This window comes from Oenanthe melanoleuca, chromosome 12 (assembly GCF_029582105.1).
Source record: "Oenanthe melanoleuca isolate GR-GAL-2019-014 chromosome 12, OMel1.0, whole genome shotgun sequence".
Classification (NCBI taxonomy): Eukaryota; Metazoa; Chordata; class Aves; order Passeriformes; family Muscicapidae; genus Oenanthe; species Oenanthe melanoleuca.
Genome location: NC_079346.1, coordinates 18,670,177 through 18,740,922, shown reverse-complemented (window position 1 = coordinate 18,740,922; position 70,746 = coordinate 18,670,177). Strand labels below are relative to the sequence as shown.

General features: G+C 49.2%; 2 protein-coding genes and 1 long non-coding RNA gene across 3 annotated transcripts; 2 read left to right on the top strand and 1 right to left on the bottom strand.

Annotated features, from left to right (window-relative positions):
* Positions 1-17,487: 17,487 nt before the first annotated feature.
* LOC130258489 (sodium channel protein type 8 subunit alpha-like) lies at positions 17,488-18,040 on the bottom strand. The gene is made up of 2 exons (XM_056501890.1): positions 18,035-18,040; positions 17,488-17,883 (listed from the first exon to the last, which is right to left on the bottom strand). The coding sequence occupies exons 1-2, from the start codon at positions 18,038-18,040 to the stop codon at positions 17,488-17,490; spliced, it is 402 nt and encodes a 133-aa protein (XP_056357865.1).
* Positions 18,041-35,600: 17,560 nt separating this feature from the next.
* Positions 35,601-38,468, top strand: LOC130258248 (EF-hand and coiled-coil domain-containing protein 1-like). The gene is made up of 3 exons (XM_056501456.1): positions 35,601-36,149; positions 36,690-36,779; positions 38,058-38,468. The coding sequence occupies exons 1-3, from the start codon at positions 35,631-35,633 to the stop codon at positions 38,466-38,468; spliced, it is 1,020 nt and encodes a 339-aa protein (XP_056357431.1). The 5' UTR covers positions 35,601-35,630.
* Positions 38,469-56,684: 18,216 nt separating this feature from the next.
* Positions 56,685-57,118, top strand: LOC130258249 (uncharacterized). Its single transcript, XR_008841458.1, has 3 exons — positions 56,685-56,757; positions 56,858-56,929; positions 57,017-57,118. It is a non-coding gene; the product is annotated as an uncharacterized LOC130258249 (long non-coding RNA).
* Positions 57,119-70,746: the final 13,628 nt, after the last annotated feature.

Sequence of the window (70,746 nt, the reverse complement as noted above, 5' to 3'; positions counted from 1 at the left end):
CTAGAATCTTCTGAGGCTTCTGCAATAAATGATGAACTTGCATTCATTCTTAATGTTTGCTCTTGCACAAGCTGTGCAAGAGTGGCACAGCCCAGAGGAATTATCCCGAGCAGGCTCAGGGCACTCGGGTACTGAGCAGCCCTGCTGGGCTCCATCTCTGTGAGACCTGGAAGGGGCTGCAAGGGGTGCCCAGGGTGAGCAAAGGGCAGAGGGGGAGAGGAGAGCTCCAGTGTGTCCTGACAGGGCCTGACTGTGTTCCCTTGGGCTGGGGGAGCTGTCACGGGGCAGGGAGGGTCGCGGCTGGCAGTGGCTGCTCAGGGATGGGTTGGGCCCGGGTCCCTGGAAGGAGCCACTGCCCAAGCAGCTGCGCTGCCCCCGGGCTCTCCTCCCGGCCTTCTGGGCTTTGTTGGGTGGCACAGCCTGTGCCAAGGGGGCCAAGGTGCCTGCAGGCCCCAGCTCTGGGGGAAACAGAGAACGTCCTGGCTGTATCCAGCCAGCTGCCAGCTCAGCAGTGGAGCACAGCACAGGCTCACGCTCCCCATTGATCCCACAGATGCAGTTGGCACTCTAACGCGTGCTGAAAATATCTGGAAAAGCATGAGAAGAGATTTCTGCTGGGGAACACACTGTTTGGATAAGTTCATGGCCATCGTGGCTGGAGAGGCAGTGTTCATGATGATGTTCTTTGCCGGAATCTGGTATTCCTGGAAGACGAATTGGTGAGTGTTTTGCTGATCTCTGCCTCAAAAAGCTTCTTTTAAAGGCTGCTGATATGAAACATTCCCAGTGAGGCTGCTGTGGACTTGTGGGTGGTCAGGTGTTGTCCACATAACTCTACTGAGGGTTCTGCTGCTGCCCAGTGCTTTCAGTGGCCTCCCAATTGCTGGGCCTTGTCCTGGGGAGCCACTGGAGCTGCAGCCAGTGCTGGCTCCCACTGAGGCTGCGTGGCCAAGAGCAGCCCCAGGAGCAGCGGGCAGAGGCAGAGCAAGGTAGGGAGGAGAAAGAGCGGGGAGCAGATTGCCCTTGAAAGGCAGAGGCGCTCTGGGGCCCGCTCCTGGCCAGGGACCCTGCCCAGAGCCATCCCCTGCTGGCCGGGGCCTTGAAGGGCCGCTGACCAGCTGGGCAAAGCTGTGCCAGCAGCTCTGGGCCCTGCTGGGCACGAGGCTCCCTGTGTGCCAGCGGCAGCTGGGGCCTCAGACACTCCTCTCTCCACAGGAGCGCTTCTCCCCCTTCTCATGACCGGCCAAAGACTTCAGCCTGGATGAACTGGATCAGTCAACTTGCATCTCCAAGCACGTGTCCCTTCTCCATGCCACAATTGAATTACCAATTTATTCCTGTGGACATGCTGCCACCAGCACAAAGAACAGGACCCTCTGTTGGCAAAGGGACTGGCCCCATCCCTTAGCCAGGGCAGGAGGTGGGGCCCTGCGGCCCAGGCAGAGCCTGAGTCCAGCATCGCCTTTGGCCTTCAGCCCTGGTGTCTGGGTGCCACCACCAGCTCCTTGCCTGCGTCAGGCAGGGCTGGGCAGGCTGCAGCCAGGCACGGGGCTCCTGAGACCACCAGACTCATCATGTTATCTTTGTTTTTCATTTTGAAATACTGAGATAATTGTTTTCATTTACAAAATTAAAAAATGGTTTTCATAGGATATAAAGCCTAAATGTTTCTTCCCCCTTCACCCAGCCGTGCTGTATTTGGCAAAGTAGTTTTACAGTTATGGAAACCTAGAATCTTCTGAGGCTTCTGCAATAAATGATGAACTTGCATTCATTCTTAATGTTTGCTCTTGCACAAGCTGTGCAAGAGTGGCACAGCCCAGAGGAATTATCCCGAGCAGGCTCAGGGCACTCGGGTACTGAGCAGCCCTGCTGGGCTCCATCTCTGTGAGACCTGGAAGGGGCTGCAAGGGGTGCCCAGGGTGAGCAAAGGGCAGAGGGGGAGAGGAGAGCTCCAGTGTGTCCTGACAGGGCCTGACTGTGTTCCCTTGGGCTGGGGGAGCTGTCACGGGGCAGGGAGGGTCGCGGCTGGCAGTGGCTGCTCAGGGATGGGTTGGGCCCGGGTCCCTGGAAGGAGCCACTGCCCAAGCAGCTGCGCTGCCCCCGGGCTCTCCTCCCGGCCTTCTGGGCTTTGTTGGGTGGCACAGCCAGTGCCAAGGGGGCCAAGGTGCCTGCAGGCCCCAGCTCTGGGGGAAACAGAGAACGTCCTGGCTGTATCCAGCCAGCTGCCAGCTCAGCAGTGGAGCACAGCACAGGCTCACGCTCCCCATTGATCCCACAGATGCAGTTGGCACTCTAACACGTGCTGAAAATATCTGGAAAAGCATGAGAAGAGATTTCTGCTGGGGAACACACTGTTTGGATAAGTTCATGGCCATCGTGGCTGGAGGGGCAGTGTTCATGATGATGTTCTTTGCCGGAATCTGGTATTCCTGGAAGAGGAATTGGTGAGTCTTTTGCTGATCTCTGCCTCAAAAAGCTTCTTTTAAAGGCTGCTGATAGGAAACATTCCCAGTGAGGCTGCTGTGGACTTGTGGGTGGTCAGGTGTTGTCCACATAACTCTACTGAGGGTTCTGCTGCTGCCCAGTGCTTTCAGTGGCCTCCCAATTGCTGGGCCTTGTCCTGGGGAGCCGCTGGGGCTGCAGCCAGTGCTGGCTCCCACTGAGGCTGCGTGGCCAAGAGCAGCCCCAGGAGCAGCGGGCAGAGGCAGAGCAAGGTGGGGAGGAGAAAGAGCGGGGAGCAGATTGCCCTTGAAAGGCAGAGGCGCTCTGGGGCCCGCTCCTGGCCAGGGACCCTGCCCAGAGCCATCCCCTGCTGGCCGGGGCCTTGAAGGGCCGCTGACCAGCTGGGCCAAGCTGTGCCAGCAGCTCTGGGCCCTGCTGGACACGAGGCTCCCTGTGTGCCAGCGGCAGCTGGGGCCTCAGACACTCCTCTCTCCACAGGAGCGCTTCTCCCCCTTCTCAAGACCGGCCAAAGACTTCAGCCTGGATGAACTGGATCAGTCAACTTGCATCTCCAAGCACGTGTCCCTTCTCCATGCCACAATTGAATTACCAATTTATTCCTGTGGACATGCTGCCACCAGCACAAAGAACAGGACCCTCTGTTGGCAAAGGGACTGGCCCTATCCCTTAGCCAGGGCAGGAGGTGGGGCCCTGCGGCCCAAGCAGAGCCTGAGTCCAGCATCGCCTTTGGCCTTCAGCCCTGGTGTCTGGGTGCCACCACCAGCTCCTTGCCTGCGTCAGGCAGGGCTGGGCAGGCTGCAGCCAGGCACGGGGCTCCTGAGACCACCAGACTCATCATGTTATCTTTGTTTTTCATTTTGAAATACTGAGATAATTGTTTTCATTTACAAAATTAAAAAATGGTTTTCATAGGATATAAAGCCTAAATGTTTCTTCCCCCTTCACCCAGCCGTGCTGTATTTGGCAAAGTAGTTTTACAGTTATGGAAACCTAGAATCTTCTGAGGCTTCTGCAATAAATGATGAACTTGCATTCATTCTTAATGTTTGCTCTTGCACAAGCTGTGCAAGAGTGGCACAGCCCAGAGGAATTATCCCGAGCAGGCTCAGGGCACTCGGGTACTGAGCAGCCCTGCTGGGCTCCATCTCTGTGAGACCTGGAAGGGGCTGCAAGGGGTGCCCAGGGTGAGCAAAGGGCAGAGGGGGAGAGGAGAGCTCCAGTGTGTCCTGACAGGGCCTGACTGTGTTCCCTTGGGCTGGGGGAGCTGTCACGGGGCAGGGAGGGTCGCGGCTGGCAGTGGCTGCTCAGGGATGGGTTGGGCCCGGGTCCCTGGAAGGAGCCACTGCCCAAGCAGCTGCGCTGCCCCCCCGGGCTCTCCTCCCGGCCTTCTGGGCTTTGTTGGGTGGCACAGCCTGTGCCAAGGGGGCCAAGGTGCCTCAGGCCCCAGCTCTGGGGGAAACAGAGAACGTCCTGGCTGTATCCAGCCAGCTGCCAGCTCAGCAGTGGAGCACAGCACAGGCTCACGCTCCCCATTGATCCCACAGATGCAGTTGGCACTCTAACACGTGCTGAAAATATCTGGAAAAGCATGAGAAGAGATTTCTGCTGGGGAACACACTGTTTGGATAAGTTCATGGCCATCGTGGCTGGAGGGGCAGTGTTCATGATGATGTTCTTTGCCGGAATCTGGTATTCCTGGAAGAGGAATTGGTGAGTGTTTTGCTGATCTCTGCCTCAAAAAGCTTCTTTTAAAGGCTGCTGATAGGAAACATTCCCAGTGAGGCTGCTGTGGACTTGTGGGTGGTCAGGTGTTGTCCACATAACTCTACTGAGGGTTCTGCTGCTGCCCAGTGCTTTCAGTGGCCTCCCAATTGCTGGGCCTTGTCCTGGGGAGCCGCTGGGGCTGCAGCCAGTGCTGGCTCCCACTGAGGCTGCGTGGCCAAGAGCAGCCCCAGGAGCAGCGGGCAGAGGCAGAGCAAGGTGGGGAGGAGAAAGAGCGGGGAGCAGATTGCCCTTGAAAGGCAGAGGCGCTCTGGGGCCCGCTCCTGGCCAGGGACCCTGCCCAGAGCCATCCCCTGCTGGCCGGGGCCTTGAAGGGCCGCTGACCAGCTGGGCCAAGCTGTGCCAGCAGCTCTGGGCCCTGCTGGACACGAGGCTCCCTGTGTGCCAGCGGCAGCTGGGGCCTCAGACACTCCTCTCTCCACAGGAGCGCTTCTCCCCCTTCTCAAGACCGGCCAAAGACTTCAGCCTGGATGAACTGGATCAGTCAACTTGCATCTCCAAGCACGTGTCCCTTCTCCATGCCACAATTGAATTACCAATTTATTCCTGTGGACATGCTGCCACCAGCACAAAGAACAGGACCCTCTGTTGGCAAAGGGACTGGCCCTATCCCTTAGCCAGGGCAGGAGGTGGGGCCCTGCGGCCCAAGCAGAGCCTGAGTCCAGCATCGCCTTTGGCCTTCAGCCCTGGTGTCTGGGTGCCACCACCAGCTCCTTGCCTGCGTCAGGCAGGGCTGGGCAGGCTGCAGCCAGGCACGGGGCTCCTGAGACCACCAGACTCATCATGTTATCTTTGTTTTTCATTTTGAAATACTGAGATAATTGTTTTCATTTACAAAATTAAAAAATGGTTTTCATAGGATATAAAGCCTAAATGTTTCTTCCCCCTTCACCCAGCCGTGCTGTATTTGGCAAAGTAGTTTTACAGTTATGGAAACCTAGAATCTTCTGAGGCTTCTGCAATAAATGATGAACTTGCATTCATTCTTAATGTTTGCTCTTGCACAAGCTGTGCAAGAGTGGCACAGCCCAGAGGAATTATCCCGAGCAGGCTCAGGGCACTCGGGTACTGAGCAGCCCTGCTGGGCTCCATCTCTGTGAGACCTGGAAGGGGCTGCAAGGGGTGCCCAGGGTGAGCAAAGGGCAGAGGGGGAGAGGAGAGCTCCAGTGTGTCCTGACAGGGCCTGACTGTGTTCCCTTGGGCTGGGGGAGCTGTCACGGGGCAGGGAGGGTCGCGGCTGGCAGTGGCTGCTCAGGGATGGGTTGGGCCCGGGTCCCTGGAAGGAGCCACTGCCCAAGCAGCTGCGCTGCCCCCGGGCTCTCCTCCCGGCCTTCTGGGCTTTGTTGGGTGGCACAGCCTGTGCCAAGGGGGCCAAGGTGCCTGCAGGCCCCAGCTCTGGGGGAAACAGAGAACGTCCTGGCTGTATCCAGCCAGCTGCCAGCTCAGCAGTGGAGCACAGCACAGGCTCACGCTCCCCATTGATCCCACAGATGCAGTTGGCACTCTAACGCGTGCTGAAAATATCTGGAAAAGCATGAGAAGAGATTTCTGCTGGGGAACACACTGTTTGGATAAGTTCATGGCCATCGTGGCTGGAGGGGCAGTGTTCATGATGATGTTCTTTGCCGGAATCTGGTATTCCTGGAAGACGAATTGGTGAGTGTTTTGCTGATCTCTGCCTCAAAAAGCTTCTTAAAGGCTGCTGATATGAAACATTCCCAGTGAGGCTGCTGTGGACTTGTGGGTGGTCAGGTGTTGTCCACATAACTCTACTGAGGGCTCTGCTGCTGCCCAGTGCTTTCAGTGGCCTCCCAATTGCTGGGCCTTGTCCTGGGGAGCCGCTGGGGCTGCAGCCAGTGCTGGCTCCCACTGAGGCTGCGTGGCCAAGAGCAGCCCCAGGAGCAGCGGGCAGAGGCAGAGCAAGGTGGGGAGGAGAAAGAGCGGGGAGCAGATTGCCCTTGAAAGGCAGAGGCGCTCTGGGGCCCGCTCCTGGCCAGGGACCCTGCCCAGAGCCATCCCCTGCTGGCCGGGGCCTTGAGGGGCCGCTGACCAGCTGGGCCAAGCTGTGCCAGCAGCTCTGGGCCCTGCTGGGCACGAGGCTCCCTGTGTGCCAGCGGCAGCTGGGGCCTCAGACACTCCTCTCTCCACAGGAGCGCTTCTCCCCCTTCTCAAGACCGGCCAAAGACTTCAGCCTGGATGAACTGGATCAGTCAACTTGCATCTCCAAGCACGTGTCCCTTCTCCATGCCACAATTGAATTACCAATTTATTCCTGTGGACATGCTGCCACCAGCACAAAGAACAGGACCCTCTGTTGGCAAAGGGACTGGCCCCATCCCTTAGCCAGGGCAGGAGGTGGGGCCCTGCGGCCCAGGCAGAGCCTGAGTCCAGCATCGCCTTTGGCCTTCAGCCCTGGTGTCTGGGTGCCACCACCAGCTCCTTGCCTGCGTCAGGCAGGGCTGGGCAGGCTGCAGCCAGGCACGGGGCTCCTGAGACCACCAGACTCATCATGTTATCTTTGTTTTTCATTTTGAAATACTGAGATAATTGTTTTCATTTACAAAATTAAAAAATGGTTTTCATAGGATATAAAGCCTAAATGTTTCTTCCCCCTTCACCCAGCCGTGCTGTATTTGGCAAAGTAGTTTTACAGTTATGGAAACCTAGAATCTTCTGAGGCTTCTGCAATAAATGATGAACTTGCATTCATTCTTAATGTTTGCTCTTGCACAAGCTGTGCAAGAGTGGCACAGCCCAGAGGAATTATCCCGAGCAGGCTCAGGGCACTCGGGTACTGAGCAGCCCTGCTGGGCTCCATCTCTGTGAGACCTGGAAGGGGCTGCAAGGGGTGCCCAGGGTGAGCAAAGGGCAGAGGGGGAGAGGAGAGCTCCAGTGTGTCCTGACAGGGCCTGACTGTGTTCCCTTGGGCTGGGGGAGCTGTCACGGGGCAGGGAGGGTCGCGGCTGGCAGTGGCTGCTCAGGGATGGGTTGGGCCCGGGTCCCTGGAAGGAGCCACTGCCCAAGCAGCTGCGCTGCCCCCGGGCTCTCCTCCCGGCCTTCTGGGCTTTGTTGGGTGGCACAGCCTGTGCCAAGGGGGCCAAGGTGCCTGCAGGCCCCAGCTCTGGGGGAAACAGAGAACGTCCTGGCTGTATCCAGCCAGCTGCCAGCTCAGCAGTGGAGCACAGCACAGGCTCACGCTCCCCATTGATCCCACAGATGCAGTTGGCACTCTAACGCGTGCTGAAAATATCTGGAAAAGCATGAGAAGAGATTTCTGCTGGGGAACACACTGTTTGGATAAGTTCATGGCCATCGTGGCTGGAGGGGTAGTGTTCATGATGATGTTCTTTGCCGGAATCTGGTATTCCTGGAAGACGAATTGGTGAGTGTTTTGCTGATCTCTGCCTCAAAAAGCTTCTTTTAAAGGCTGCTGATAGGAAACATTCCCAGTGAGGCTGCTGTGGACTTGTGGGTGGTCAGTGGTTGTCCACATAACTCTACTGAGGGCTCTGCTGCTGCCCAGTGCTTTCAGTGGCCTCCCAATTGCTGGGCCTTGTCCTGGGGAGCCGCTGGGGCTGCAGCCAGTGCTGGCTCCCACTGAGGCTGCGTGGCCAAGAGCAGCCCCAGGAGCAGCGGGCAGAGGCAGAGCAAGGTGGGGAGGAGAAAGAGCGGGGAGCAGATTGCCCTTGAAAGGCAGAGGCGCTCTGGGGCCCGCTCCTGGCCAGGGACCCTGCCCAGAGCCATCCCCTGCTGGCCGGGGCCTTGAGGGGCCGCTGACCAGCTGGGCCAAGCTGTGCCAGCAGCTCTGGGCCCTGCTGGGCACGAGGCTCCCTGTGTGCCAGCGGCAGCTGGGGCCTCAGACACTCCTCTCTCCACAGGAGCGCTTCTCCCCCTTCTCATGACCGGCCAAAGACTTCAGCCTGGATGAACTGGATCAGTCAACTTGCATCTCCAAGCACGTGTCCCTTCTCCATGCCACAATTGAATTACCAATTTATTCCTGTGGACATGCTGCCACCAGCACAAAGAACAGGACCCTCTGTTGGCAAAGGGACTGGCCCCATCCCTTAGCCAGGGCAGGAGGTGGGGCCCTGCGGCCCAAGCAGAGCCTGAGTCCAGCATCGCCTTTGGCCTTCAGCCCTGGTGTCTGGGTGCCACCACCAGCTCCTTGCCTACGTCAGGCAGGGCTGGGCAGGCTGCAGCCAGGCACGGGGCTCCTGAGACCACCAGACTCATCATGTTATCTTTGTTTTTCATTTTGAAATACTGAGATAATTGTTTTCATTTACAAAATTAAAAAATGGTTTTCATAGGATATAAAGCCTAAATGTTTCTTCCCCCTTCACCCAGCCGTGCTGTATTTGGCAAAGTAGTTTTACAGTTATGGAAACCTAGAATCTTCTGAGGCTTCTGCAATAAATGATGAACTTGCATTCATTCTTAATGTTTGCTCTTGCACAAGCTGTGCAAGAGTGGCACAGCCCAGAGGAATTATCCCGAGCAGGCTCAGGGCACTCGGGTACTGAGCAGCCCTGCTGGGCTCCATCTCTGTGAGACCTGGAAGGGGCTGCAAGGGGTGCCCAGGGTGAGCAAAGGGCAGAGGGGGAGAGGAGAGCTCCAGTGTGTCCTGACAGGGCCTGACTGTGTTCCCTTGGGCTGGGGGAGCTGTCACGGGGCAGGGAGGGTCGCGGCTGGCAGTGGCTGCTCAGGGATGGGTTGGGCCCGGGTCCCTGGAAGGAGCCACTGCCCAAGCAGCTGCGCTGCCCCCGGGCTCTCCTCCCGGCCTTCTGGGCTTTGTTGGGTGGCACAGCCTGTGCCAAGGGGGCCAAGGTGCCTGCAGGCCCCAGCTCTGGGGGAAACAGAGAACGTCCTGGCTGTATCCAGCCAGCTGCCAGCTCAGCAGTGGAGCACAGCACAGGCTCACACTCCCCATTGATCCCACAGATGCAGTTGGCACTCTAACACGTGCTGAAAATATCTGGAAAAGCATGAGAAGAGATTTCTGCTGGGGAACACACTGTTTGGATAAGTTCATGGCCATCGTGGCTGGAGGGGCAGTGTTCATGATGATGTTCTTTGCCGGAATCTGGTATTCCTGGAAGAGGAATTGGTGAGTGTTTTGCTGATCTCTGCCTCAAAAAGCTTCTTTTAAAGGCTGCTGATAGGAAACATTCCCAGTGAGGCTGCTGTGGACTTGTGGGTGGTCAGGTGTTGTCCACATAACTCTACTGAGGGTTCTGCTGCTGCCCAGAGCTTTCAGTGGCCTCCCAATTGCTGGGCCTTGTCCTGGGGAGCCGCTGGGGCTGCAGCCAGTGCTGGCTCCCACTGAGGCTGCGTGGCCAAGAGCAGCCCCAGGAGCAGCGGGCAGAGGCAGAGCAAGGTAGGGAGGAGAAAGAGCGGGGAGCAGATTGCCCTTGAAAGGCAGAGGCACTCTGGGGCCCGCTCCTGGCCAGGGACCCTGCCCAGAGCCATCCCCTGCTGGCCGGGGCCTTGAGGGGCCGCTGACCAGCTGGGCCAAGCTGTGCCAGCAGCTCTGGGCCCTGCTGGGCACGAGGCTCCCTGTGTGCCAGTGGCAGCTGGGGCCTCAGACACTCCTCTCTCCACAGGAGCGCTTCTCCGCCTTCTCAAGACTGGCCAAAGACTTCAGCCTGGATGAACTGGATCAGTCAACTTGCATCTCCAAGCACGTGTCCCTTCTCCATGCCACAATTGAATTACCAATTTATTCCTGTGGACATGCTGCCACCAGCACAAAGAACAGGACCCTCTGTTGGCAAAGGGACTGGCCCCATCCCTTAGCCAGGGCAGGAGGTGGGGCCCTGCGGCCCAAGCAGAGCCTGAGTCCAGCATCGCCTTTGGCCTTCAGCCCTTGTGTCTGGGTGCCACCACCAGCATTGAAAGAGCTCCTTGCCTGGAACAGGCAGGGCTGGGCAGGCTGCAGCCAGGCACGGGGCTCCTGAGACCACCAGACTCATCATGTTATCTTTGTTTTTCATTTTGAAATGCTGAGATAATTTTTTTCATTTACAAAATTAAAAAATGGTTTTCATAGGATATAAAGCCTAAATGTTTCTTCCCCCTTCACCCAGCCGTGCTGTATTTGGCAAAGTAGTTTTACAGTTATGGAAACCTAGAATCTTCTGAGGCTTCTGCAATAAATGATGAACTTGCATTCATTCTTAATGTTTGCTCTTGCACAAGCTGTGCAAGAGTGGCACAGCCCAGAGGAATTATCCCGAGCAGGCTCAGGGCACTCGGGTACTGAGCAGCCCTGCTGGGCTCCATCTCTGTGAGACCTGGAAGGGGCTGCAAGGGGTGCCCAGGGTGAGCAAAGGGCAGAGGGGGAGAGGAGAGCTCCAGTGTGTCCTGACAGGGCCTGACTGTGTTCCCTTGGGCTGGGGGAGCTGTCACGGGGCAGGGAGGGTCGCGGCTGGCAGTGGCTGCTCAGGGATGGGTTGGGCCCGGGTCCCTGGAAGGAGCCACTGCCCAAGCAGCTGCGCTGCCCCCGGGCTCTCCTCCCGGCCTTCTGGGCTTTGTTGGGTGGCACAGCCTGTGCCAAGGGGGCCAAGGTGCCTCAGGCCCCAGCTCTGGGGGAAACAGAGAACGTCCTGGCTGTATCCAGCCAGCTGCCAGCTCAGCAGTGGAGCACAGCACAGGCTCACGCTCCCCATTGATCCCACAGATGCAGTTGGCACTCTAACGCGTGCTGAAAATATCTGGAAAAGCATGAGAAGAGATTTCTGCTGGGGAACACACTGTTTGGATAAGTTCATGGCCATCGTGGCTGGAGAGGCAGTGTTCATGATGATGTTCTTTGCCGGAATCTGGTATTCCTGGAAGACGAATTGGTGAGTGTTTTGCTGATCTCTGCCTCAAAAAGCTTCTTTTAAAGGCTGCTGATAGGAAACATTCCCAGTGAGGCTGCTGTGGACTTGTGGGTGGTCAGGTGTTATCCACATAACTCTACTGAGGGCTCTGCTGCTGCCCAGTGCTTTCAGTGGCCTCCCAATTGCTGGGCCTTGTCCTGGGGAGCCGCTGGGGCTGCAGCCAGTGCTGGCTCCCACTGAGGCTGCGTGGCCAAGAGCAGCCCCAGGAGCAGCGGGCAGAGGCAGAGCAAGGTGGGGAGGAGAAAGAGCGGGGAGCAGATTGCCCTTGAAAGGCAGAGGCGCTCTGGGGCCCGCTCCTGGCCAGGGACCCTGCCCAGAGCCATCCCCTGCTGGCCGGGGCCTTGAAGGGCCGCTGACCAGCTGGGCCAAGCTGTGCCAGCAGCTCTGGGCCCTGCTGGACACGAGGCTCCCTGTGTGCCAGCGGCAGCTGGGGCCTCAGACACTCCTCTCTCCACAGGAGCGCTTCTCCCCCTTCTCAAGACCGGCCAAAGACTTCAGCCTGGATGAACTGGATCAGTCAACTTGCATCTCCAAGCACGTGTCCCTTCTCCATGCCACAATTGAATTACCAATTTATTCCTGTGGACATGCTGCCACCAGCACAAAGAACAGGACCCTCTGTTGGCAAAGGGACTGGCCCCATCCCTTAGCCAGGGCAGGAGGTGGGGCCCTGCGGCCCAAGCAGAGCCTGAGTCCAGCATCGCCTTTGGCCTTCAGCCCTTGTGTCTGGGTGCCACCACCAGCATTGAAAGAGCTCCTTGCCTGGAACAGGCAGGGCTGGGCAGGCTGCAGCCAGGCACGGGGCTCCTGAGACCACCAGACTCATCATGTTATCTTTGTTTTTCATTTTGAAATGCTGAGATAATTTTTTTCATTTACAAAATTAAAAAATTGTTTTCATAGGATATAAAGCCTAAATGTTTCTTCCCCCTTCACCCAGCCGTGCTGTATTTGGCAAAGTAGTTTTACAGTTATGGAAACCTAGAATCTTCTGAGGCTTCTGCAATAAATGATGAACTTGCATTCATTCTTAATGTTTGCTCTTGCACAAGCTGTGCAAGAGTGGCACAGCCCAGAGGAATTATCCCGAGCAGGCTCAGGGCACTCGGGTACTGAGCAGCCCTGCTGGGCTCCATCTCTGTGAGACCTGGAAGGGGCTGCAAGGGGTGCCCAGGGTGAGCAAAGGGCAGAGGAGGAGAGGAGAGCTCCAGTGTGTCCTGACAGGGCCTGACTGTGTTCCCTTGGGCTGGGGGAGCTGTCACGGGGCAGGGAGGGTCGCGGCTGGCAGTGGCTGCTCAGGGATGGGTTGGGCCCGGGTCCCTGGAAGGAGCCACTGCCCAAGCAGCTGCGCTGCCCCCGGGCTCTCCTCCCGGCCTTCTGGGCTTTGTTGGGTGGCACAGCCTGTGCCAAGGGGGCCAAGGTGCCTGCAGGCCCCAGCTCTGGGGGAAACAGAGAACGTCCTGGCTGTATCCAGCCAGCTGCCAGCTCAGCAGTGGAGCACAGCACAGGCTCACGCTCCCCATTGATCCCACAGATGCAGTTGGCACTCTAACGCGTGCTGAAAATATCTGGAAAAGCATGAGAAGAGATTTCTGCTGGGGAACACACTGTTTGGATAAGTTCATGGCCATCGTGGCTGGAGGGGCAGTGTTCATGATGATGTTCTTTGCCGGAATCTGGTATTCCTGGAAGACGAATTGGTGAGTGTTTTGCTGATCTCTGCCTCAAAAAGCTTCTTTTAAAGGCTGCTGATATGAAACATTCCCAGTGAGGCTGCTGTGGACTTGTGGGTGGTCAGGTGTTGTCCACATAACTCTACTGAGGGCTCTGCTGCTGCCCAGTGCTTTCAGTGGCCTCCCAATTGCTGGGCCTTGTCCTGAGGAGCCGCTGGGGCTGCAGCCAGTGCTGGCTCCCACTGAGGCTGCGTGGCCAAGAGCAGCCCCAGGAGCAGCGGGCAGAGGCAGAGCAAGGTGGGGAGGAGAAAGAGCGGGGAGCAGATTGCCCTTGAAAGGCAGAGGCGCTCTGGGGCCCGCTCCTGGCCAGGGACCCTGCCCAGAGCCATCCCCTGCTGGCCGGGGCCTTGAAGGGCCGCTGACCAGCTGGGCCAAGCTGTGCCAGCAGCTCTGGGCCCTGCTGGGCACGAGGCTCCCTGTGTGCCAGCGGCAGCTGGGGCCTCAGACACTCCTCTCTCCACAGGAGCGCTTCTCCCCCTTCTCATGACCGGCCAAAGACTTCAGCCTGGATGAACTGGATCAGTCAACTTGCATCTCCAAGCACGTGTCCCTTCTCCATGCCACAATTGAATTACCAATTTATTCCTGTGGACATGCTGCCACCAGCACAAAGAACAGGACCCTCTGTTGGCAAAGGGACTGGCCCCATCCCTTAGCCAGGGCAGGAGGTGGGGCCCTGCGGCCCAAGCAGAGCCTGAGTCCAGCATCGCCTTTGGCCTTCAGCCCTTGTGTCTGGGTGCCACCACCAGCTCCTTGCCTACGTCAGGCAGGGCTGGGCAGGCTGCAGCCAGGCACGGGGCTCCTGAGACCACCAGACTCATCATGTTATCTTTGTTTTTCATTTTGAAATACTGAGATAATTGTTTTCATTTACAAAATTAAAAAATGGTTTTCATAGGATATAAAGCCTAAATGTTTCTTCCCCCTTCACCCAGCCGTGCTGTATTTGGCAAAGTAGTTTTACAGTTATGGAAACCTAGAATCTTCTGAGGCTTCTGCAATAAATGATGAACTTGCATTCATTCTCAATGTTTGCTCTTGCACAAGCTGTGCAAGAGTGGCACAGCCCAGAGGAATTATCCCGAGCAGGCTCAGGGCACTCGGGTACTGAGCAGCCCTGCTGGGCTCCATCTCTGTGAGACCTGGAAGGGGCTGCAAGGGGTGCCCAGGTTGAGCAAAGGGCAGAGGGGGAGAGGAGAGCTCCAGTGTGTCCTGACAGGGCCTGACTGTGTTCCCTTGGGCTGGGGGAGCTGTCACGGGGCAGGGAGGGTCGCGGCTGGCAGTGGCTGCTCAGGGATGGGTTGGGCCCGGGTCCCTGGAAGGAGCCACTGCCCAAGCAGCTGCGCTGCCCCCGGGCTCTCCTCCCGGCCTTCTGGGCTTTGTTGGGTGGCACAGCCTGTGCCAAGGGGGCCAAGGTGCCTGCAGGCCCCAGCTCTGGGGGAAACAGAGAACGTCCTGGCTGTATCCAGCCAGCTGCCAGCTCAGCAGTGGAGCACAGTACAGGCTCACGCTCCCCATTGATCCCACAGATGCAGTTGGCACTCTAACGCGTGCTGAAAATATCTGGAAAAGCATGAGAAGAGATTTCTGCTGGGGAACACACTGTTTGGATAAGTTCATGGCCATCGTGGCTGGAGAGGCAGTGTTCATGATGATGTTCTTTGCCGGAATCTGGTATTCCTGGAAGACGAATTGGTGAGTGTTTTGCTGATCTCTGCCTCAAAAAGCTTCTTTTAAAGGCTGCTGATATGAAACATTCCCAGTAAGGCTGCTGTGGACTTGTGGGTGGTCAGGTGTTATCCACATAACTCTACTGAGGGCTCTGCTGCTGCCCAGTGCTTTCAGTGGCCTCCCAATTGCTGGGCCTTGTCCTGGGGAGCCGCTGGGGCTGCAGCCAGTGCTGGCTCCCACTGAGGCTGCGTGGCCAAGAGCAGCCCCAGGAGCAGCGGGCAGAGGCAGAGCAAGGTGGGGAGGAGAAAGAGCGGGGAGCAGATTGCCCTTGAAAGGCAGAGGCGCTCTGGGGCCCGCTCCTGGCCAGGGACCCTGCCCAGAGCCATCCCCTGCTGGCCGGGGCCTTGAAGGGCCGCTGACCAGCTGGGCCAAGCTGTGCCAGCAGCTCTGGGCCCTGCTGGACACGAGGCTCCCTGTGTGCCAGCGGCAGCTGGGGCCTCAGACACTCCTCTCTCCACAGGAGCGCTTCTCCCCCTTCTCAAGACCGGCCAAAGACTTCAGCCTGGATGAACTGGATCAGTCAACTTGCATCTCCAAGCACGTGTCCCTTCTCCATGCCACAATTGAATTACCAATTTATTCCTGTGGACATGCTGCCACCAGCACAAAGAACAGGACCCTCTGTTGGCAAAGGGACTGGCCCCATCCCTTAGCCAGGGCAGGAGGTGGGGCCCTGCGGCCCAAGCAGAGCCTGAGTCCAGCATCACCTTTGGCCTTCAGCCCTGGTGTCTGGGTGCCACCACCAGCTCCTTGCCTGCGTCAGGCAGGGCTGGGCAGGCTGCAGCCAGGCACGGGGCTCCTGAGACCACCAGACTCATCATGTTATCTTTGTTTTTCATTTTGAAATACTGAGATAATTGTTTTCATTTACAAAATTAAAAAATGGTTTTCATAGGATATAAAGCCTAAATGTTTCTTCCCCCTTCACCCAGCCGTGCTGTATTTGGCAAAGTAGTTTTACAGTTATGGAAACCTAGAATCTTCTGAGGCTTCTGCAATAAATGATGAACTTGCATTCATTCTTAATGTTTGCTCTTGCACAAGCTGTGCAAGAGTGGCACAGCCCAGAGGAATTATCCCGAGCAGGCTCAGGGCACTCGGGTACTGAGCAGCCCTGCTGGGCTCCATCTCTGTGAGACCTGGAAGGGGTTGCAAGGGGTGCCCAGGGTGAGCAAAGGGCAGAGGGGGAGAGGAGAGCTCCAGTGTGTCCTGACAGGGCCTGACTGTGTTCCCTTGGGCTGGGGGAGCTGTCACGGGGCAGGGAGGGTCGCGGCTGGCAGTGGCTGCTCAGGGATGGGTTGGGCCCGGGTCCCTGGAAGGAGCCACTGCCCAAGCAGCTGCGCTGCCCCCGGGCTCTCCTCCCGGCCTTCTGGGCTTTGTTGGGTGGCACAGCCTGTGCCAAGGGGGCCAAGCTGCCTGCAGGCCCCAGCTCTGGGGGAAACAGAGAACGTCCTGGCTGTATCCAGCCAGCTGCTAGCTCAGCAGTGGAGCACAGCACAGGCTCACACTCCCCATTGATCCCACAGATGCAGTCGGCACCCCAAGACTTGTTCCCGATTTCCTGAAGGAGGATCGAAAAGGTTTCTGTCAGGATACAAGCTGCTGGCTTGAGTTAACGGCAATTCTGATTGTTTTGGAGCTTGTGTTCATGTTATGCTGCATTGGAATCTGGTATTGCTGGTAGAGAACCCGGTGAGTGTTTTGTTGCTCTTCCCCTCAAACAGCTTCATTTGACGGTGGCTGCTGATAGGAAACATTCCCAGTGAGTTAGCTGTGGTCTTGTGGATGGTCAGTGGTTGTCCACATAACTCTACTGAGGGTTCTGCTGCTGCCCTGTGCTTTCAGTGGCCTCCCAATTGCTGGGCCTTGTCCTGGGGAGCTGCTGGGGCTGCAGCCAGTGCTGGCTCCCACTGAGGCTGCGTGGCCAAGAGCAGCCCCAGGAGCAGCGGGCAGAGGCAGAGCAAGGTGGGGAGGAGAAAGAGCGGGGAGCAGATTGCCCTTGAAAGGCAGAGCGCTCTGCAGCCCGCTCCTGGCCAGGGACCCTGCTCAGAGCCATCCCCTCTTTCTCCTCCCCACCTTGCTCTGCCTCTGCCCGCTGCTCCTGGGGCTGCTCCTTGCCATGCAGTCTCAGTGGGAGCCAGCACTGGCTGTAAGGAGTGAGGAGTGAAGTTCCACATCCTCTCCTGTGCACTACAGCATCTCATGACTGAGCCAGTCGGCAGCTTTTATAAGAAACCTCCATCCTCATTTTAATACTCAGGACCTTCCCCTTTTAACCAAATTATTGAATTTTCTGGCCGTTATAATGCCAGGTTTTGCTTCCTTTAGCTGCTTTTTCCCCTCAGGTTGTGTGCAGGTCTGTCCCCAGTTTCGTATCTTCAGGTTTTATTGCAAAATGCTTGTGGAGACTGCTGAAGGCTGTTGTTTTTCTCAGCTCCAGGTCGGATCTTTCTCAGGCTGAGTTTTACCAAAGTTTAACAAAAAAGAAGAATAACACAGATTAACACCTAGTGTTTATCACAGAACAATGTGTGTGTCTCATGATGTTTTGCAGAAAGCATCTTTTCAAAGAGGTGTTGCCTTCTTAGACCAATAAACCTTTTCTATTCTGTATTGCACAATCCATCCTATATAAGCATGGTGGCCTTTCAATAAACCTGCCTCGAAGAAGTTGTGTGTGTGTTGCTGGATTATTCCCTGTTCCTAATCAGACAGCGACAAATGCTTATTTACAGGTGATTGTTTGAAGTCCTCATCAAGGAAAAAAAAAACAACTTCTAAAATCGTGCTACCAAAGTCTGTGGGATATCAAAAGCCATGAGGGACCCTCCATAGAGCAAGAACAAACTCTCAAACCATCACTCCCTTACCCTGGGCTCTCCCGAGTCCTACCGCACACCCAGAAGCAACCAAAGAAATTTACTGACCACAAAATTTCCGATGACCATGACCATCATGTAGATAATTAGGCACGTGGCCTGTCCTGCCACTTCCATGCAATCCCACATGGTCTCAATCCACTCCCCACACAGCACACGCAAGACAATAAGGAAGGAGTGGAAGAAACCGTGCATGTGCCAGCGGGGCAGCTCACACTCCGGATTGATCTTGAACACAAACTCCTTGTAGTTTTTGCCAAAAAGCTGCATCCCCACCACGGTGAAGATGAACACGATGATGGCCAGCACCAAGGTCAAATTCCTCAAGACACCCACTGAGTTGCCAGTGATTTTTATCAGCATGTTCAGAGTGGGCCAGGACTTGGCCAGTTTGAAGACTCTCAACTAAAAAAAAAAAAAACCAACCAAAAAAGAAACACACCAAAAACAAAAAAACACACAAAAAACCCCAACAATACAGACAAATCTTAAATAAAGAAGAAAATAAAGTAGAATTTCCTAAGCAACAACTATCTTGTATTTTTCAGAAAGGTACATCCATGCTTCTGCTACTGAGGTTACAGGGAGTAGAAAATGCTTAACCTTTCTGGAAATTTGGGTATTTTGTACTTAGTTATTCCTCAGAAACCTTAAATTCGCTGGAAATTTGGGCTTGAGTATTTTGTACTTAGTTATACCTGAGAATGCTTAAACTTGTGGGAAATTTGGGCTTTTTGTACTTGGTTGTCCCCCACACGCTTATCCCCCTTCCCAAAGGAAAAGTCTCCCTTCCCTGCCCAAATGCAAGCTGCTGCTACTCAGATCTCATAAAGAGCTGCCATGAAGAAGGAAGATCCCATAAAAATTGGCACCACTCAATCTCTGTCCTGCCCAAACCCAGAAAAAGTGGGTCCTATGTAAGTGCGAAAAATTCCTTATGTGAAAAGAACAGCTGGAATGGTCTGGGGAGGGATAGGCTGGGAATTGGGGAAAGGTTTTTCCCCTGTTTAGGGAACATCCTCCCAGTGAATGGGAACAGGCCCAGGGCTGCCAGAGCTCAAAGACTATTTGGATATCAGGCACACGGGGGGATTTTCAGGTGTCTGTGCAAGGTCAGGAGCTGAACTGGATGTCCCTTAGGGGCCCCTTCCTACTCAATTCCATGATTGTAAGCTTTGTAGAAGTTCAGTGACAAACACACAGGAAAAGAGCTGGAACATGGGATCCTGGAATATTGGAATATTGGAAAAATGGAATATTGGAAAAATGGAATAATGGAATATTGGAATATTGGAATATTGGAATATTGGAATATAGAATATTGGACGTAGAAATATTGGAAGTTGAAATACTTGCATTTGAAATATTGGAATATTGTAATACTAGAATACTGGAAAATTGGAATATTAGAATATGGAATATTGGAAATTGCATTTGCATTTATAATATTGGAATATTGGAATATGGGAAATATTGCACTATTGAAATATTGGAATATTAGAATACTGGAAAATTGGAATATTGGAATATTATAATATTGGAAGTAGAAATAATGGAAGTTGGAATACTTGCATTTGAAATATTGGAATATTGGAATACTCGAAAATTGGAATATAAGAATATGGAATATTGGAAGTTGAAATATTGGAAGTTGGAATATTTGCATTTATAATATTGGAATATTGGAATATGGAATGCCGGAATATTGGAATATGGAACATTAAAACATTGGAATGCTGAATATGGGAATAGTGAATATTGGAATATTGCAAAAATGGAATGTGGAATATTGGAATAGGGAATATTGGAATATGGGAATATTGGAATATGGGGATAAGGGAATATGGGTATGCTGGAATATAAGAATATTGGAATATAGAATATTATAGTGTTAGAATATTGAATATTCCAATATTGGAATATGAAATATTGGAATATTGGCATCATGGAATCTTGGAATAGGAAGTATTGGAACCTTGGAATTCTGTTATATAGGAATATTGGATTATGGGAATATTGGAATGTGGACTATTGGAAAGTTGGAATGTAGAATATTGGAATATTGGAATATGGAAATATTGGAATATGGAAATATTGAAATATTGAAATATGGGAATAATGGAATGTGCAATATTGGAATACTGGTCAATGGGGATATTTGAATATTCGGATATTGGAATATTCCAAAGCTGAAATATTGGAATATGGGAATATGGAATATTGGAGTATCGGAATACCGAATATTGGAATATTGAAATATGTAATATTGGAATTTTGGAATGTGGAATATTGCACTATGGGAATGTGAAGTATTGGAATATGGAATATTGAGCTATTCGAATGAGGAATATTGGAATATTGGAATATGGGCATATAGAAATATTAGAATATTGGAATATTGGACTATGGGAAGATGGGAATATGGAATATTGAAATGTGGAATATTGCAATATGGGTATATGGAGTATTGGAATGTGGAATATTTGAATATTGGAAAATGGGAATAATAGAATATGGGAATATTGGAATATTGGCATATTGGAATATTGGAATATTGGAATATTGGAATATGAAATATGAGGATGTGGAACATTGGAATATCGGATTATTAGAATGTGGAATATAGGAATACAAAATATTCCATTAATGCAGTATTGAAATTTGGATTATTGGAATATTTGAATATTGGAATATTGGAATATTGGAATAAAGGAATAAAGGAATATGTAATATGGGAATATAGGAATATTGGAATATCATAATACGGAATATTGGAAGAATGGAATATGGAAAATTGAAGTATTGAAATATTGGAATGTGGAATATTTAAATATTGGAATATTGGAATAATTTTATATTGAATTATAGGAATATTAGAATAATTTGATATTGGAATATTGAACTGTTTGGGGAATACTGGAATATGGAATATTGGAATATGGAATATTGAAATATTGGAATATGAAGTATTAGAATGTGGAATGTGCAATATTCCAATACTGCAATATTGGAATATTGGAATAATGGAATATTAGGATGTTGGAATATTGGAATGTTGGTATATTGGAATGTTGCAATACCAGAATATCGGAATATCAGGATGTGGACTATTTGAATATTAGTATATGGAACATTGGAATATGGGAATATAGGAATATGGAAATATAGGAATGTTGGAATATGGAATATAGGAATATTGGAATATAGAATATTGGAGAATATTCCAATATTGGAATATGGAATATTGGAATCATGGAATCTTGGAATACGGAATATTGGAATCTTGGAATTCTGTTATATTAGAATTTTGGAATATAGTGATATCAGAATATGAAATATTGGAATATTTGAATATGGAATATAGGAATATTGGAATATGGGAATGTTGGAATATGGAATATTGAAATGAGGAATACTGCAATATGGAATATTGGAACATTGGAACATTGGAACATTGGAATGACGAATATTGGAATATGGGAATATGGAATATTAGAATAATGGAATGTGGAATATTGGAATATGGGAATGTGGTATATTGGAATATGGGAATATAGGAATATTATAATATTCCAATCTTGAAATTTTGGAATGTGGAATACTGGAATATTGGAATTTGGAAATTGGAATATTAGAATATTGGAAGATGGAATATTGGCTTGTTGGAATATGAAATATTAAAATATACGAATAATGGAAATTTGAAATATTGGAATGTGGAATATTACACTATGGGAATATGGAGTATTGGAATGTAGAACATTGGAACACTGGAATATGGGAATTTTGGACTTTTGGAATTTGGTTATATGGATTATTAGAATGTGGTATATTTTAATCTTAGAACATGGAAAAATGGATTATTGGAATATTTGAATACTGAAATATTGAAATTTTGGAATTCTGGAATATTGGAATATTGAAATTTTGGAATGTGATATATTGGAAAATTGGTATATGGGAATATTGTAATCATTGAACATAGGAATATGGAATATTAGAATGTGGAATATCGGAATATGTTAGAATAAGGAATATTGGAATATTGGTATATGGAATATTGCAATATTCGAATATTTGCATTTGAAATATTGGAATATAGGAATGTGGAATATTGGAATATCTGTATATGGGATACTGGAATATGGGAATATGGAATACTAGAATGTGGAATATTCTAATATTCGAATTTTTGAATACAGAAGACTCCACTATTAGAATACTGGAATATGGAATAATGGATTATTATAATATTGAATATGGAATATAGGAATGTAGAATATTGCAATATGGAAATATGGAGTCTTGGAATATGGAATATCGAAATATTGTAATGTGCAATATTGAAATATTGTAATATGGGAATAATGGAATACGGAAATATTGGAATATTGGAATGTGGAATTTTGGAATATGGTAATACTGGAATATGGAATCATGGAATCTTGGAATATGGAATATTGGAACCTTGGAATCCTGGAACCTTGAAATCTTGGAATACTGGAATAATGCAATATCGGAATGTGGAATATCGTAATATGGAATATCGTAACATAGAATATTGGAATATTGTAATATGGAATACTGGACTATTGGTTTATGGAAATATTAGATTATGGTGTATTGGAATATGGTGTATTGAAATATTGGAATGTGAAATATTGGAATCTGGGAAGCTTGGAATATTGGAATATAGAATATTGGAGTATTGGAATATGGAATATTGAAATATTGGGATGTGGAGTATTGAAATATTGTAATATGGGAATATTGGAAGATGGAATCATGGAATCTTGGAATCCTGAAATCTTGGAATATGGAATATTGGAACCTTGGAACCTTGGAACTTTGGAATCTTGAAATATTAGAATAAGGAATATTCCAGAATTGGAATATTGAAATATTGATATCTTGGAATCCCGAAATATTAGAATATGGGGTATAGGAATATTGGAATGCGGAATATTGGAATACTGCAATATGGAATATTGGAATATTGCAATATTGGAAAATTGGAATACCAGAATATTAGAATATGGGGTAGTGGAATATTGGAATATTGGATTATTGAAATTTTGGAATGTGTTATATTGGAATATTGTTGTATGAGAATATTGGAATCATTTAACATAGGAATATGTCATATTAGCATATGGAATACTCCAGTATTGGAACAGTGCAATATGAAATATTCCAATATTGGAATACTGGAATGTAGGAATGTGGAATATTGGAATATTTGTATATGTGGATACTGGAATATGGGAATATAGAATACTAGAATTTGGAATATTCTAATATTCGGACATTTGAATACTGAATATTCCAATATTAGAATACTGGAATATGGAATATAGGATTATTATAATATTGGAATATGGAACATAGGAATAATGGAAGATTGTAATGTAGAATAGTGCAATATGGAAATATGGAATATTAGAATGTGGGAATATTGGAATATTGGAATATTGGAGTCTTAGAATATGGAGTCTTGGAATGTGGAATACTGAAATATTGGAACATTTGGTATTGGAATATTGGAATGTGGAATTTTAGAATATGGGAATAATGGAACACTGAAATATTGGAATATGGGATCTTGATATCTTGGAATCTTTGAATATTGGAATCTTGGAATATTGGAACCTTGAAATCTTGGAATATTGGAATATGGAATATTCCAGAATTGGAATCTTGCAATAATGGAATCTTGGAATTCCAAAATATCGGAATACGGGAGTATTGGAATATTGGAATGTGGAATATTGGAATATAGGAATATTGGAATATGGAATGTGGGAATATTGGAATATGGAATAATGATATATTGGAATTCTGGAATGTGGAATATTGAAATTTTGGAATATGGAATATTGGAATATTGGAATATTCGAATATTTGAATTTGGATTATTGGAATGTAGGAATGCGGAATATTGGAATATTTGTATATGGAGATACTGGCATGTGGGAATATGGAGTACAAGAATTTGGCATATTATAATTTTCAAATATTTGATTATGGAATATTCCAATATTAGAATACTAGAATATAGAAAATTGGGATATTATAATATTGGAATATGGAATATAGAAATAATGGAATGTTGGAATGTAGACTATTACAATATGGAAATATGGATTATTGGAATGTGGGAATATTGGAATACTGGAATCTGAGAAAATGGAGTCTTGGAATATAGAATACTGAAATCTTGGAATGTGGAATATTCAAATATTGGAATATGGGAATAATGGAATACTGAAATATTGGATTAAGGGACATTGGAGTCTTGGAATGTGGAATTGTGGAATATGGAATCTTGGAATCTTGGAACCTTGAAATCTTGGAATATTGTAATATGGAGTATTGGAATGTGGGAATATCAGAATGTAGGAATCTTAGAATATGGAGTCTTGAAATATGGAATATTGGAATATTGGAATATTGGAATATTGGAATATTCGAATATTGGAATGTGGGAATATCAGAATGTTGGAATCTTAGAATATGGAGTCTTGGAATGTGGAATATTGAAATATTAAAATTGTGGAATATTGAAATATTGGAATATGGGAATACTGGAATATGGAATTTTGGAATATAGGAATTCTGAAATCTTGGAATCTGAAATATTGGAATCTTGGAATCTTAGAATCTTGGAACTCTGAAATTTTGGAATCTTGGAATATTGGAATATGGAATATTGAAATGTTTGAATACTGGAATGTGGAATTTTGAAATATTGGAATATTGGAATATTCCAGTATTGGAATCTTGCAATATTGGAATCTTGGAATTCCAGAATATTGAAATACTGGATTATTGGAATATTGGAATGTGGGAATATTGGAATATGGAATGTGGGAATATTTGAATATGGATTGCGGGAATGTTGGAATCCTGGAATATTGGAATTTTGAAATTTTGGAATATGGTATATTGGAATATTGGTGTATGGGAATATTGGAATCATTGAACATAGGAATATGTTATATTAGAATATGGAATACTCCAGTATTGCAATACTGGAATATGTAATATTCCAATATTGGAGTATTGGAATGAAGGAATGTGGAATATTGGAATATTTGTATATGTGGATACCGGAATATGGGAATATAGAATACTAGAATGTGAAATAATCTAATATTCGAATATTTGAATATGGAATATTCCAATATTAGAATACTGGAATACTATAATATTGGAATATGGCACATAGGAATAATGGAATATTGGAATGTAGAATAGTGCAATATGGAAATATGGAGTATTGCAATGTGGGAATATTGGAATATTGGAATCTTAGAATATGGAATATTGGAACCTTGAAAACTTGGAATGTTGGAATATAGAATATTGAAATATATGAATACTGGAATGTGGAATATTGAAATATTGCAATATGGAATATTCCAGTATTGGAATCTTGCAATATTGGAATCTTGGCATTCCAGAATATTGGAATACAGGCTTATTGGAATATTGCAATGTGGAATACTGGAATCTTGGTATTTTGGAATATTGGATTGTGGGACCGTGGAATATGGAATATTGGACTGTGGGAATACTGGTATAAGGGAATGAGGAATATTGGAATATTGGAATTTTGGAATGTGGAATATTGAAATATTAGAATATGGAATATTGGAATGAGGAATATAGGAATATAGGAGTAAAGGATTATTGGAATCTTGGAATCTTGGAATCTTGCAATATTGGAATCTTGGAATTCCAGAATACTGGAATACAGGAGTATTGGAATATTGGAATGGGGAATATTGGAATATTGGAATATTGGAATATTGGATTGTGAGACAGTGGAATATGGAATATTGGAATGTGGGAGTACTGGTATAAGGGAATGTTGGTATATGGAATGAGGGATATTGGAATATTCGAATTTTGGAATGTGGAATATTGAAATTCTAGAATATGGAATATTGGAATAGGGGAATATAGGAATATAGGAGTAAAGGAATATTGGAATATTGGTATAGGGCAATATTGCAATACTGGAATATTCGAATGTGGAATATTGGAATATGGGAATACTGGAATATGTAATACTGAACATTCCCCTATTAGAATTATGGTATATTGGAATATGGGATAGAGGAATATTGGAATATGAAATACAGGAATATTGGAATATTGAAATATTGGAATATTGAACTATTGGAATACAATAATATGGAATATTGGAATATGGAATCTTGGAGTCTTGGAATCTTGGAACCTTCAAATCTTGGAATCTTGGAATATTGGAATATGGAATATTGAAATATTTGAATACTGGAATGTGGCATATTGAAATATTGGAATGTGGGAATAATGGAATACTGAAATATTGGAGTAAGGGATATTGGAGTCTTGGAATGTGGAATTTTGGAATATGGAACCTTGAAATCTTGGAATCTTGGAACCTTGAAGTCTTGGAATATTGGAATATTGCAAAAAGGGGTATTGGAATGTGGGAATATTGGAATGTTGGAATCTTAGAATATGGAGTCTTAAAATATGGAATATTGAAATATTGGATTGTGGAATATTGAAATATTGGAATATGGGAATAATGTAATACTGAAATATTGAAATATGGGATATTGGAATATTGGAATGTGGATTTTTAAAATATTGGAATCTTGAAATCTTGGAATATGGAATATTGGAATCTTGGAATATTGCAATATGGAATATTGAAATATTTGAATACTGGAATGTGGAATATTGAAATCTTGGAATGCGGAATATTGAAATATTGGAATATGGGAATAATGCAATACTGAAATATTGGAATATAGCAATAATAGAATACTGAAATATTGGAATGTGGAATATTGAAATATTGGAATATGGGAATAATGCAATACTGAAATATTGGAGTAATGGATATTGGAGTCCTGGAATGTGAAATTTTGGAATATGGAACCTTGAAACCCTCGAATTTGAAACCTTGAAATCTTGGAATACTGGAATATTGGAATATTGGAATCTTGGACCTTGGAATCTTGGAATATTGGAACCTTGAAATCTTGGAATATTGGAATATTGGAATATTGGACTACGGAATATTCCAGTATTGGAATCTCACAATATTGGAATCTTGGAATTCCGGTATATCGGAATACGGGAGTATTGGAATATTGGAATGTGTAATATTGGAATATAGGTATATTGGAATGTGTAATATTGGAATATAGGAATATTGGAATGTGGGAATATTGGAATATGGAATGTGGGAATATTGGAATATGGAATATTGATATATTGGAATTCTGGAATGTGGAACACTGGAATATTGGAATATTCGAATATTTGAATTTGGATAATTGGAATGTAGGATTGTGGAATATTGAAATATTTTTATATGGGGATACTGGCATATGGGAATATGGAGTACTAGAATTTGGAATATTCTAATATTCGAATATTTGAATATGGAATATTCCAATATTAGAATACAGAAATATGGAATATTGGATTATTATAATATTGGAATATGAAATACAGGAATATTGGAATATTGAAATATTGGAATATTGAAATGCTCTAATATGGAATATTGGAATATTGGAATATGGGAATTTTGGAATTCTGGAATACTGGAATAATGGAATATTGGAATGCTGGAATATTGGAATACTGGAATTCGGAATATTGGAATACTGGAATTCGGAATATTGGAATACTAGAATATTGGAATGTGTAATATTGGAATATTGGAATATAGGAATATTGGAATATGGAACAGTGGAATACTGGAATGTGGAATATTGGAATGTGGAATATTGGAGTACTGGAATTTGGCTTATTGGAATACTGGAGAATTGGAATGTGGAATATTGGAATATGAGAATATTAGAGTAAAAAATGGAATACTGGAATATTTCCATATTGGAATACTGGAATACGAACTATTGGAATATGGAATATTGAAATATTGGAAAATTGGAATGTGGGATATTGTAAAATTGGAATTTGTGGCTAAGGGAATATTAGAATATGGAGTATTGGAATACTGAAATATTGAAATATGGAATATTCCAATATTGTAATACTGGAATATGGAATATTGGAATATTCACAAATTGGAATGTGGAATATTGGAATATTGAATTTTGGAATATTGGAATATTGGAATATTGAATTACTGGAATATGGAATATTGGAATATTGGAATACTGAAATATTGGAATATTGGAATATCCCCATATTGGAATGCTGGAATAATGGAATATTAGAGTGATGGAATGTGGAATATTGGAATATGGGAATATTGGAATATTGGCTTCCTTGGGGGCTTCAAGACCCCCCTGGCGGGGTCCCCAAAGACCCTTGAATGAGACCCAAGTGTCTCAGGGGCTGGATTTAGCTCCTTGGAACAATCTACCAGCATTAGGAGAAGAAATGCAAGCTGCAAAAATAAATAGAGTGTAAATTAGACTGTTAGAATGTAAAATTAGCAGATTTCTAGAATGTTTGCATTAAGGGGCTCGTGGCCAAGATGAAGGATTTGGGGCGTGGTGTGCTTCTTTCTCCTTCTCCTCCGTGTCATCCATGCTGGGTGACATGCTGGCACTCTCAGATTGGATAAACACAAAGCTGGACAGTTTAACAAGATTGCATTGTATTGGAAAATTATTATAAATATCTAGTATGTAATTTAGAGTATAAAACATAAGTCCTGCCTCTGCCAGGCAGATTCTGCCCTGGACGTCTAGCTAGACAGATTGCTGTTAGCTGAACAAAGCATTCCTGAGATAAAAAATAATAAGCAACCATGAACACCTCTACGAACAGCCCCCTGCAGTCTCTCATTGGCAGGCATCGGAAAGAACTGGGTTCCAGACCACCTTTGTGTCCTCCTGACGTGATCTCAAGTATAAGGAGACACCTCGGGCTGTGACAGGTACCCTATCAAATCCGAGTCCATCTCCATTTGGTCTCATCAATAGAAAGAAAAGCCCCAAAGCCAATAAGTGTTTGGCACTTTTAGTTTAGTTTCCCCTTCTGCTGCCGACATAATAAAACTCCATTTCAAAATGGCCGCAAGCTCTTAAAACATTTTCTGGATCTGGACCAAGAACATCCTTAAGAGCTTTTAAGATGTGCTGAAGCAAAAAACAAAACTCAGAGGAAGGAGATACCTGGAAAAGGGTATTTTGCAGCCAGTTTAAGAGATGCTTGTGTCTGGTTGGACTTCCAAAAGCCTCTGTTTGCCGTTAGAGCTGTGAAAAAACTCCAGCTTTAGTTTTCATCAAGTCACCAGGACCCACCAAAACCTTGGGAACAGGCCACATGCAAAAGAAGGAAATAAATTCTCTAAATCAATCTGCAAAATGATGACTGTGCTTGGGACAGCAACAGAACTGACTGAGGGATGGCAAGAATTTAAAGATCTAAACAATTCCTGGCTTCCTGCAGATGTTCCACTCAGCAGTTCTGTAATGGCTGAGAAGTGAGGAGGGGTGGGCAGGAGATTTCAGAAGAAAACAGCTTTGGGAACAGCCTGGGAACATATGGGAGCACATTGCTGCCCGTTCCTTTCTTGAACCTTATCCATAACTTTGCCAAGCATTGCGTCCTGAAGATGCCACTTCTCCAACGGGGAATGGTTCCATCTGAACCACCTATCACTTTTCCTTCCTCAAGTGATGGGCCAAGTGTGTGCAGAGGAAGCTACTTTGTGGAGGAAGCAGTGGCTCAGTGCCAGCCTCTACTGCAGGAGGAACAGCAATGCCAGGCACGGGCACAGGCACAGGAGGTAATTGCTGTGCCAGGCTCAGCCCTTGGCCCTGCACAGCCCAGCAGCAACCAAAGCTGGAAGTTCCTTTTCCTGTAAGGTTCACCACACTCTTTGCATGTCCTGTGCAACATCCCTGGCAGGGAGGCAGCACACATGGCAGCTCAAGGCTCAGCAGGGCTCAGGCCCAGAGGCACAGCAATTACCTCCTGTGACTGTGCCTGGCATCGCCTCCCTTCCTGCAGCAGAGGCTGGAACAGAACCACTGCTTCCTCTGAGAAACTCAGTCTTCAGCACAGTCTCTCCTTCCATCACTGGAGAAAGAAAAAGGGACAGATGGATCAGATGGAGTTGTTCCACAATGGGGAGGTGTCACCTTTAGGCACAAATGCTGGTGACAAACATTGATAAGAATCAAGAGAAAGGCCAGGGTATTAGGGCTGGCAGGGGCCTGCCTCCTACAAACAGCTGACCCTTCTGATGTGCTGTGAGACCAGGAAATTTCAGGGAATATCAGGGCATGCATGGCCCGTGGGGCACTTTGGGCTCCCTGTCAGCTGATGCCAAAGGCCTTCCTGCAGAGGCTGGGGAGAAGCTGCAGCCAGGCCAGGCTGGGAAACAGCCCTGCAGGGTGTGACAGCAGCAGCAGGGCAGCCAGGCTGCCATGGATCCCCTCCCGCTGTGCCGGGCACGGCGTGTCCAGATGTGCAGAGAAAGCCCCCGGCTGCTGAGTCTCAGGAGAAGGCTGAGGGAAATGCACCCACCACGGCGTCTCTCCAGATCACTCAGCATCTGGTCCAGAAGTCTGTCAGCCTCCAGGGATTTCTTGTGTCCAGTGTCTTGGGCCTTGCCTGTTGGAGGACCTTAATGCAAAGTAGTTCCACTTCATTAGGATGGATCCCACAAAAACAGTGCTCAGCTTGTGGGGTCAGCAGGGACACACTACTCACCCTTGTGATGGGAGCTGGGTTTGTACACAGCATTCAGCCCTGGAGTTGGGAAAGTGCTCCCTGCAGACACACCTGTACCTCAACAGCCACAGAAGCTTCAGTCACCTAGTTCCTGCCAGGTTGTCAATAATTATGCTATGAATGGAAGCTTAGAACTTACCTGCAAAAAGCAACCAAGTGTTGCAAACCATCTTCCACTGAACCTACGCAATAAGCCTTGCCAGGATTCTCACCTAGAAGGGAGCACAGAATTTACATGGTGTGCTGTGATCCACTTCAGCCTTAGGGATCTGGGCACAGCAAGGGAGGGAAATGCACCCACCACGGCATCTCTCCAGATCACTTAGCATCTGGTCCAGAAGTTTGGCTGCCTCCGTGGATTTCTTGTCTTTTGTGTCTTGTCTCTGGCCTCCTGGAAGACCTTAGAGCAAAATAGTTCCACTTCATCAGTATGGGATGGGTAAGGCTGTAGGGGCCAGATGTGAATGGACAGGACGAAAGCTGCAGAGGGGCCTGGGGAGCTCTGGGCTGGCTCTGGTAACTCTGTGCACTCTTTCCATGTCCTGTGCAACATCCCTGGATGGGTGGCTGGAGCAGCCCAGGGCCCCTGTGGGCTCTCTCCCTCCCACAGAGGAAAGCCTCCCTAAAGCCCTGTGCAGAACCATCCCCAACTGTCCTAGTTTGGACAAACTTAGGGGAAAAAACCCTCAGAAGAGCTCCCCAGGGAATAAACCCCCAATTCTTTATCCCACTGGACTTAAGAAAAAATATTTTACTCAGGGGGAAAAGTGGAAAAAAACCTATTTATTAACACATACAAGAGAAACACTTTCCAGCACAGATTCAGATGACAAAAAAATTTTCACCGAGAGAGAAAAAGAGACGTGGACGATTCGATCTTCACTAGAAGGACGAGATGCTTCTCTGGCCGGTGTCCAGAGGCAGGCTGCAGGGTTCTTCTGGAGCGAGCTGGTGCTGATCCTCGGGAGGTGAGGGTGGGGGGAAGGGAGAGGGAGAGAGAGAGAAAGGAAAGAAAAAAACCAGCCAGCAAGCCTTAAACAACAGCGAGCTAAAACAAATAATTCAAGCAATATAAAGCCAAAAAATCAAGAAAAAAAAACTGCTAACTAACAAACCAGGCAACGAACTACTACCACAGCAGCGAAAAGCCACAAGCAGCAGCAGCCAGAGCCAAGCGAGCCACGGCAAAAAAAAAAAACCAAGGCCAGTCCACAGAGCCGAGCCCAGGCGGCCCCTCCCCCGGGAGCAGACAGCTTCATGGCCAAGGGGGGCAGGGTGAGGAGTCAGTCAAAACACCAACCCAGGACACCAAGGCTTCCTGGAGAGAAGGAAGCGCTGTCCCGGGAAAGGGGAGCCAGGCCGCCGGCTCACCTGCTCCCCGCGCTGGCCACGGAGCTGCCTGGGCAGCCCTGGCAGGCAGGGCCACTGCCAGGAGGAGCAGGAGGAAGAGGCGCAGAGCAAGGGCCATGGTGCCTTGCCCTCTGCCAGTCCCGCAGCTCTTGCTGCCACCGCTGTGCTGCCACCGCTGTCCCAATGTCAGCACCACTGCCGCCGCCGCCGCCGCTGCTGCCGCAACAGTTGTGCTCAAGGACTGAGTGGTCGGTGGCTGTGGTGCTGTGCAACCACGGGGCTCTGGGACCTCTGTGACCTCAGAGCCTGCTGTGACCTCAGCCTGCTGTCACCCCAGAGTCGGCTGTGACCTCATGGCCTTAGCTGTACTCCCAGAGTATATCCCCATATGCATAAAAGAGCTGCGGTGATTATAAATGTTTTGCTTTATCAAAGGGCCATTGCTTAGCAAAACCTTTATTCTGCCTGTTCACATTGTGGGTCAGGCTGTATCCCTGGAGATGCTCTCGATGGCTCCCCTCTTTTTCTGGGCATGCCACTGGAGATGGTTCAGGCCCAGATGATGCCATGGAAGGAGATGTGCCCTGAGCCCAGGGACGCTCAGCATGGGCTCCTCCAGCCCCTCAGGGCCCCTGGTCACAGCAGCCCCTGCCTGGCTCCTGCCTGCCCGCACCGTGGGCATCCATGGCTGCTCCTGGACATGGAGCTCAGCCAGTGCTGGTGCCGTGTGGGCTTTGCTGCTGCTACCACCCGGACATAGATGGAACAACTCCATTTATCTGAACATAAAACATGGGCATAGCCCTGGCCTGGCCGACAGAGGCTGCCCAACTTCAATCAGGGCCAGGGAGCAGGGCCAGGGGGCTCAAGGGCAGGGTTCTTGTTTTGGAGGTGTGGGTGCTGGGACACGCTCAAGAGAGGGGTGCAGCCAAGGGCTGATGGGGACAGATGTGAATACCTGGAATGAGTCCAGTTCTTGTTGCCTGAGCTCTTGGGCTGCTCTTGTGAATCTGCACAGGAGCACCTGTGGAGAGAGGAGTGTCTGAGGCCCCAGCTGCCGCTGGCACACAGGGAGCCTCATTCCCAGCAGGGCCCAGAGCTGCTGGCACAGCTTGGCCCAGCTGGTCAGCGGCCCCTCAAGGCCCCGGCCAGCAGGGGATGGTTCTGGGCAGGGTCCCTGGCCAGGAGCGGGCCCCAGAGCGCCTCTGCCCTTCAAGGGCAATCTGCTCCCCGCTCTTTCTCCTCCCCACCTTGCTCTGCCTCTGCCCGCTGCTCCTGGGGCTGCTCTTGGCCACGCAGCCTCAGTGGGAGCCAGCACTGGCTGCAGCCCCAGCGGCTCCCCAGGACAAGGCCCAGCAATTGGGAGGCCACTGAAAGCACTGGGCAGCAGCAGAACCCTCAGCAGAGTTATGTGGACAACCACTGACCACCCACAAGTCCACAGCAGCCTCCCTGGGAGTTTTTCCTCTCTACAGCCACCGTCAAATGAAGTTGTTTGAGGGGAAGAGCAACAAAACGCTCACCGTTTTGTTTTCCAGCAATACTAGATTCCAATACAGCATAACATGGAGACAAGCTCCAAAACAACCAGAAATGCCGTTAAGTCAAGCCAGCAGCGTGTATCCTGACAGAAACCTTTTCCATCTTCCTTCTGGAAATCGGGAACATGTCTTGAGGAGCCCACTGCATCTGTGGGAGCAATGGGGAGTGTGAGCCCGTGCTGTGCTCCACTGCTGAGCTGGCAGATTGCTGGATACAGCCAGGACGTTCTCTGTTTCCCCCAGAGCTGGGGCCTGCAGGCACCTTGGCCCCCTTGGCACAGGCTGTGCCACCCAACAAAGCCCAGAAGGCCGGGAGGAGAGCCCGGGGGCAGCGCAGCTGCTTGGGCAGTGGCTCCTTCCAGGGACCCGGGCCCAACCCATCCCTGAGCAGCCACTGCCAGCCCGACCCTCCCTGCCCCGTGACAACTCCCACAGCCTATGAAATGTGTCCCACAAAATCACTGCTCAGCCCATGGGCTCAGCAGGGACACACTACTCACCCCTGCTATTGGAGCTGGGCTTTTGTTCAAACCAGCAAAGGAGTTTGAAAAGTGCTTTTCCCAATGGGGTAGACTGTGAAAGTGTCTACAGCTAGGAAAGAAATGGTCTCAGTAGTTGTGTGTTGCTCTTCTCTGGAACTGGTACCAGAAACATCCTTCAGACTGCTGTGTAAAAGCCCAAACATGGTTTCATAAGCCCCTATCTTCTTTCAGTCTGCACTCAGAAATTTTGCAACAAATCCACCAAATAACTAGGTTACCTCTGTGAATTGCACACTACAATTTCCTTAATTTATTCCCAATATCTCAAGGTTTCTGTATAATGGTCCTGAGAATCTCAGATTCTTTTCAGTGATTTTTATATAATATTGAGACAGATGAAACAGCCTTATTACTTTTACATTTAACAGGTCTGTTTTTTTGTTTTTGTTTTTTTTTTTTTTCTTTTGTTATGTTTTTGCTGTTTTGATTTTCATACAGCTAGGTGCTGGCTGAATCTCTTCAAAGAACTTTTTTCACACTGAATGTCTTACCCCACGTATCAGGGTAAAAAAATAAAAGAATTCTTTAGCACAGAAGTAATTTTTAGTGTGGGTGGTCACTCAAATTTAAGCAATTTTCCATGGAACATCTTTCCTTTTCGCTAGTACCTACAAAAAGTACATCTGGACATGAAAATCATCACTATTACTGAGATTCACCTCAAAGCCCAGAGGAGAATCTAGCACAAAATATTCTCCCTGTGTACTGCACAACAAGAAATATTTAGAGGAAAATACAGTGGCAGCTGAGGCTTGTGGTACTCCAGAATACTGAGCCTGCAGAGGAGGCAAATAGCCCTGGCAGTGGCTGAGGGGACTTCTCCTCACAGACTCCTCTGAAAGTGTGTCCCTTCAGGAAGGAAAGGCTTTTAAACCTTTGCCTTTCCTTCCTCCTGTGCTAAAATTTAAGGCTCCTTCTGAGAGAATACTGAGCTACAAACAATTCTCCATTCCTCATCAAAGCTACTCGGGCGCTCGACTTATCTTCAAGAGCAAAACCAAAGGTGGTCAGAAATGTCCCATCAAAGCCTATTTGCAGAGAAATCCCAGCATATGTGAGCAACTATTTATTAGCATCAGTTCACTCAAAAGAAACCAAACCCTGTATAAAGCAGCGTTTTAAATGAACTTGAATTCTTTTTCCTCACATATCGGCTGCACTGGTTTGTTCCTTTTTTTTCTTAGAGAGAATATGAGAACGATTTGCTCTTGACAGGACTCCTTGGATGGCCCCCAGGGCCGGCTCCTCACCACGCCGTGCCGGGGCTGTTACCGGAGCCTGTTGGCACCGCCTGACTTTGGCAGCGTGTTCAGACCTTGGGCACGGCTGGTGCCACGGTCCCCTCTGGTGCCACGGTCCCCTCTGGCTCCTGCCGTGTCCCTGCCGCTGGAGGAGCCCTGCTCGTGCTGCTGCCTGCGCCCAGCAACGCCGCTCCTACTCCCCAGCCAGAGAGAGACTAAAATCACTGCTTTGGGCAGCCCGTTTGAACGACTTCAACACTTACTCATCCCTAACACAGACCTCGTAACACCCACATACCCACACCAGCAAGTCACCTCATCTACAGGGCTGAGGAAGCCTGAGCGAACAGAAGGCCGCCATTCAAGCACATGGGGTTTTTAATTTAGTGGAAGCACTCACTCGTTGACAAGCCTCACTTGCCAAACAGGATTGCGCGATGCTGTTGTCTCGCTTGCGTTAGAGAGAAAGCAGGGAGACAATAGCTAAGAAATCAGAAGCACTCTTGGGGCTCAGGCTCGGCGGCCAAACGGAGCGGGGTGGCCCCTGCCCGCTCTGGCCGAGTCCCTGCTCCTGCCGGCCAAAGGCGGACGCGGCTCCGTGCGGGGCGAGCCGGGCGCTCCGTGCGCGGCGCTGGAGCGGCCAAAGGCGGCCCCGCCCCGCCCGTCCCGCCCCGCCGCGGGCCGGGGCCGGGGCCGAGCGCTCGGGCGGGCGGAGCTCAGGATGCTCGGGCAGCGCCGCGGGCCGGGCGGGCGCGATGGAGCCGCCTGAGGGCTGGGAGCCCTACGGGCGGCCGGGCCGGCGCACGCAGCGGCTGCTCAGCGCCCTCGGCCGCCGCTACGGGCTGGAGCGCGGCGTGGAGAACGAGACCGTCGTGCTGGCCGCCGGCCCGGAGCAGCACCTGCAGGAGATCTTCCAGCGCCTGCACTGCGCCGGGGCGGGCCGCATCCCCGGCGAGGAGCTCCGCACGCTGTGCCGGGTGCCGGGGCCGCAGGAGGCGGCGGAGCCCGAGCGGTGCGCGGGGCTGTGGGACGGGCTCTCGGCCGAGCTCACCTTCCGCCACTTCCACGCGCGGCTCCGCGGCCACTTCAGCACCCGCGCGGGGCCGCGGCTGCCGCTGGGCCGGGAGAGCGAGCGCATCGAGAGCCAGATCCGCCCGCGCAGCCCCCGCCGCCGCCGCGCCCGCCCCGCCGAGCCCGAGCGGCGGCCGCCGGGGCCCTGCTCCCGGGAGCGCTGCCAGGAGACGGTGGCGCTGGAGCGGGCCGAGGAGCGCATTGTAATAAATAAGAGGCCTTTTGTTCGCCTGACAGACTTTAGACCTTGGAGGAATATCACCAAGATTTGTGAGGTCAGAATGGGGGTTGTTCTGCTTTGATCCTCTGACAGACAGACCTTGAAAAAGATATCGCTAGAACTTGTTAATTGCTTTGCTCTGCTTGATAGGCCTTAAAGTAAAAAGCCAGAATGTGTTTTGCTTTGCTTGCATAATTACATATTGTTTTAAGTGCCAAGAAAGGAGTCAGTGGCTGAGGAAGACTACTCGCCCTCATCCCCCGACCACCAGAAGGCAGAAAAAGACCCCCTAGCAACTGGAGGAGCATGCGCAGAATTACTAAAGGAGGAGCACGTCACCCAAAAACCTAAAAGCTTAAAAGGAACAGACTAAGGGGGGGTGGGTGCAGCAGGTGGTGGAGTGGAGACTCCCCTGCTGTCCAGCGCGCTGAATTTGCTTTTGCTTTCTGTAACCAATAAATCTTTAAATTGTTATTTGATCTTTTATGGCCCATTGCGCTCATTTATAACACGCATGGCCGAGCTGCTCGAGGAGAAGGGCAGCCTGCGGGAGCTGCTGGAGGACATGCGGGCCGCCCTGCGGAGCAGCGATGCGCGGTGCCTGGCGCTGCAGGTGAGTCCGGGGCGGCTCCTGCACCGCGCTCCGGGGGCGGCTCGGGTGGCCCCGAGCGCTTCAGGAGAGATGCTGCTCCAGGAGGGTCAGTGTTTCTGACCCCTCCGCCTCCAGACTGAGACCCAGCTTGCTCGTTCATGCTCGGCTTTAACTTTTTACCAAGGTTTACTTACAAAGATTAGGGATTTACCCTTTTAGGAGAACTGTATGGCACCGGTGTGCCATTTAATCTATTTGTGATGAGCACTGTTCAGAGTGTAGGGGAGTTCAGCTTAACAAAGCCACGGGTACAATGCTGCTGCTTCTTCTCCTGCACGTGCAGCCGGGATGTGCTGATACCAGGTGCTGGATATGCACCACTGCAGGGTTTTTCCTGTAAAATAGAGCTATTTCAGTAAAATAGAGCTTTTGGATTCTTACCTGCACAAGCACATGCAGTGCCTCAGTCATAAGTGCCTCAGAAATATTCCAAGTATGTTTTCTTCAGAGCGTGGTCACAAGGGTTCAGAGTTGGAGCCAGTTCTGTGGGCAGGCTGATGAATGGTCTGGGGCTCCTCTGCAGAGCCCCATTAATTCTGGGGCTGGTTTCTGCTGGTTCTGCTGTACTGGCTCCAGCAAAACACATCCACACTTAGCAGCAGTGGAATTACTCTGGCATGAAACAGTGTGGAACAGGCAGAGCAGTGAAGGGCAGCATGGACCAATTGTTCTGGCAGGTCTGACGAGGTCTGATTTGGTTCTAACACAGCACTCACACAACTCTGCTCCACCTGTGACACTTGCAGTAGATGACTGTTCCTCTTCACAGTGTCCAGCAAGGCAGGTCAAAGACACTTTGACCATTTTCATCTTAAAAACAGAGAGGAAATCAGCAGCAAACATGAAGTCACCAGTCAGGGGTCCCAGGAAGAATCAAAAGAACAAAGAGGAGAGCTCCAGAACACCCCCAGGTGCTCTGAACAGAACCTCACTGGAAATACTTTTTTAGCCCACTACTTGACTCCTGAGTACAGTCCATAATAATGATATTAAAGCTACATAGGAACTTGTACAATAACATATAGTGAGTAGGTTGAATATTAAACTTTTAGCTCGATATTAAAAGCTACTTAGCAGAGATTGTTTCCTTGTCTCAGTATTTGGCAAAGGTCAAGTAGGTTTAGTTGCTGATCAACTAGATGTGATTTTTAAAAAGCCCAACAAAGCACAATCCACCCACTTTCAGTGTTAATGAAAACACATCAATTTCTCCCTGCTTTGTGCTCCTGGTCATTACAGGTGGGACTGCAGAAGAGCCGTGCCAGCCATAAAGAAGAAGGATCCTGCTTCATAGGGAGTAAGAGACCATTAACACAGAAGCACTGCCAGACCAAGTGCCTCCAAAGTGTCCTGAAGGAAATGGAGCTCATGCACAGCTCCAGGGATGGGCAGATTGGAGAAGCCATCAGGTTCAGTCAGGAGCTGGAGAAGGAGCTGAAGAGCTCTCAGGAAGCTCTGGTCAGCCTGGAGGATTGCAACCGTAACCTGAAGAGGGAGCAGGCAGGGATGAGGAGGAAGGTGGAAGAGGCCAGACACGCTGTCCTGAACAGTCTTGGCAAAGTGAAGGAGCTGGAAGTGAGAGCTAACGAGGTGCCCCATCTGCAAGGATACATTCAGCAGCTGGAATCACAACTGCAGCACTACAGGTAGGTCGGAGTCTGTCCAAAAGTGCCTGTAAAATCACAGTGCTGGGACACAAGGGAGTTTGAGAATCTCTGCTTGTGCTTATTGAATGTCTCCAAAACACCTTGTAAAATGTAGCCAGAGGGAAATGAGAAGCTGCTTGTGCATTTCCTTGGCTGGGGTCTGTAGGAGATCTGGGAGCCTTCCAGGCCAAAGTGAGGGTGCAGATCTACAGAGAGCTGAAGTTACTCCTCAGACACACTAGAACAGAGCTCATCATGGTAATGCTTCAAGAAAGGCCCAAAACAAGTTCCTGACAGTCCTTCAGAAAGCATTTCCAGCACACTTGTTTTTTTCACTGCATTTCCTGGTCGTTAGGTCCCATCCCAAGCCAGCTGTAATCAGCTGGCTGACACTCCATTTCATAAAGAAGCTGTTCAGCATGTCCTGGGAATTGGGCAAAAGCACAAAATGGCAATTTCTGGCCAGTGGTTTCAAACTTGCTGTGACTTCATTGCTTCTTCACTAACAGAATAGGTAATAGAAGAGAGAAGGTGAAATGTTCTGAAACCCACCAAATAATATAGTGGGAATCTCAAACAAAAAAAATTTGGCAACTAAACCCCACTTTTGAAATAGCATAAACAAATCTTTCCAGAAGTCAGAAAGTTGGTCATGAATTTAATAGTCCACTGCTTTTGTTGTTTTTTGTCTCACTTGACAAAACTTGGACTCACTGAAGGTTATCAAGTGTTAGGCATTTTTGACCAAGTTTCAGATTGATCTATGGAATAAAATCTGGTTTATATTTTCACTGACCCAAAGCAAAACCAGGATTTTTATATATTTTTTTTACTTACACTACTAAATCTAGTGTTTTAATAAATTGCATCTTCTGAAGACCTTACCACTTCCTAAACTCACACTTCCTCTATTTGCTTCTAAGAATAATTCATAGTGAGTTATTTGTGGCATCATAGTTAATGTAGTGTTGGATGAAGTGAGGGAATTCTAAAAATAAACATTTGATCCAGTGTCTGTCTGTGAGTATTGTGTATGTTAATACTTGCATGCTTGCAGAAGATCAAAGGAAAGAAAAGCATTTTTTTAAATGTTTGTAGGATTTAAAGGACACTGTGAGGGAACGTAATGTTCAAGGTGACTGTCAGGGGTCTCTGGATGAATGAAACAACTCCTGGTGCTAAAAGGGACCACAAAACTTGTCAGGTCTGTCACGTTCTCCTAGGCACCAAAGATTTAAGATGAGTTCTTATCCTATGGAATTGCTTTTGCAAAGTACAGTGAAGGATAAAAAAGATCACCTTGAAACAGGTTAAAGGCAATAAGCAATGTCCACTGGCCTTGCAGAGCAGGAACTTGATGGGCTACATCAAAACAAAGAGTTTAGAAATGTAAATTATATGTTCCTTGTAAGATGGCCTTCATTTGTAATCCTTATTTAGAAGTTGCATGCTAATTTAAAGTGAATGTCAAGCTCAGGAATGGTGCTGGACTGACCATTTGGGAACTACACCCCAATTTTAGCCCTGGGGCAGATTTAGCAGAGGCCCAGGCCAGCTTCCACCCTTTGGGATTCTCTGTTGGCCATGAAGCACTTGCACCTCCCCATCCAGGTCAAACAGCTCTTGGTGTAAACAGTTTAACTCAGAGATGCATAATGATAATTGGGACTTGCATGCCTGTGGTCATGTTGCATAACACATGGAATCCCATCACTCCTCGTGCTCCCAGGGTGGCACAGAGGTGCCCAAAGTGGCAGAAAATGGTGAATAAGCAGCGCAGAGCTGTGTGTTAGGGTGGGAAAGGTTCAGCAGCAGCTCTGCCCCACACAGCCTTGGCTGTCCCAGCTTGTCCCGCTGCCTCCGCTTGCTCCTACTGGGGCTCAGGCAGCTCAAACTCCTCCTGCTCAGACAGAATCACTTTCTCCTGATGGGCAGGAGCCCACAGCCATGGGTGCAGCTCGGGTGAGCTGCTGGGAGTGCTTGGTGGGGGGAAGAGATGGCTTGGCTGAGGTGTGGAGAGGGAAGGACAGCTGAGAACCCGCAGGGCTCTGACTGTCACTTGGCAAGGCTGTCACTTGTCCTGTTGGTTAAACCAGGCTGTGTTTCAGATGCTGTTACTGCAGTGTGAGTTCTGTCAGGCTGTGTTTCAGATGCTGTTACCTGTACTGTGAGTTCTGTCAGGCTGTGTTTCAGTTGCTGTTACTGCAGTGTGAGTTCTGTCAGGCTGTGTTTCAGATGCTGTTACCTGTACTGTGAGTTCTGTCAGGCTGTGTTTCAGATGCTGTTACTGCAGTGTGAGTCATGTCAGGCTGTGTTTCAGATGCTGTTACCTGTACTGTTGTTTAAGCCAGGCTGTGTTTCAGTCACCACTCCAGTGAACAGTATTCTCCCTTGGCAGGTGCCACACAGAGTTTGTGAGCTGGGTTTGTATTTGGCAAGAACTAATGCTGCAAGGTAGTGGTGGAGGGAAATGGGGGCATTTGGGTGTTCTGCAGAAAGGTTTGACAATTGCAGATATCTCTCCTGAGAGTTCTGCAATAACTGTCTTGGTGAGCCACAGGCTTCCTCCAGCTAAAGTCAGATTTCTTCCAGAGAGGATCATATTCAAGAATGAGTCCAATCTCTGGGCTTTACACACTGTTTATAGTTTCATATTTATAAAGGAAATTATTTCTTCTTTTAGGTTTAGATTTTAAGTACTCTTTTAGCATCTAAATCCCTCTTCTAACCCTTCATCTGAGACCTACTTGCTGTCACTTAGATCTGGAATCCCATCCATGAATTTAAGTTATAATCCCTAGTACAGGAAACCACACAGTTTGCATTTAGTCAAGATAGTATTTTAGTATCTGCAAGTGATTAAACATTTCCTGAATTGGAGTGTGTAATTGTAATCACCTATTCCTGATTTAACTTTCCAGATTCGTGTTCCTGCAAATCTGTATGAATTAAACATGAATTTTTCTGAGTGCACAAGTTCCTGTGCCAGGGTTTGAAATGTCCCTTTCCCTTCATACATTCCTAAGACAGTCTGGTTGGCCAAATGGTTCATAATTCTTGTCTTCAGGTACCCATCCTAATCTTCCTACCCTGATGAGTGTGTCAGGTTTCTCTCTGGACTATCTTTCACCTTTTATTTTTTAATCCCTGTCAAGTTAGTGAATCAGCTCATCTTTAAAGGTAAATTTCAATAAAATCCTTAGTGAAAAGCTTGAGTTCAATTCATTTCAGAGGAAAAAGACATCACAAGAAATTACATATTTATTATTGATACTACATTAAAAGTGCATCGTTCCCATTGCCTGATTATTACAGGGGAGTTTAGGAAGTCAGGCAAGTCCCATTTTTATGCAGTGCCCAAGGAGTTATTCCCAGAAAACAAATCATTGAACTCTCTGCCCTTAACTCCCTTTTTTTCCCCCACTAGGTTTTGCTCCAGCACAAGGTGACACCAGCCATATATTCTAATATAGTCCTGTGATTTCCAAGTATTGTTTATAAAAATACCACACATGAAAATGTTACTAGAGTAAAAATTTCACATCTACTGCTTCTGTCATCCATTGAGCCATTTGCCCTGTCAGAAAAGGAAATTGGATTGGTTTGACATGAATTGTTCTTGCCAAATAGGAGTTGGCTCTGTTTTCTATACCACATTGGAGATGGCTTAGAAATTGATTCTTTAATAAATTGTCCATATTCTTTTTTTCTTTCATAGCACTGGAGGGAATAGAAAATTTAACAAGCATGGTTTTGATCCCAGTGTAACAAAGAAAAAGAAAGGTCATTTAGAATGCAAATAAACTTCAGAATAGAGGTTTTCACAGAGGGTTTATGTTGCTGCATTAGTCACCAGCACAGTAATTGCATAGGTAATTAGTGAAGGAGGTCATAAAGTAGCAAAAATGCTTCCCATATGCATGGTCTGTCTCCCAGGTTACTTAATTATCCATCAGCATTTCTATGTGTTCATGAGTAGGAATCCTTCTGGCATGGAGTGCAGAGAGGTTTGTTCCAGCCCCTCATATTCTCCTGTAAATATGAAGACTGAGGCCTCTAGCATCATTTTCTCCATTTATTTATTTCATCAGTGTCAATTTGTCTAAAAAGTTATGCTTTAGGTTATCTTATACTGGAAACTGTTCAGTTTGTTGTGTTTTTCTTTCAGGAGACAGTGCCCTGATCCTTTCAATAATTTCTCAGGTTATCATTCACTCTGTGAGATTGAGCAAGATGGACCAAACAGGTCCAATGAATAATCCAAGAACAGGAGGGAAATGTGGAAATATTCCTAACTGATACAGGATCAGCTCCATTAAGTGTAGAAAAAAGGCCCTGGGAAGCAAACACTGATCCACAACAGAAGGTGTCTGTAGTAGGTTATTTCCAGTCAGAATGATCATGATTTCTATTTAGGCACCCTAGAACTCTTCTACTTTAGTAATTGGACACTAAGGAAAATCTGGACAATTTTTGCTTGACTGCTGTCATCAATACCAACTCCTTGCTGTTGTGAGGTGAGGGGCATCTTGGCAATTTGTCCAGGTGGCACAAAATTTGAGAGGAGGCTTTGTGTGTGTGTGTGTGTGTGTGTGTGCTGGACAGACCTGCAGGTGATAAAGACATCCTTGGACAGAAGCAGGGAGCAGAGACTGATGGCACTGAGTTCAGAGAGTAAATGAAATGTTAAATTTGCAGAGCCTCATCTGTGAAAGCACTCAGATTCTTCTGGGTGAACAGATGTCATCTCATTTCATTTTCTAACTTTGCCTGGAGCTGATACTGTTTTCTACTAAAGACTGCAAGGAGTTTTGTATTACAGAGAAGTCTGCCAAAAGCCCCAGAGCTTCAAGTTTTGCAAGAAGTTAGCTGTAGCAGGTGAATCTATTGCCATCATATGAAGCTTAGACTACTTGTGGGTCTCTAGTCCTAGAAGAATCATAGGCTAAGTAAGCAAATAATATCACTCTCATTGGGAACACTTTAAAGGAGCATTTTGATTTCACAAGAAAGGATGATGGAAGGTATTGTGATTTATGGTAAAGAGAACCATACAGAGCAATTTAAATAGATTCATATGGCAGTGTAGAAAATGTAAAGCATCTCTCTCTGTGGAAGGGGGCTACTTGTATTTCCAATGCAAGAGTCTTTCAGCTTCCCATAATAATAATAATAGCAAAGGCTTGACTTCAAATCCAGTCCCATAATTGCAAGTTCATTTATCCCCAAGGAACTGCAGTATTTATCCCCAGTGTGCTGTGGCACTGGAAGTGTGGCCATTTCCCTGCCTTTTTCCATGCTGGGCTCTTCCTGGCAGTGTTTATGGCTGGGAGGCTTTCCCTGGCTTCTCCCTAACTCCTCCTTTATGTGCCTGGCCGCGTTTGCTGTGTGGGAGAGAAGCAGTGGCAGTGCCACACACAGGCACACCCCTGTGTCTGTCCCTCCTTGCTCCGTTTGCTGGCCCTGCTGGAGCTGTCCCTGCTCATCCCTTGCTGGGCATGGAGGGGTGGCAGTGCCCTGCCAGCCCTGCTGCAGCACAGTGACAAACCCCAGCCCAAGGCAGAGCTGGGGCTGTCAGCCCTGCCCAGCGAGCCCTGCCCCTCCCAGCTGCCTCCTCCGCCCTTTGTGCATGATTTGGATCATGCTGACCCCCTCCTACACCGGAGGGATTCGTTTTTGCCAAGGGGATGTGCAGTCAGTGTTCCTGCAGCCTTCCTTCCCGGAATCAGTGCCTGGAGATTCAGGCAGCAGCTTGGTGACAGCTGTGCACGTCCCTCCTTCATCTGCCTGCCCTGACTTTGGACAGTGCTCCCAGTACCAGACTCTCTTACAGGAGCTTTCTAGGTGCTCAGCAGATTGCCTGTCTTGTCTTATGTCCCTCTCAAAAAAGATGGATTTCACACACAAACATCACTTCAAAGAAAAATCTTCCTCCCTGACCCCTTTCAAACCCAAACACGTGAGAGGCTGTAACCCTCAGAAAGCAGAGCTCCCAGTCCAGAGCCTCTGATCTGGGCTTACAGCAAGAACCAGCACCAGGCAGGGTCCTGGGTCATAACCCACCCTCAACCACACTGTAAATACCCTCGTGTTCCTCAGGACACTGCCAGGAGCAGAGGCACCCAGGGGAGCCTGTCAAGCAGCATTTAAACCTGCCTGGACTCTGAGGAGCCTGGGCTGAGCTGATAAATGCCACTGATGGGAGGAAATACAGTACAGGCAACTCCTGCACTTCCAGTGACACAAGGCAGGTACTCAGCAGCCCTGCAAATATTTCTTCTGTTTGGGACTCCTGCTGAATCCCTGCCCATGCTTGCTGTGCTGTTCCCTTCCTTCTCCTGGGTATCCTTTCAACTTTGTCAGTGTCTCATCTGCCTGCTTAGCAGAAGGATTAAAATCCAGACTGGTATTTGCCTGTCCCGTGCCTGCCTGGGGGTATCCACTTTGTGGTATACTCAGCATGTTTCCCTGGATCTGCCTGGGAATCTGAACCTCAGCTGTTCAGAACTGCAGCCTCTGAAAAAACCTAAGGAAAGCTGCAGTCACATGCTAAGGAAAGTGAAAAAAGCAGAAAAAAAGTGCTAGAAAGGGATGTCCTGCACTATAAGTAAACTTGGGTTAAATGGATCTGGTCTTACAGATTCATGTCCTGAGATAATCCCAGACTGGGAATGCAAAGACTGATTGAGGCTGTGAGGGGGAGAAGGAGGGCAGGAGGAGGAACTGGTCAATGTATCTGCTTCAGTCCTTTATTACAGAGCAGAGATATCCAGGTATATCTAGTTGCACCTCCCCTATGGCAGGGGAACTTCAAGACCACTTAAAGATCAACTTTAAGGTCCCTTCCAACCCAAACCACTCTCTAATTCTATGATACTTTCACAATTCCAGATGCAAAATTGAAGCTGTGTGCTCAAGTCAAGCAACCTGAGAGTTGTAAAATGCATCAAGAGACTGGCTTTAGCTCAGAGACCTGGTCTCTGAAAGAAGAATTTTTATATATTTCTATGGCTTTTCATAAGCTGAAAATGTGGCAAATTCTGATAAAAATGAATTGGTTTGTGTGGCCTTAAGGCATCACAAAGTTAATGTCCAACTTCAGAGACTGAAGACATAAAGCATGGACTGAAGCTCGACCATTATTGCAGTATCTGTATCCCAGGATCTGCCAGTGTTCTGTGCACCATTCCACAGAGGAATGGACTTTGTAAAAAAAGAAATGGTTGGCCAATAAATGCCAAATGGAAGCTTTGAGCCCAAGGCATCATTAGGAAGTTACTTCTGTGGAGCAAACAACTTCTGCCTTCACAGAATCGTACTTCAGCCACTTGAAAAACAAGGTGTAGAGGCTGTGACTGACTGTGGGTTGCAGTCCCTGCTTGTTTGAGGAGAAAAATAGGAAACTTGAAAATTAAAGAAGTTCAAAGCTTTTGATGTAAATACTATATGGGATATGAATGATGTAAGCTTTGGTTTCACATCAAAACTCCATCACTAAGGATCTAAGATGCTTAGAGTTTAGACCTGTACTGTTTGTAAAATCGAGGAACTGTTGATCCCTAATGTTTGGCACTTCTTTTGAAGTATTAAAAGTCATTTATGCTTAAATGGCAGTTCTCCAGTCTTACCAGTTAGGGCCCTGCTTCTGCAAGCAGCAATATCTTGCACCAAACAAGTATTTTCTCCTAGTTAGGATGCACCTTGCTTATAATCCAAATTACCTCTGTATCAAACGTTGTTTTTAGAACAGAATGCCTATGCTGGGAAGGCAGAATTTATTCCTTCTTCTTCCAAGCAGAGGCAGCTTTCCTGTGGCAGATTCCCATGGAGTAGCTTACTTAATGGATCTCTGTTTCCTGAGGGAACATGACTCCCAGAGCAGAAATCACCAGGAAGTAATTGATGCTTTGCTACCTCATGTCCTCAAGCCAAACCTTTAATTCTATTAATCCACATTTACCTGTCATTATATCCAGGGAACAAGCAGCAAATATCTCCTCAACAGAGCAGTGACTCCATGGGCAGCACCCACAAAAACCTGAGCCCTCCAGTTTGTCTGGTCAATGCCTAAAAGGCAGAGCTGAATTCTTCCCTTCTCTAAAGAAAGAAAAGGCAGAGGGGGGAGAAGGAGCAGCTCTGCTCCTTGCCATGAGAAAGGAGCTGCCAAAGCATCACCTTCTTCCATCCTTCCTCCCTGGGCAGCCTTTTTCTGGCCCAGGCAGCTCCAATCACAGCGTGCTGCTGAGGGATGGAGCTGCAGGGAGCACTCGTGGGCAGTGGGATGGACAGGGCCAGGCAGGCACAGCTCAGCTCTGGCTTCCTCCAGCTCATGGGCAGAGGCTGCTGCCTGCCCAGCCACGGTGGGCAGAGAAATCCCTCCCTTCTCCAGCCCTAATCCTGCCGGGGAGGCTCCTGCAGGGAGAACAGCAGCAGCCAGGTGTGGATGTCACCTGTGCTCCGGGGCTGTCCTTGCCATGGGCACCTGAATCTCCTCAGGCAGCCTGCAGAGAGGCTCTACATGAAATCTAAATTGCTGAGTTTAATTGAGTTGTGTTCTAGCTGCTCACAATAGGTAAGATGAATGTGAGCTGGGAGAGCTGCTGAGGCACATCAAGAAAACCAGGCACTGGATTGTTTTTAAAGGCACGTTTATGTACCATCCATCAACTCAACATGCAGAGACCCATGTTCACTTTCAGGGCTTTACTATATTTAATGAAGTTAAGGAAACCAATGCTCTTGGATTTTGGTTTGCATTTTAACCAAGATTAGAATGAAGCAACTTTTCAGTGACAAAAGTCCTCCCAGGGCTCTGGGAACATATGCTGCCGTGCCAAGCTTTGCAAAAAATGCTTCACTTTTCCCATTACATTTTAAGTGAAACTGTAAACCCGTGATCTAGCCCAGAATATAATATATAAATTGCCAGGTCAGAGGTGAGTGCTATAAAGCAGGTGCAAAAAAGCTTCTGTGGCTTAGATTGTGTATCCTTAATTTAAAGGGCTTCCCCTCTGTGGGAAATAACATAGTGTTGTGTCATTATGAAAATACCCCATGGGATCAATATAAACAAGAATATTGAATCCAAAGTAAAGCATGGACATGAGTGTGGTTAGCCAGAACAGCCGTTCGGAAGATCTCGCGCTGTTACGAGGAGTTAGGGTCCCTCCTTCTCCATGACGTTCCAAGTTGCCAACCCCTAAGATAGTGACGTGGGCACACCGTGGATATATAAGTGGGTGCTCATGGGAAATAAACGCACTTCACCGTTCATCATATTGGTGTGACGCGTGTTTGTCCGACGATAGTGAGAGTTCGTCGTGGTCTCACTCTGTACCAGGTCGCACTTGCCTTTAACCTATAGGCAACATAGTGGCGCCGTAACCCGGTCTGCTCCCCGGCACACGGGTTTGAGCGGCGGGCGACGGGTAACACGCTGGGACGAGGAGACGACTGGAGCAGCAGGTCTGACTTCGGTGGGGAGGACGCTCCCGTACCACCGGGATGGAGAGTCTCGGGAAGGTAATTTCAGAAATTTATGCGCAGTGGGGAATTCCTTGTAAAGTAACTGACTTTACTACTGCTATTAGGCGGTTGTTGATGTTAAATGTTATTGATCGCCCTGTCGACATTCTGCATTCAGAGTGTTGGGACAGATGCACGGCTGCTCTCGTCGAGGACGTTATTGCGTCCGGCTCGAGCAAGTGCCTCAAAAGCTGGGGCAAAGTTAAAACTGCTCTGCAGAAAGCTCTAGAAGAGCAGGAAACTTGGAAAGCAGCCCAGCAATGTTTAAGAGCCGTTCAGAAACTGGGCGTAGGAGCCGCGACTCAAACCGCTGCGGCTGACAGTTTCGTAATCGCGGATTCGCGGTCGGACACTAACAACCTTTCGCCGTCGCGATCCCTCTCTCCAACCTCGACCCTCGCACCGAGTACTAACCCAGACCCACTTCCCCAGCGCGATAGATCCCCATTCCCCGATGATGGCGCTAATGAAATAAAAATAAGACCACCACCCTATGCCCCACAAAATGGCGCCGAAGGGGAGCGGGAGGGGCGGGAACAACGGCCGATTCCCGCCACAGACATGCGCAGCCCAGACCACGGGGAGGGGGGTGTGGCTTCTAACTGGGAGGGGGGACCAGAGGCCAATCAGAGAGTGGGCCCTGAAAGCTTTCCTTTTATGGCTAAGAAACTTCTAGAAAAGGGGCGGAGCATGGCGGGCACGGTCACCACCCACCAAAAATCCAGGGGGCGGAGTCCAAGAAAAAGGCACAGTCTGCCGGAAGCCCCCGACCATTCCGCTTCCTCTCCATCGGACAGTGAGGTCGAGGCAGGCCTGAGGCCTAGCCGGGACAGGTGGCACAGGCAGTCTGTATACAGACAACAATGCCTTTCCTGTGCTAAGCCCAGCTCCGATTCGGATTCCGATTCGGGTTCCGACTCGGACGCAAATTTTATGCCAGCAATAGGCAACATCTGGGCATGTCACACTACTGGACTTACTCCTTGTGTATCCATAAGACATTTTGATGAGTCTAATGACCTGTGTGTTCAAGTCATTGTCATCCCCAGGATCTTGTACCACACAGATGATGAAGTAATGTTGCATTTTGAGACAGAGCCACTCCAAGTGAAACGAGAACTATCCACCGCAGTCAGCCTAGCTGTACTGCTGACCATCGGAGGAACAGGAGCAGCCACAGGCATTACGTCTCTAGCCACGCAGAAACAAGGCTTGCAACAGCTGCAAAGAGCCATAGACGAAGACCTCCTGGAAATCCACAAAACCATCCTAAAGCTGGAGGAATTCTGTTCTCCTTGTCGGAGATGGTCCTCCAAAACAGGCGAGGCCTGGAACTCTTGCTAATGCAGCAAGGAGGACTATGTGCTGCTCTAAATGAAGAATGCTGCACGTATGTAAACCACTCAGGACTAATTCGCAAATCCATGGCAGAACTTAAAAACAGACTGGAGCGTCGTAGTTACGAGCTCCAACAACAAAACTGGTTCAGTTCCCTTTTTACCCAGCACCCATGGATTGCCCCTATAATTTCTACTCTGTTGGGACCCGTTGTTGTTATAATGTTCGCACTCGTGTTTCGACCTTGTCTGCTTAATAGAATTACACAGTTTGTTAAAGCTCGTTTAGGTACCATTGACATCATGCTCTTGCAGCAAAGACAGTTAACTTAAACAGTTGTTAAGCCAGTTTGTTTACTAACAAGTTCATCTGCATGTTATTAACCAGTTGTTTACCCAGTTTCAAATGTTATGTTCAAAATTTAATTGTTCATGGAGAGGGGGGAGATGTGGTTAGACAGAACAGCCGTTCGGAAGATCTCGCGCTGTTACGAGGAGTTAGGGTCCCTCCTTCTCCATGACGTTCCAAGTTGCCAACCCCTAAGATAGTGACGTGGGCACACCGTGGATATATAAGCGGGTGCTCATGGGAAATAAATGCACTTCACCGTTCATCATATTGGTGTGACGCGTGTTTGTCCGACGATAGTGAGAGTTCGTCGTGGTCTCACTCTGAGCCAGGCCGCACTTGCCTTTAACCTATAGGTAACATATGAGACATAAGAATATTTAATCACTTTGTAAATTGTCAATTTTTAAAAAATTATTTTCACTATAATCATGAATTGTATCCACTTTTATGGATAAGGAAAATGTGAGCTTGTTTGGACATGGGCAGGCTTGTCCCTGCTGTTACCTGCCTTCTAGGAGTGTAACCTGAAACATGTTTGAGCCTTGTCCAAACCTTGTGGAGGTTTGTAGCCACAGCTGCTGGAGTGATAACCAGCATGTTGGGGCTTGCTCGAATTTGTACCCCAGCACAGTGGGCACGTCACAGCCCACCAAGGAACTGCCTATAGAAGGGGCAGTGACCCGGGGGAGGACGGATGTGTTGGTGGAGAGCAGACTCCTCACATCCCCAGCGCTGCTTTGCCTGTTCCTTATAAATGAACTAATAAATTGCCTTATTGATTGACCTCCCCGATAGTGGTGAGTAATTTATAACACCATTCTTCCTTGATTAAAGAAATTCATCTGCGCACACTGGTAAGATGAAATGCATTGCAAATGCATTCTAGATTTTCTATTTTAGAAGAATAATTTGTGCTTCAAAAGCAGCACCCTATCTGATGTTACACCCCAGGATATATCAGATGGTTTCTCTCTCATTAAACCATGCAGAAGAGACCATCACTCAGAGAGGAGTCTGAACCAATCCCTCCAACTAAAAGCAGTGAAATTCCAGGTCGGTAATTTGATTCACACCTCAACAAAATGTGCATTTCGATCACAAAGCTTGGATTCAGATCAGAATATCCACTGAGGGAGAGCAGGATATCTAACTTTTGTTTTAACCCATGCACAACCTGAGATCCTGAGAAATTTTCGGGTCTCAGGGGTGGACCAGGAGGGGCAGCTGTTTGGAGAAGGGTGGGTCCTGAAGCAGCTCCAAAACCCTGGGCATTTCCCCTGTCCTTACCCATGTCTTTGAGAAATATTGCCTGGAGAAGACCAGCACAACACAGAGGAATTATCCCATGTAGTCTCAGGGGTTCATGGACTGAGCAACCCGGGGCCAAGATGCCCCAGGCCCCAGCTCTGGGGGAAACAGAGATTGTCCTGGCTGTATCCAGCGAGCTGCCAGCTCAGCAGTGGAGCACAGCACGGGCTCACGCTCCCCATTGCTCCCACAGATGCAGGTGGCACCTCAACACATGTTCAAAATATCTGGAAAAGAATGAGAAGAGATTTCTGCTGGGGAACACACTGTTTGGATAAGTTAATGGTCATTGTGGCTGGAGGGGCAGTGTTCATGATGATGTTCTTTGCCAGAATCTGGTATTCCTGGAAGAGGAAATGGTGAGAGTTTTGCTGATCTCTGCCTCAAAAAGCTTCTTTTAAAGGCTGCTGATAGGAAACTTTCCCAGTGAGGCTGCTGTGGACTTGTGGGTGGTCAGTGGTTGTCCACATAACTCTGCTGAGGTTTCTGCTGCTGCCCAGTGCTTTCAGTGGCCTCCCAATTGCTGGGCCTTGTCCTGGGGAGCTGCTGGGGCTGCAGCCAGTGCTGGCTCCCACTGAGGCTGCGTGGCCAAGAGCAGCCCCAGGAGCAGCGGGCAGAGGCAGAGCAAGGTGGGGAGGAGAAAGAGCGGGGAGCAGATTGCCCTTGAAAGGCAGAGGCGCTCTGGGGCCGCTCCTGGCCAGGGACCCTGCCCAGAGCCATCCCCTGCTGGCCGGGGCCTTGAGGGGCAGCTGTCCAGCTGGGCCAAGCTGTGCCAGCAGCTCCAGCTGTGCTGGGCAGCCTTGCCAGCTCTGGGCCCTGCTGGGAATGAGGCTCCCTGTGTGCCAGCGGCAGCTGGGGCCTCAGACACTCCTCTCTCCACAGGTGCTCCTGTGCAGATTCACAAGAGCAGCCCAAGAGCTCAGGCAGCCAGAACCTGACTCATTCCAGTTCTTCACATCTGTCCCCATCAACCCTGGCTGCACTCCTGTCTTGAGCACGTCCCAGCACCCACACCTCCAAAACAAGAAACCCTGCCCCCGAGCCCCCTTGCCCTGTGCCCCATCCCAGACTGAAGTTGGGCAGGATCTCTCTGCAAGGGTAGGACTTGGCCTGTGTTTTATGTTCCAACAAAGAAATTGATTTGTCACAGCTATGTCTGGGTGTTACCAGCAGCAAAGCCCACACAGCACCAGCACTGGCTGAGCTCTATGTCCAGGAGCAGCCATGGATGCCCACGGTGCAGGCAGGCAGGAGCCAGGCAGGGGCTGCTGTGACCAGGGGCCTCGAGGGGCTGGGGGAGACTGTGCTGAGCATCCCTGGGCTCAGGGCAGGACCTGGACAAAGTGGATGGCTGGACAATCAAACACCCTGTGAAGTTTAACAAGGGAAAGTGCCAGATTGTGAACCTGGGTTGGGGCAACCATGGATGTACGGGCAGGCTGGGGAATGAGATGCTGGAGAGCAGCACTGTGCAAAGGGACCTGGGAATCATGGTGGTTGCAGAGTTGGATATAGTCAGCAGTGCCCTGGCAGCCAGGGGACACATCCCTGTCCTGAGGGGCACCAGGCCCATCATGGCCAGTCAGGCCAGGGAGGGTTTGTCACACACTGCTCTGCTCTGGGGTGGCCTCAACTCGAATATTGTCTCGAGTTTTTGTCACTTCAGTGAAAAGACTAGCTCAAGAGAGGGCAGTGAAGATGGTGAAGGGGCTAAGGGGAAGCTGTGTGAAGAGCAGCAGAGGACTTTTTGTCTCTTCTGCCTGGTGGAGACTGATGGGAGACCTTATTGGCTTCTGCAACTTCCTCATGATGGGAAGAGGAGAGGCAGGAACTGATCTCTTTCCCTTGTCCCCACTGATAGGGAATGGCTTGAAGTTGTGTCAGGGGAGATTTAGGCTGGATTTTAGAAAAAGGTTTTTATCCAGAGGACAGCTGGGCACTGAAGCAGACATCCCAAGGCAGCATTGTGTTTGAGACAACTCCAGATGCATTTGGACAATACTCTCAAGCACTGACTCCTAGGGTATCAGGAGTGCTGGGTGCAGAGCCAGCAGCTGGACTTCATGAGCAGCTGTGGGTCCATTCATACTCAGCATATTCTGTGATTCAGTGATTCTGTTTGATACTCTAGAATATCTGGGCATGGATCTCTTCAAAAGAGAAATCCAGGGAAAGAGTGGAGCAATCAAGAGCATCTCCAGGGACACAGCCAGACCAGAAGTGTCAGCAGGCAAAAAAAAAAAAAAAAGTTTTGCTAAGCAATGGTCCTTTGATGAAGCAAAACATTTACAATCAGGGCAGCCCATTCCTGCTGATAGGGGCACACTCTGAGGGTACAGCTAAGGCCATGAGGTCACAGCCGACTCTGGGGTGACAGCAGGCTGAGGTCACAGCAGGCTCTGAGGTCACAGAGGTCCCAGAGCCCCGTGGTTGCACAGCACCACAGCCACCGACCACTCAGTCCTTGAGCACAACTGTTGCGGCAGCAGCGGCGGCGGCGGCGGCAGTGGTGCTGACATTGGGACAGCGGTGGCAGCACAGCGGTGGCAGCAAGAGCTGCGGGACTGGCAGAGGGCAAGGCACCATGGCCCTTGCTCTGCGCCTCTTCCTCCTGCTCCTCCTGGCAGTGGCCCTGCCTGCCAGGGCTGCCCAGGCAGCTCCGTGGCCAGCGCGGGGAGCAGGTGAGCCGGCGGCCTGGCTCCCCTTTCCCGGGACAGCGCTTCCTTCTCTCCAGGAAGAGTTGGGAATGGTTCTGCATAGGGCTTTAGGGAGGCTTTCCTCTGCGGGAGGGAGAGAGCCCACAGGAGCCCTGGGCTGCTCCAGCCACCCACCCAGGGATGTTGCACAGGGCATGGAAAGAGTGTGCAGACTAACCAGGGCCAACCCAGTGTTCCCCAGGCCCCTATGCAGCTTTGGCCATGTCCATTCACATCTGGCCCCCACAGCCTTACCCAAACCCCTTGCATTGCCCAGTTCCCTAAGGAAGAAGGGGATTCCAGCAGACCATGGAAATAGTTCTCATCTCTGTTCCCTTCTAGATTTGGATTATTTGGAATTGCTGGTGAATGACACTTTAAAGGTCTTGAAGAATGCTCGAGGCAAGTTTTGAATTTCCCTTTTTCCTAACACCATAGTCTTTGTCCCTCTGGAAAGGGCCCACTCCTGTGATGTTTCCCTTTACATAATGTTAGGGTTGAGAGATTCTGGAAACCTTGCCTTGCTCCCCTCTGGAGCCCTGAGTGATCCCACAGGATTCCTGTCAGTGGGAGGAAGGAGCATTTAGCTGTAAATGCTCTTCCCATGTGCAATGCCAGTGTCTCCTTCTGTGTGCTCTGTGCAGCCACGGAGAAGAGCAGAGAGGGAAGGGAAGGGCCCAGGGCTGTGCCCCAGGGCTGTGCCTTGTGCAGCTCCTTTGCCAGCCCCAGGCAGCCTGAGGATCTCCTGGAGTGCTGGGAGCTGTTCTGTCCTGCCTTTCTTTGCAGATGAACTTGTTGGTGAAGGTGATCTGGCTTCCAAACCCACATTCAGAGAAGTGCCTCTGGGAGCTGGTGAGGGTAGGTCAAGGCCTTTCCCCCTGGGGGAGCTGCCAGCTCAGAGCCCAAAGCTCGGCCAGGGGGGCATCGCTGCAGGTGCCAGGACAGAGCCGTGCTCGTGTGTGCCCTCGCCCTGTGCAATCCCCTCACTGCTCCTGTGACTCAGTGCTGCCCGTGCAGAGCAGCAGAGATGACAGAAGCTTCTGTGGCTGTTGAGTTACAGGTGTGTCTGCAGTGAGGATTTCCACAAATCTTGGTCTGGTTGCTGCACACAAGCCCAGCTCCCATCGCAGGGGTGAGTAGTGTGTCCCTGCTGACCCCACAAGTTGAGCACTGCTTTTGTGGGATCCATTCCAGTGAAATGGAAATTTTTTGCTCTAAGGTCCTCCAACAGGAAAGTACAAAGCAACAGGACACAAAAAACCCCAGGAGCCATCTGAAACAACAACGCAAATTCTGAAGGAAATGCAGAAAAGAGGACAAGGTGGGTGCATTTCCCTCAGCCTTCTCCTGAGACTCAGCAGCCGGGGGCTTTCTCTGCACATCTGGACACGCCGTGCCCAGCACAGCGGGAAGGGATCCATGGCAGCCTGGCTGCCCTGGTGCTGCTGTCACACCCTGCAGGGCTGTTTCCCAGCCTGGCCTGGCTGCAGCTTCTCCCCAGCCTCTGCAGGAAGGCCTCTGGCATCAGCTGACAGGGAGCCTAATGTACCCCACGTGCCATGCACAACCTGAGATCCCCTGAAATTTCCCTCTCTCGGGGTAGAGATCTATAGATCTAGAGATAGGGCAGCTGTTTGGAGAAGGGAGGGCCCTGGTGAATCTGAAGAAATGATATGATTTCTTGATCCTTATCCATGATGTTGATAAGCATTGTCTCCTGAAGGTGGCACCTCCTTAATGGAGAATGGTTCCATCTGATCCCTTTCTCCCTTTCTCCAGTGATGAAAGGAAAGACTGTGCTGAAGGCTCTGTTTCCCCGAGGAAGCAGTGGTTCTGTTCCAGCCTCTGCTGCAGGAAGGGAGGCGATGCCAGGCACAGTCACAGGAGGTAATTGCTGTGCCTCTGGGCCTGAGCCCTGCTGAGCCTTGAGCTGCCATCTCTGCTGCTGGGCAGAGCGGGCACAGCCCGGACAAGAGCGGCACAGCCCAGAGGAATTGTCCCGAGCAGGCTCAGGGCACTCGGGTGCTGAGCAGTCCTGCTGGGCTCCCTCCGTGGGAGACACAGCCCAAAACCTGGGAGAGACTGCAAGGGGTGCCCATGGTGGGGAAAGGGCAGAGGGGGAGAGCAGGGCTCCAGTGTGTCCTGACAGGGCCTGACTCTGTACCCTGGGGCTGGGGGAGCTGTTCCAGTGGAAAGATGGATGGAGAGAGAGAGGAAGGCAGGGAGAGAGGGAGGGAGGGCACAAGGTAAGTTGGGAGGTATGGCTGTGGTACTTCCTGCTGAAGTTTTCCCCTGAACTTCAGCAAGAATTTTCGCAGTGGGAGTGAGAGTCCACAACGGGCCCTGAGATGCTCCAGTCACCCATCCAGGGATGTTGCACAGGGCATGGAAAGAGTCTAGAGCATGACCAGAGCCAGCCCAGAGCTCCCCAGTCCCCTCTGCAGCTTTGGCCATGTCCACTCACATCTGGCTCCCACAGCCTTACCCAACCCGATGGCAGTGCCTAGTTCCCTGCCTAAGGCAGAAGTGGATCCCAGCACACCATGGAAATGCTTATGATCTGTGATCCTTTCTAGACTCGGATCATGACTTGGATTATTTGGAAGTGCTGGCAAATGACACTTTGAAGATCTTGGAGAATGATCATGGCAAGTTTTGAATTTCCCTTTTTACTGACAGAATAATCTGTCAAGCTGGCAAAAGCTCACTCATGCAGTTGTCATTGATTTCAAGTCAGATTTGATGGATTCTGGAAACCTTGCCTGCTCCCTTCTGGAGTCCTGGGTGATCCCACAGGATTCCTGTCAGTGGGAGGAAGGAGCATTTAGCTGTCAGTGCTCTTCCCACGTACAATGCCTGTGTCTCCTTCTGTGTGCTCTGTGCAGCCACGGAGAAGAGCAGGGAGGGAAGCAAAGGGCCCAGGGCTGTGCCCCATGCCAGCCCCAGGCAGCCTGAGGATCTCCTGCAGTGCTGAGAGCTGTTCTGTCCTGCCTTTTTTTGTAGGTGAACCTGTTGGTGAAAGTGATCTGGCTTCCAAACCCACATCCAGGACTGAGATTCAGGGAGCTGGTGAGGGTAGGTCAAGGCCTTTCCCCCTGTGAGAGCGCCAGCTCAGAGCCCAATTGTCACTAGCAGTGCAGAGATGACAGAAACTTCTGTGGCTGTTGAGGTACAGGTGCGTCTGCCAGAAGGATTTCTCTAACTCCTTTGCTGGTTTCTGCACACAAGCCCAGCACCCATCACAGGGGTGAGTAGTGTGTCCCTGCTGACCCCACAGGCTGAGCTCTGCTGTTGTGGGATCTCCTCCTGGGAAACGGAACTTTGTTGCTCTAAGGTCCTCCAAGAGGAAGGAACAAAGCTTCAGGACACAAGGAACCCCATGAGCCATCTAAAAGGAAAATGCAAATACTGAAGGAATTGCTGCTGGGAGGACAAGGTGGGGGCATTTCCCTCAGCCTTCTCCTGAGACTCAGCAGCCGGGGACTTTCTCTGCACATCTGGACACGCCGTGCCTGGCACAGCAGGAAGGGATCCATGGCAGCCTGGCTGCCCCGCTGCTGCTATCACACCCTGCAGGGCTGTTTTCCAGCCTGGCCTGGCTGCAGCTTCTCCCCAGCCTCTGCAGGAAGGCCTTTGGCATCAGCTGACATGGAGCTCCCACTGCCCCACAGGCCATGCATGTCCTGAGATCCCCTGCTGTTTCCTGGTCTTGGGGTAGATCATATGTAGGAGTGTCCTGGTTTGAAGGACAGGTGTCTGCCAATAATGGCAGAAGCTTTTCTTTGAAATGGAGAATTGAAACCCCCCTCCTCCAAATTATTATTATAATTTTGAAATTACAGGTCTCTCAGGCAAAGATAGGGGAATTCGGAACAACAATTCTTTACTGGGAAAATTAAAATAGAAATACAGTATTACAAAGAACAATCCCAACCCTGACAGTGTCAGACTACAACCTGACACCCTGTCAGTTACGGCGTTGGTAGCAGTCCAATTAAATGGTGGCTACAGTCTTCCTGCAGTAGCAGATGCGGTTCAGGTGTAGCAATGATCCTGTGGAAAACTACAGCTTTCCTCTGAAGGTCCAGAGATGATGTGGAAAGGGCCGGTGTTCCTCTGCAACCCAGTGGAAAGACAGATAACTTGCTCTCCAAAATCTCAGTTTTTTTATCTAGGTAGGAAAGGCTTGTCTCCTCCCCCTGGCTGGAGCATCTCCCAATGGGTTAATGTAATTTTATCAGTCATACAGTGGGACTTAATGGCTCAGCAGCAGATGATATCTTCCTGGAGGGAGGATGGGTTGTGGGAAAGATAAAGATGATTGTTTCACCTTGTCTTAAACATGGCCCATTTGCAGATAGTATGTGCCATGGAGGTAAGGAAATCACTACCTCACTCGGCTTCAACAGATGGTGATAGAATACACATTTCTGGCCACATCAACCCAACAGAAGGGGCTGTTTACAGGAGGGTGGGCTCTGTCTGGCTCCGAAGCTTGAACGACTTTCCTAGCCTTATCCATGTGTTCAACAAGCATTGGCTCCTGAAGATGGCACTTTCCCATTTGGGAACAACTCCATCTGATCCAGCTGTCCTTTTTCTTTGTTCAGAGATAGAAGGAAAGACTGTGCTGAAGGCTCTGTTTCCCCGAGGAAGCAGTGGTTCTGTTCCAGCCTCTGCTGCAGGAAGGGAGGCAATGCCAGGCACAGTCACAGGAGGTAATTGCTGTGCCTCTGGGCCTGAGCCCTGCTGAGCCTTGAGCTGCCATCTCTGCTGCTGGGCAGAGCGGGCACAGCCCGGACAAGAGCGGCACAGCCCAGAGGAATTATCCCGAGCAGGCTCAGGGCACTCGGGTGCTGAGCAGTCCTGCTGGGCTCCCTCCGTGGGAGACACAGCCCAAAACCTGGGAGGGGCTGCAAGGGGTGCCCATGGTGGGAAAGGGGCAGAGAGGGAGAGCAGGGCTCCAGTGTGTCCTGACAGGGCCTGACTCTGTATCCTGTGGCTGGGAGAGCTGTTCCAGCAGAGGGATGGCGGGAGGTTGGGATGGATGATGGTGGCACTGCCTACTGCACTCTTCCGCAGAACTTTAGGGACTACTGTTGCGAGTCACAGACCCCAAGGTACTGGGCTGATCCATTTTTGCGTGCAGGATTTTGCAGAAGGCCTGCAAACAGTCTAGAGAGTGACTAGAGCCAGCCCAGAGCTCCTCAGGCCCCTCTGCAGCTTTGGCCATGTCCATTCACTTGTGCCTCCCACAGCCTTCCACAGTTCCCTAAGGCAGAAGGGGATCCCAGCGCACCATGGAAATGCTTCTCATCTGTGCTCCCTTCTAGGTGAGCGTGGTAGAAAAACTTCTCCAGCAGCTTGGCGTCATGAACGTTTTCAATTTCTGGAGCCTCCTGCAGGTATGTTGGAAAGGTTATAAAAAGAATAATCATTGACAACCTGTCCGGAACCAGGTGATAGAATCTTCTCTGGTTGTTGAGTTACAGGTGTGACTTTTCCCAGTCCTTTGCTGGTTGCTGAACACAAGCTCAGCTCCCATCGCAGGGGTGAGTAGTGTGTCCCTGCTGAGCCCAGAGGCTGAGCACTGCTTGTGTGGGATCCATTCCTGGGAAAGGAAATACTTTCTCTTAAAGTCCTCTAAGAGGGAGGAAAAAAACTAAAGGAGACAGTAAGTCCATGGAGGCATCCAAACACCTGGAACAAATCCTGAGTGATCTGGAGAGATGTCGTGGCGGGTGCATTTCCCTCAGCCTTCTCCTGAGACTCAGCAGCCGGGGGCTTTCTCTGCACATCTGGACATGCCGTGCCCGGCACAGCAGGAAGGGATCCATGGCAGCCTGGCTGCCCCACTGCTGCTGTCACACCCTGCAGGGCTGTTTCCCAGCCTGGCCTGGCTGCAGCTTCTCCCCAGCCTCTGCAGAAAGGCCTTTGGCATCAGCTGACAGGCAGCCCATAGTGCCTCACAAGACATGCATATCCTGAGATCCCCTGCTCTTTCCTAGTTTCAGGATGAATCAGGCGGGGCAGCTGTTTGGAAAAGTGTGGTGCTGGAGCATCTCCAAAACCCTGGGCATTTTCCCATGTCCTTATTCATGTCTTTGACAAATATTGCCTGGAGAAGACCAGCACAACACAGAGGAATTATCCCATGTAGTCTCCTGGGTTCATGAACAGAGAGCCCTGCTCCAAGGGGGGCCAAGATGCCCCAGGCCCCAGCTCTGGGGGAAACAGAGATTGTCCTGGCTGTATCCAGCGAGCTGCCAGCTCAGCAATGGAGTACAGCACGGGCTCACACTCCCCATTGATCCCACAGATGCAGTAGGCACTCTAACACGTGCTGAAAATATCTGGAAAAGCATGAGAAGAGATTTCTGCTGGGGAACACACTGTTTGGATAAGTTCATGGCCATCGTGGCTGGAGGGGCAGTGTTCCTGATGATGTTCTTTGCCGGAATCTGGTATTCCTGCAAGAGGAAACGGTGAGTGTTTTGCTAATCTCTGCCTCAAAAAGCTTCTTTTAAAAGCAGCTGATAGAAAATATTCCCAGTGAGGCTGCTGTGGAGTTGTGGTTGGTCAGTGATTGTCCACGTAACTCTACTGAGGGTTCTGCTGCTGCCCAGTGCTTTCAGTGGCCTCCCAATTGCTGGGCCTTGTCCTGGGGAGCCGCTGGGGCTGCAGCCAGTGCTGGCTCCCACTGAGGCTGCATGGCCAAGAGCAGCCCCAGGAGCAGCGGGCAGAGGCAGAGCAAGGTGGGGAGGAGAAAGAGCGGGGAGCAGATTGCCCTTGAAAGGCAGAGGCGCCCTGGGGCCCGCTCCAGGCCAGGGACCCTGCCCAGAGCCATCCCCTGCTGGCCGGGGCCTTGAGGGGCAGCTGTCCAGCTGGGCCAAGCTGTGCCAGCAGCTCCAGCTGTGCTGGGCAGCCTTGCCAGCTCTGGGCCCTGCTGGGCACGAGGCTCCCTGTGTGTCAGCGGCAGCTGGGGCCTCAGACACTCCTCTCTCCACAGGAGCGCTTCTCCCCCTTCTCAAGACCAGCCAAAGACTTCAGCCTGGATGAACTGGATCTGTGAACTTTCATCCCCAAGCACGTGTCCTTTCTCCATGCTGCAGTTGAATTATCAATTTATTCCTGTGTACATGCTGCCACCAGCACAAAGAACAGGACCCTCTGGTGGCAAAGGGACTGGCCCCATCCCTTAGCCAGGGCAGGAGGTGGGGTCCTGCGGCCCAGGCAGAGCCTGAGTCCAGCATCGCCTTTGGCCTTCAGCTCTGGTGTCTGGGTGCCACCACCAGCACTGGAAGAGCTCCTTGCCTGGCACAGGCAGGGCTGGGCAGGCTGCAGCCAGGCACGGGGCTTCTGAGACCAAAAGACACCTCATGTTATCTTTTTTTTTGTACTTTCAAGCATAGAGGATTTTTTTTTTCATTTCCAACAGTTAAAAATAGTTTTCATAGAATATAAACCCCAAACATTTCTTCCCATTTCCTCCAACTGTTCTGCATTTGTCAAGTAGTTTTACAGTTATGGAAACGTAGAATCTTATGACACGTCAATAAACTTCCATTACTTCATAATGTTTACTCTTGGTTCACCCAGAATACAGGGACACAGCCAGAGGAATTATCCCGAGCAGGCTCAGGGCACTCGGGTACTGAGCAGCCCTGCTGGGCTCCATCTCTGTGAGACCTGGAAGGGGCTGCAAGGGGTGCCCAGGGTGAGCAAAGGGCAGAGGGGGAGAGGAGAGCTCCAGTGTGTCCTGACAGGGCCTGGCTGTGTCCCCTGGGGCTGGGGGAGCTGTCACGGGGCAGGGAGGGTCGGGGCTGGCAGTGGCTGCTCAGGGATGGGTTGGGCCCGGGTCCCTGGAAGGAGCCACTGCCCAAGCAGCTGCGCTGCCCCTGGGCTCTCCTCCCGGCCTTCTGGGCTTTGTTGGGTGGCACAGCCTGTGCCAAGGGGGCCAAGGTGCCTGCAGGCCCCAGCTCTGGAGGAAACAGAGATTGTCCTGGCTGTATCCAGCAATCTGCCAGCTCAGCAATGGAGCACAGTACAGGCTCACACTCCCCATTGCTCCCACAAATGCAGTTGCCACTCTTAACACATGCTGAAAATATCTCAAAAAGAATGAGAAGAGATTTCTGCTGGGGAACACACTGTTTGGATAAGTTCATGGCCATCGTGGCTGGAGAGGCAGTGTTCACTACGATGTTCTTTGCCAGAATCTGGTATTCCTGGAAGAGGAAATGGTGAGTGTTTTGCTGATCTCTGCCTCAAAAAGCTTCTTTTAAAGGCTGCTGATAGGAAATATTCCCAGTGAGGCTGCTGTGAAGTTGTGGATGGTCAGTGGTTGTCCACGTAACTCTGCTGAGGGTTCTGTTGCTGCCCAGTGCTTTCAGTGGCCTCCCAATTGCTGGGCCTTGTCCTGGGGAGCGCTGGGGCTGCAGCCAGTGCTGGCTCCCACTGAGGCTGCGTGGCCAAGAGCAGCCCCAGGAGCAGCGGGCAGAGGCAGAGCAAGGTGGGGAGGAGAAAGAGCGGGGAGCAGATTGCCCTTGAAAGGCAGAGGCGCTCTGGGGCCCGCTCCTGGCCAGGGACCCTGCCCAGAGCCATCCCCTGCTGGCCAGGGCCTTGAGGGGCAGCTGTCCAGCTGGGCCAAGCTGTGCCAGCAGCTCCAGCCGTGCTGGGCAGCCTTGCCAGCTCTGGGCCCTGCTGGGCACGAAGCTCCCTGTGTGCCAGCGGCAGCTGGGGCCTCAGACACTCCTCTCTCCACAGGTGCTCCTGTGCAGATTCACAAGAGCAGCCCAAGAGCTCAGGCAGGGAAAACCTGAGTCATTCCAGTTCTTTATGTCTGTCTCCATCTGCCCTGGCTGCACTCCAGTCTTGAGCATGTCCCAGCACCCACACATCCAAAACAAGAACCCTTGCCCCCGAGCACCTTGGCCCTGCTCCCTGGCTTGAAATTGAGCAGCCCCTGTCCGCCAGGGCAGGGCTTTGTCGTAGTTTTATGTTTAAATAAAGAAATTGAGTTGTCACACCTGTGTCTGGGTGGTAGCAGCAGCAAAGCCCACACGGCACCAGCACTGGCTGAGCTCCATGTCCAGGAGCAGCCATGGATGCCCACGGTGCGGGCTGGCAGGAGCCAGGCAGGGGCTGCTGTGACCAGGGGCCTGAAGGGGCTGGGGGAGCCCATGCTGATTGTCCCTGGGCTCAGGGCACATCTCCTTCCACGGCATCATCTGGGCCTGCACCTCATGGGGCACACAGGGCAATTTTGGGATCTCTGCTAGGGTGTGCATGGCTCCCTCCCGAAGTGCAGCAGAGTTAAACCTGAGGAGGGTTTTATTCTTCTCAGCACAGTAAAGGGACACTCTTGGTGGAGGTTTTGCGAAGTTGGGACAAAACCTTTGCAAACCATTGGGCCCAGCCTGTGGGCACAGGGGGCGGGTGGAGCCCATCCCTTGGGGCCAGGCCGGGCTGGGCCAGGTGAGGGCCTTGGCAGGGAATGGCTGCGGCCCTGGGCTCTGGTGAGGCTGTGCTGGTGGCCAAAGACACATTTACAGCCACAGCCATTGGCCCTGGCCCTGTGCTGGAGCCAAACACGCATTTACAGCCACGGTCCATCCCTGGGACACAGGAGGCACCGGAGTGTATCTGAGGCTGTGGTTTCTCACAATGAAGGGAAGCCAACTCTGTTCATTCGGGAGGCACAGATTAGATCCCTCTGTGAAGCTGCTGGGGAAGTGTTGAGGGACAGAGAGTTCCAACCCTTCTCAGTGGGAAGCGTGGCTGATAAAGTGATAAAGTGCTCTACAGGCCTTTTCTTCTTCGTCCTCAGTGATTCCTGCAGTGCAGCCAGGGTCAGAGGAGGATCTCTGGCTGCCTGGGCCATGGTTGTAGGACACCTTGTCTTCATCCTTCTTTTGGCTGTGATTTGCAGTGATGCTTGTGCAGGCATTTTACAGTAACTGACTTCAGTTTGTTCATCCTGTCACCAAAAATTGGGAATAAACCTCTTTGAAGAGCACTGTGCTGTTAAGAGGCAGGCATTACTTTCTTGAAGTGCTGGATGCACAGGCCATTGGGATCACAGGGCCTTCTTGTTGGGGTTTTCAGACACCCTGGTGGCCATTGAAGAAGGAAGCTGAATTTTCTGGCAAAAAATATTGTTTTCTGTGTGTGGAAAAAAATCACCTCTCACTTCCGCATCCCTTTCTGTACAAAGTTATACAGGAAAGTGCATTCATATGTCTCTGTCTTGTTAATCTAGTTTTCTATCTATCTGTCTATCTATCTATCTATCTTACAAAACAATGAAATATTTCTATGCATGTGTTTCTTTTATTTGTAAATTATGACACATCTATAGAGAGCTGGAAAATAACACCATCCGTCTTTGATCTAGGAAAGCTTGGGTTTAGGAGCAGACATGAACTGTGATTTCTTTCTTGCTAGACATATGCTGGCTTGTTTAGATTGACTTTGAACTGAAATCCTGCAAAGCTGGAAGATGACTGCTGGACATGCTTGTGGTATCCTTCAAAGTCCTTTTGTAATTTTATTTTTTTTCTTCTATGATGCTTAGTAAATACCCTCTTCCTTAAACTACGTACTGGCAATATTGGAGGTCAAAAATAATATAATACTGCATATTTTAGATACTTTAGAGTGTTCTTGTGAAATTTTATTGTAATATCTACTATCTAAAACCCCCTCAAAACCAAACCAGCAGGTCAGCTACTGAGCACAACTTACTGCATCACTGAAGGTCATGTTTCTACCGTGGAAGTGGCTTTTTGTTCTTTTGCACGTGATACAAACAGGACAAATTGCAAGGCTGCTTACAGAGAGAGGAGAGAGCATTGTTTAGTGTAGCCTGGACTTTGGGAAGGTGGTAGCTGTTACATCAATATCCAGCAAACTGCCTCTATTTTTTTTTTTTTTTTTTTTTTTTTTTTTTTTTTTGTGACTTTGGTGATTTTGGCCTGGCTTCTTTAGAAGGTTCAAGTTTCATTTAGAAATGGCACGAGAACGCTCAGTGTGCTCCCATGGAGCCAGCGCTGTCACAGGACAGATGGACTGGGACAAATGGCACACTGATTTTGATCTCAACAAGAAGCTACCTGAGCTCCTTATGACAGCAATCCCACAGACTGACAACGGATCCATTAAAATTAACTCATCACAAAGCTTTTAACTGAAACTCTGACATATGGAGCTTGTTCAGTTCTGCCATGGAGCAAGGGAGTTTGAAGACAAAGAGGTTTAGCAAGGAGATCTATGCACACCAAAACTCTTTGTACTCTAGCAAATGAAGTCTTAGGATGTAAACCCTCACCCATGCTCCGGTTTTAACCCTTCCATTTACCCAAATTTTGGTCTTAATTTTGTGTCAGTAGGAAAATATGACAGGGAAGTGCAAATCCTTCTTTTCTGCTTGACTTGGGCAGCTTGTAACCTCATCTTCTCCCACAAACAGGAACACACAAACTGGAATTTTATATGAAACTGTACTTTGGAAACTTTGCCCTGTGTTTATTTTCACCCAGAAGTATCTGAGATTCAGTGGAATATTTACAAGCCATAAATAACTCATTTATATTCGTTGCTAGAATCTTTCATATTTGACCACTTTTTTGCTGCACAATAACCTGATGCTTGCAGAACTCTTGCCCCATGCACTTCTCCAGTGCTTCTTGCAGAGAAGTGCTTTGGGAAGCAGTCAGGATGAGTGCCATGTTCACCTGTGGTGTATGGAGCCCAGAGGACAGGGAATTGTCTTTGCAGTGGGCACTGGCTGTTCTTCCAACACCTGTGTCATTTATTCTACTGGAGTCCTTGTGAGAAAGGTTGTTCTTTGCCATAGACATTTTTCTAATCTCAAACCGCCAAAAGTTTTCCATCTCACAGGTTTTTCATGCTGGTTTTTCCTTTCCAGTCTGTTGTTGGCCCCAGGAAGATGCTGCTTGGATTCTGCAGACCCCATGCATTGGTACCAAGCTGAAAGTTCTCTGGTGCTCCACAGCAGCCCAGTTACCCACAGGTGGGCCCAGAGTAGCTCCAGAAGCGCCACGGGATTCTGACAGATGAATTTCTGTCCCTCAGGAGAGCAGAGCCAGTTCTGAAGGTAAAGGGTCTCACCCTGCACCCACCTTTGCACAGCAGCAGCTGTCCCATGCTTTGTGGAAGGCACATAATGTGTGACACTCTTCATTCAGCACAATACTTTTGGAAGTATAAATATTTGTTGAAATTAGTGTTGTTAGCACTGGCTTAGTCAATCTTAGTGAAACCCTGGGCACAAAATCATTTTTTATTGTAGTTGGGGTTTTTTGGTTCTTTGCTTTGGTGCTCAGAGATAATGGAGAAAGGGGTAGGTGTTCTGTTCAACTTGCCTGTCAGTGTTCAGCGAGCAAGGAAAGAAGAAGAGTTTTTCACCAGCTGATTTAGGAGCTCTAAAAGCAATTGTGATGTCCCTAATGAGGGGGTGGGGGCACTGCTAACAGCCTGGATTGTCCCCACTGTCCCCTCTTCACCACAGTGATGTGTAGATCCAGAGCCTTGTACCTCGACCTGATGGTGCAAAAATCCCCCCAACATCCCTCCGTTTGCAAAAAGAAAGGCTTTGTGCTCATTAACATGAAAAGCTGTATGGGTGGCCTGCAGCTAATGTTCTTCTGTTGGCTGGAGCCCAGTCAGTGTTCACATCAAAATTACTGACCCAGCCCTGAGCTGCTCTTAAAATTGGTTTGATCAAAGGGACTGAAGCTCTGGTGACTACAAATCCTCTAGGAAAACAAACACAACAACTATGAGAATGTTGGTGACAAAAGCAGAGTTGAACCTTTGAGGCCACCTCAATGCCGCCTCCCCTCACCCTTTTGTTTTTAATTTATTTAACGTTCTTAGTGCCAGTCCTTGCATGAAATGGGCTCTCAGCAATGAGCTGCTGGGGTTCCTCGGCGTGTCCCTTTGTGCTCCCAGTGCTCCTGGTCTGCTTTGGCTGGGAAACCTGTCCATGGCGCGCTCTGTGTCTGTTTCCTGTCATTCCAATGCACAGCCCTTTTCTGCAGCTTGGCATAGAAACACTTGGAGTATTTTATTGGATAACTTACATCTTGCACTTCATGACATTAAGTTGTTTTAATCAGACTCTGTCATATCACGAGTTCCTGGAACACATTTTCAAACCTTCCATCAGTAGCCCAAGGGAAGCTGTTTCTGTCTTGCATCACGAAATTGGGAGGTTTTTTGCAAAGACAGCCCTTTAAAAAGGACTTTTTGCATGCATTAACATCCAAGGGGTTGCTTTCAAAGACAGAGAAAAAAACCCACAAATATACAGCAACCAACCAAACAACACATTAAAAAGAAATAATTTATTTTTAGCTCTTACTTTTAATATTTTCCAAGCTGGTCTCCTCTTCCACTTCACTCTTGCTCGATGATGTGATTTAACAAGGCAAACAGAACTTACACACAATGGATATATTACAGCTGAACATGCAGAGTCTCATTTCATAATCATCACAATTTATTTTCTGTTTCTTTTGTTTTCAGAAGGGTGATGTTGCGGCGCGTGTTTATTTTATCCAGTTTATTGTTATAATAGTTTGTTCCTGTGCACCCCTGTGTTTTCCCCGGTTGGTTTGTCCCCAAGTCGTATCCGCCCCTGAAACTCCCCCGTTTTGCATTGCCCGCCCCTTGTCCCAGTTCCTGCCTGTCCATCATTGTAACCCCGCCCCTTGTTCCAGCACCTTCCTTGTCAGTCCCACCCTGGGCCAATCCCGTGTTGCTCCGCCCCCTTGGAAATCCCCTGTTCCTCGACGCCCCATTGGCCCACGTGACCGTTTCTCCTCCCCCTGCTGCCCTCATTGGTTCAGCTCTGTGAGACCCTGCCCTCCGCTCCGCCCTAAGGATGCCTCAGTGCTGAAGTGTTTGTACACACGCCCTGCTTTGCCCCGTGTTTAATCCTGGGCACAGAAATGCTGTTTGTTACTGAATCCTCCAGTCCTAATAAATGTGTTGCAACCTCAGTTGCCGAGAGCCTCCCTCTCCTCTTTACCTGACCCCAGACGCCGAGCACGGCGTGGAGCAATTCGCTCAAAGGTTCTGCCTCCAGGAAATCCTGCTCTGGGGCAGTTCCCCACTCCTGGTGCGGTGCCGGTGTGTCTCCAGTGTGCTAGCCCGGGCTCCAGTGAGCCGTGTCAGGGTGAGACCTGTATCTCTCATCCCGTGGCTAGTTTGGTGCCATTGCCACTGAGTACCTGTCATTTGTAATTACCTATCCTTTCTGTAGTTTCTCTGCCCATATGTTACTTTTTGATCGCTGCCTCCTTCATCTGATTTTTATATTTTTCTGGATTTGTGGGGGGTTTTGTAGTAGTTTTAATTGTTTTCTTGATAGCTTGTCTTGTTTGCCTGTTTTGTTGGTTCACAGTTTTGGATCTGTTATTTGATTAAGGTAGGAATCAGCTTGTGGTTTGTACTGTAAGGTTTTGAAGATAGGTGTTGCACATAAAAGTTGTTTTTGTTTTCCAAGTCATCTCAGACACAGCTCTGCAAGCCCCTGTGACTTGGACAACTGTGTGCTCTCAGATAGCAAATTGTGCATGAACAGGAAACTTGTAGTTCCTATCTCCATTACACGCAGCACAATGTATAGTGTTTGGAATTGAACCAAGTCTAACTTTTATTATGTGATATTTTTTTCTACCATTCAATAAAGTCGTGTCAGCTTCATCAATGAACTGAGTTCTTCTAGGGTGGAGTGTGCAAGGATAATCCCTTAGCTCATGTGTGGACCTGGTCATCCATAGCCAGCCTCTGTCTTCAAAGAGAACGGGGAGCTGCAGCTCTGAGGACCTCAGGGGGTTAGTGAGCAAGCAGACCAAATCCCTAATTTCTTTCAGTTACTTTACCGAAGTATTTGTAGCTGATCTATTTTTATATTCCTGCCGAGAGCTGGAAAAAAAGAACCCTGGCAGTTTGCTTTAGCTATGAAGTGAAGAGACTCTTTCCAACACGTTCCGGCTCTGCTCCTTGTTTGAATTAAAAGCAGAGCAAAACTCTTGTGCTGGTCACATCAAACCAACGTAAGTTTGATCAGTCTGTGAAGGAGAGAAGACTTTAAAAATAATTTCGTTTTATAGTACCTACAATTTCCTAATTCAGCCATGGGATAATTATGCCATAATTCGCTATATCAAATAACTGGAAAAAGTACAGGAAAGGAAGTATTTTTAAAACTGAGTTTAAAAAAAGTGAATGACTTTCATAAACAAAACCTTCTAGTAAAAATGTAGTACTTTAAACGTGCCAAAGCCCTTTGATGATGGAGCCCTGCACCCCAGTCACGTGCAGTGCAGCCTCAGCCGTCCCTTTGAGCCCAGAGCTGCCAAAGGTGGCTCCAAGACTGATTGGCAATCAATCCAGAGCAGGGCTCACACACACAGCAGAGTCTCAAGGCCAAAGCCAAACCTTCGTGAGGTTGGATTTGTTTTAACACTTAATTGAGGAAAATTTGCGTATCCTGTAACATCACTCCCATGGGAAGTGGAGGTGCCCTGATTGTAAATGTTTTCCTCCACCAAAGGGCCATTGCTTAGCAACATTTTAGTGTTGCCTGCTGACACTGCCGGTCAGGCTGTGTCCCTGGAGATGCTCTCATTGTCTCCTGTCTTTTCCAGGATATCTACTGTGCCAAACAGAATCACTGAATCACAGAATATGCTGAGTACAAATAGACCCACAGTGATCAGGAAGTCCAGCTCCTGGCCCTGCACTGGAGCATCCTCAGGAGTCTCACCAGGTGCTTGAGAGTATTGTCCAAATGCATCTGGAGTTGTCTCAAACGCAGTGCCTTGGGATGCCTGTTTCAGTGCCCAGCTGTCCTCTGGATAAAAACCTTTTTCTAATATCCAGCCTAAATCTCCCCTGCCACAACTCCAGGCCATTCCCTACCAGTGGGGACAAGGGAAAGAGATCAGTTCCTGCCTCTCCTCTTCCCATCATGAGGAAGTCACAGATGAGGTCTCCCATCAGGCTTCTCCAGGCACAAGAGACAAAGAGTCCTCTGCTGCCCTTCACACAGCTTCCCCTTAGCCCCCTCACCATCTTCACTGCCCTCTCTTGAGCTAGTCCTTTCACTGAAGTGACGAAAACTTGAGACAATATTCGAGGTGAGTCCACCCCAGAGCAGAGCAGAGTGTGACAATCCCGTCCTGGCCGGACTGGCCATCCTGGGCCTGGTGCACCTCAGGACAGGGATATGTCCCCTGGCTGCCAGGGCACTGCTGACTATATCCAACTCTGCGTCCACCATGATTCCCTGGTCCCTTTGCACCGTACGGCTCACCAGCCTCTCATGCACCAGCTTGCCCGTACATGCACGGCTGCTCCATCCCAGGTCCACAATCTGGCACTTTCCCTTGTTGAATATCAGAGGGCGGTTGATTCTCCAGCCCTCCACTTTGTCCAGGTCCTGCCCTGAGCCCAGGGATGCTCAGCATGGGCTCCCCCAGCCCCTCGAGGCCCCTGGTCACAGCAGCCCCTGCCTGGCTCCTGCCTGCCTGCACCGTGGGCATCCATGGCTGCTCCTGGACATGGAGTTCAGCCAGTGCTGGTGCCGTGTGGGCTTTGCTCCTGGTAACACCCAGACATAGCTGTGACAAATCAATTTCTTTATTTGAACATAAAGGCCAAGCCCTGCCCTGGCTGACAGGGGATTCCCAACTTCAATCAGGGACGGGGAGCAGGGCCAGGGGGCTCTGGGGAAGGGGTTCTTGTTTTGGACGTGTGGGTGCTGGGACACGCTCAAGAGAGGGATGCAGCCAAGGGCAGATGGAGACAGATGTGAAGAACTGGAATGAGTCAGGTTCTGACTGCCTGAGCTCTTGAGCTGCTCTTCTGAATCTTCACAGGAGCACCTGTGGAGAGAGGAGTGTCTGAGGCCCCAGCTGCCGCTGGCACACAGGGAGCTTCGTGCCCAGCAGGGCCCAGAGCTGGCAAGGCTGCCCAGCACGGCTGGAGCTGCTGGCACAGCTTGGCCCAGCTGGACAGCTGCCCCTCAAG

What these genes read in the sequence shown, in the direction of transcription:
- LOC130258248 (XM_056501456.1), top strand. Translation starts at nt 35,631, where the DNA reads ATGGAGCCGCCTGAGGGCTGGGAGCCCTACGGGCGGCCGGGCCGGCGC. An exon ending in AGCGGGCCGAGGAGCGCATT is followed by an intron (nt 36,150 to 36,689) that starts GTAATAAATAAG and finishes CGCATGGCCGAG; the next exon opens with CTGCTCGAGGAGAAGGGCAG. An exon ending in CGCGGTGCCTGGCGCTGCAG is followed by an intron (nt 36,780 to 38,057) that starts GTGAGTCCGGGG and finishes TGGTCATTACAG; the next exon opens with GTGGGACTGCAGAAGAGCCG.